This window comes from Bufo bufo, chromosome 10, assembly GCF_905171765.1.
Source record: "Bufo bufo chromosome 10, aBufBuf1.1, whole genome shotgun sequence".
NCBI classification, from domain to species: domain Eukaryota; kingdom Metazoa; phylum Chordata; class Amphibia; order Anura; family Bufonidae; genus Bufo; species Bufo bufo.
This window is the reverse complement of record NC_053398.1, coordinates 35,458,786-35,519,733: the sequence shown is the minus strand read 5'-3', so window position 1 is coordinate 35,519,733 and position 60,948 is coordinate 35,458,786. Positions and strand designations below refer to the sequence as shown.

Genomic DNA, 60,948 nt, shown 5'->3' with positions numbered 1-60,948 from the left:
ACGGCCTCTTCATACAGCTGATGGGCAGGGGTCCTGGGAGTCAGATCTCTACCAATCTCATACTGATTACCTATCCTGAGGATAGGCCATCAATGTGTAAATCCTGGAAAATCCCTTTAACATACACATAAGGATAAAAAGCTCCCAACATATTACTTCTGATCATGGTAGGTCCCAGCGCTGATGGTCAACCACTTGATAATAATTATCTACTTTTAGGAGAACCTGTTAGTACAGACCTGTGAAAACAAGGACATATTTACCTTGTTCTTCTAAGGCTCTAAAGGTTCCCACCAAACTACTCTCTACCTGCCTGCCAAGGGAGTAAACTGGACACTGTATGGACTTTAGGCCTCCTCAAGTCAACATAGCGCACAGAGGTTTCAGAAAGGCCCATAATGGTCCTATGCCCATCAGCAACCTCTTATACTACACTACACGCTGAGTCACCATTTCATCCAGCGACGGCCATACATTGTCCTTAGCATCTTGTGCCAACCGTTGTCTACCATAAAACGCAATAGTGCCCATAATTGTTCTCAAATGATTGCGTCCACTTCTGAATTTGTTCTTCGATGTGAACCTGGTCAGAAGCAGATGATTTTATATTTTCAACACTCCATTAAGGCATTAGGACATCTTTTGTCTACCTCACATATTATGAGTTTTTTTTTCTTTCTGTCACTATTAATCTCCAGCAAAATCCAAACAGGAAAAGATTTAAAGAGCAAACAGTTTACGTTGGACCAGAGAAAGCAGTGCCAGGAGCTACGTACACTAAGCCCACAACTGTGCGCGGTGACTGTGGGATGGGGGGGTTGGTTCATTATGGGGACAACAAAGCGAATACTGTAAGAGTGGATTATGGGATCACAGGACCACAGAACAGATTTGGTTATTTTTGCTACAGAGCCTGATGGGTGAAGACAGGACCAAGTTGGACATGAAGTTTGAGTGGTGACTGGTAAGTAACTTTCAACGTACAGCTTGAGAAATGAGTTTCCACCATGCAATATAAGACAGGCAGATGTCTAGACCTGTGTCTACTACAACCATACAAGCTATTAGCATGATCATTTCAGGTCACATAAGTTCTACATTGTCCATTTTTCATGGAGGGTTCAAATATGGTAGGTATCCAATGATGATCTCCAGTAATCTTCTTGTTGGTTTTCTTTTCTTTTCTTGTCTTTCTATGGTTTGGTCAGGATAATTGTCTTGAGAAGAACTTGTCTGGAGAAAAAAATATTTGAAGTCAAAAGTCTCCATAATTTTTTTTTATGAGTCCGTTAAGTAAAACCATGAGGGGTGCAATGGCGGATGTCTACGACACCATTAGAAGGAGCTGTAAAATTTGTAGTTTAAAAAAAATGCCTTTAGTTTTATTTGTACAATCATTCGTATGCTGCGTCCAAACAGAGGATAATGGTGTACCGATAGGCATCAAAACTATGAATTAACACATGTGGAATTATATACATAACAAACAAGTGTGAAACAACTGAAAATATGTCATATTCTAGGTTCTTCAAAGTAGCCACCTTTTGCTTTGATTACTGCTTTGCACACTCTTGGCATTCTCTTGATGAGCTTCAAGAGGTAGTCCCCTGAAATGGTTTTCACTTCACAGGTGTGCCCTGTCAGGTTTAGTAAGTGGGATTTCTTGCCTTATAAATGGGGTTGGGACCATCAGTTGCGTTGAGGAGAAGTCAGGTGGATACACAGCTGATAGTCCTACTGAATAGACTGTTAGAATTTGTATTATGGCAAGAAAAAAGCAGCTAAGTAAAGAAAAACAAGTGGCCATCATTACTTTAAGAAATGAAGGTCAGTCAGTCAGCCAAAATTGGGAAAACTTTGAAAGTAAGGGCTATTTGACCATGAAGGAGAGTGATGGGGTGCTGCGCCAGATGACCGAGCCTCCACAGTTACCGGACCTGAACCCAATTGAGATGGTTTGGGGTGAGCTGGACCGCAGAGTGAAGGCAAAAGGGCCAACAAGTGCTAAGCATCTCTGGGAACTCCTTCAAGACTGTTGGAAGACCATTTCAGGGGACTACCTCTTGAAGCTCATCAAGTGAATGCCAAGAGTGTGCAAAGCAGTAATCAAAGCAAAAGGTGGCTACTTTGAAGAACCTAGAATATGACATATTTTCAGTTGTTTCACACTTGTTTGTTATGTATATAATTCCACATGTGTTAATTCATAGTTTTGATGCCTTCATAGTCATGAAAATAAAGAAAACTCTTTGAATGAGAAGGTGTGTCCAAACTTTTGGTCTGTACTGTATATATAATTTATTTTTGGTATTCCAGCTGTTGGTGGCACATACACAGCTCCTGCGCCCCTGCCATCTGCTGGACATACAGTCCCATTATATCCTATATATCCTATTGCAATTAGGCTGTAATAGTATGTCCATGTGCAGGAATGTTTTTTTATTCATTATCATTTATTTTATATTTTTAAATACTTCCCTGATGGAGTTCAGCCCCCGTCCCCATAAGATATTTTTTATATTAAACGGGTTGTCCTGCCTATAAACAGACAATGGTTCTAACCTGTGCTCCATAAAAAAAAATCACACTAACCTTCGTGTGGTCACGCTGCTGTCCTATTGCCGTCCGCTTCTGGTCCCCATATTTCAAATGAACTCCTCATATACATGCATACTCGGTTTGACAGGGTGTGCATGTGTATTGCCACCTTTAGGCCTGCATCTAAATGCCCAATATTTGCTTTCGAAAGACTTTATCTTTTTTACACCCCTGTGTCTTCCTCCACTGTACAGTTAAAGGGGTTTTCCAGGCTCCTGATATTGATGACCTACCCTCTATGATGGTTAGACACCCTGCACCTCCTTGATCAGCGGCTTCCTGCAGCCTCCGATGCTGGAACTAGGATTTAGAATGGAACAGGAAGCACAGTGCCGTTCCAAAGTGTAGTGGCCGAGCCGGGTTATTGCAGCTCAGCTCCTATTCATTTCAATGAGCTGCAGTAACACAGAATGGCCACTACACTTTGAACAGAGCTGTGCTTCCTGTTCCATTCAAGAGCCAGTTCTGCACCGGAGGTTGGACCGTCACCCATTGGACATTAATGACCTATCCTGAGGAGAGGTCATCAATATCAGGAGCCTGGAAAACCCCTTTAATAAAAATAAAAATTGTATGTATCAGAACATATTATCGATGTTATATGCATTTCTTATCCACACAAGATGTAGGAGCATCTGTATACATGACGGTCACATATAGTAATCGCGTGGCAGATGCCAAGCTTGGCACCTTCTCCAGGTTGCTTCTTCGATGGCGCGGAAGTATCTACAAATTACTCTACCGGGAGTTCCTCATCTTTGTTGGCTTATACTTCATCATCAGCGTCACCTACAGGTACTCGTCTAGATGCTACGTGGGACTAATTTCAGAGCTTTCATATATTTCCCTGCTGCCTGAGGAGCATAAAGAGCATGAGGACCCTTCTGTTTCTCAGAGTCCTTTCCATGATGGTTTAGCCTCCTGCCTGCACTGAGCACACAGATCGATGTCGGGCAGGGAGAGAGAGAAGTGTACAGATGCACACCTCTCTTATTGATCCCGCAAAAAGCTGTATGAGCGCTCTGCTGGATCATAAAAGGGGTTGTAGACATTGGTGGTATATCGCTAGGATATGTCACCAATATCACAAAGGTTCAGGTCCCACCTGTGGAACTGGCACCTGTTCACGGAAAGGCCCCCGAAAGTGAAGGAGAACTCACTGCACATATGCGGCGTACTCTCCATTCATTTCCATGTTGGTTCCGAAAATAGCCAAGTGCACGCGGCTTTTCTCAGAAGTCCCTTAGAAAGTAATAGAGAGAGCACCGCGCAAGGGCGACCACCGCTCCACTCACGTCTATGCAAGCTAGCAGGTCCCAGAAGTAGAACCCGCACCTACTGTATCTGGCATTGGTGGCATATTCTAGCGATATGCCTCCAATGTCAAAGATGAGACAACCCCTTTAAGGAAGCAGTCGGGGAGGTCTGGTGTTGCTGATGCACCCTGACTGCGGACTCTAAGATGCAGGCACTTTTTAGGCAAGTTTTTTTCTTGCAAAAAAAAAAGTGAGTCTTATAGTCCAAAAAAATACTTTATATAACTATTAGTTCTGTTTGTTAGGATGGACTTTGTATGCCAGGGCCAGCTATGAATCCTGAGTAATTTAGAGGCTTCTGCTCTGTAGGTTTTGTTTTATATGTCCATGAACAAGATCACGTAGTTATCTCCATGTTATAAATGGGAAAACGAGAATGATGGTCACAAAAACTATTACTACTGTATAATACTTTACTATAAGTAGTTTCAGTGGCTGCAAGTGTAACTGAAAGATAATGCAACACTTAATAGGACTCATAACTTGGATGAAATTTTTTTAGGTCGATATAGTACAGGGTGTCACATAAATGGGAACAGCAAGGGGTCGACAGCTTCTTACCTAGTTACAGCACTTCTTAAAAAGAACCCGTCCTCTCTCCTGACATGTCTGTTTTAGCAACTACTTGCATCCCCCATGTAATAACAATTCTGAAGCATCTATTCTTATGACTCTATGTTGTGCCATTCCTTTATTATTCCTGCTAGAAGTTATGGATGAATAGCCAGCAGTTTGCAATGAAGATCCAGCTGGGTGTTACCAGTTGGGGGGGGGGGGTGGTCCCTGAGCAGTCTGACACTAACCAATCAGTGCTGCGACTGGTAACACCCATCATTGCAAACGATTGAAAATTATTAACGTTATTTTTGGAGTCAGATCACATTTTTACGTCTGTGACCTTTAATTCTTCATAAATGGAGATGAGTAACACAGAAAACAACACATGAGCAATCTATTCTAAACTATGCAATTTCCAAACTCCAGCCAGTGACTCAGCCATTAAGGTCACCACTACTGTTTACGTCCGTATGCGGGCGTGGAAGACGATTTTCGGCATTATTGGAAGGGCAGTCCCATATTACAACTTACGGGGGAACTGTTAGCTCTCCTGCCACATATGTAGTACATACATTTCTCAGTAATAGACTGTGTAGGGGCACACCCTATCGAAAAGGGTGATGGAAAAGCCCACTTATTCTGACATTTCCAGGAGGAATAACAGAGGAATGAGACAACACAGAACATATGTTCCATGAGGAATACAGGTATGCGCTAAAACAGACAGGTCCAGAAAGCTGATGGAACCTAAGGCTATACAACATGGCACAGTTGGCATGCATTTAAAGGGACACACCCATTCTTTATATTTTATTACTATCCAATATTTCCAGGAGGTTAGTCTTGCTGTAAGGTTCTCAGGTGACAAGCTCTGGTCATTTGTTTAGCTCACATTTATAATCTTTTAGATTTTGCTGCTTCTTTGAACTCTTGTTTGTTCCCTTATGCTGATTAATGACCCGTTTCTAGAACACTGGTCACCAGCCGGTCACTTACCTCCTTCTGTCCTACAGGCTCTTTCTTAATGAGCAGCAGAGAACTTACTTTGAGAAGCTGGCATTGTACTGCGACAACTATGCAGAGCTGATTCCGGTGTCATTTGTCCTAGGTAAGGCTCATTGGACTTTATATAGGATATAATATAAAATGCAACGTCCCAGATCCATAAGGACAGTCCCGGTTTTCGGCAACTGTCCCGCAGTCCCGGAAGGGCTCAGTTATGTCCCTTTTTCAACTGTCTCTGCAAGTTGAGGATGCAGAGGCAGTTGAGTGCAATGGTAAAGCAGGAAGCCGTCCGCTCCCTGCTCAACCATTCACCTGGCCACTGATCTCCCTCGTAGCAGAAGCCATGAAGTGACGTCATCACTCCGGCTGGGCTGAATAAGATAGCGCCCAGACCAGGGAATTATGATCATGATCAGGTGCAAGGATGTCATGTCATTGCACCTGCTGCTGGGGGGAGTATGATGTATCCTTTCGCCGGGGGAACGGGGCGAGGGGAGTATTATTATTATTTTTTTAATGGTACAAGTTACATTATTGTAAGGGGCGCAGCGAAGCGGCATTATTGTGAGGGGGCACTAAGGGGGCTTTCTGCTGTGTGCGGGGACACTGAGGGGCATCACTACAGTGTCGGGGGTGGGGTCAAAATGAGCATTCTATTGTGAAGGGGACGGGATTGGCAATGTATAGATAGGCACTAGGTCGGAGTTAAAGGGGTTGTCTCATCATGGACAATGGGGGAATATAGTTAGGATATGCCCCGATTGTCTTATAGGTGCGGGTCTCACCGCTGGGACCCGCACCTATATCGAGAATGGAGCCCCCTTAAGGTGGTGGCTGGAGGACTCCGGTCTGGCCTCCACCAAGCCGGCTCCTCACAGACGTGAATGGGAGCGTACCGCGCATGCTCGGCCCCCGCTTCCATTCATTTCTATGGGGCTGAGGGAAATAGCCGAGCCAGCTGTGCGCCCTCCTTCACTAGCGGGGCTCCGTTCTCAATATAGCTTCGGGACCCCCACCTATAAGACAATGGGGGCATATCCTAGCGATATGCCCCCATTGTCCATGATGAGACAACCCCTTTAAAGGCGTCAAAATATTTGCTTTGGGCTTTTTAAAACTTGGGAGGTATGCAACGGTATTTAGAGTTTTGCCACCCAGACATAATTTGGATGTGCTGGGCTGTGGTGCAAATGCTATACCCAAGTTGACCTCCTCTCCCACTGTATGTAATGATATTTTAAGGGGTTTGATCTATCTTTGTACAATCCCATTTCTTATCATTGCGCTGTAGATTATAAACCTTTAGGCTGGTGCCAGATGCAACTGCTACCATTGTAGCGCCTACAGCTACACCTCTATCTTTAAAGGCCATGGACACCTTTGAGGACAGTTTTTTTTTATTATTGCATTGTGCTCATTTTGGGGAAAAAATCTTTTTTTCAGTTAGTCTTTATTAAAAAAATTGTCAACAGTATTTCATCTACAGCTTTCAATTCCAATGCAATGGCTCTCTGTTTCACAGTGAATCCGTCAGGGAGCTGCACTGATGGCTCTATCTGTAGCCCTCATCTCTGAACTCTGACAGCTCATGAAGGCTTATTATAGATACATTCAAACTGATAAGAGTTTGGTTATAACGAGTGTATGAGCCGTCAGGAAAGTACAGGTAGGGGCTACAGGTAGAAGAACCGTCAGAGCGGCTCCCTGGAGGATTCCCTGAGGGTCATCGTCTGGAGATGCACTGACAATGAGAGCTGTAGAGAAAATACAGTTGAAAATTTTTAATAAAGACCAATTGAGAAAAAGATTTTTAGCCCAAAATGAGTAAAACGCAATAATAAAAAATGCCTGACCGTAGCCTTTAAATATATAATTTAATAGTTATAATAATGATTAATAAAACAGGTTGAGATGGAGGAGGACATAGCATGACTGCTGCTTCTCTATTCCTATGCTGTAGATTACTTAAGTCTTCAGCTAAAGGACAAACTGGGGCTGATCTGGGGGCACAGACGGGGGCAATAAGGCTACTTTCACACTAGTTTTTGCTGGATCCGGCAGGGTTTAACAAAAACGCTTCCGTTATGGATAATAAAACCATCTGAACAGATCCGGTTGTATCATCTTTAACATTCCAATGACAGATCCGTCATGAACTCCATTGAAAGTCTATGAGGGACGGATCCGTTTTCTATTGTGTCAGAGTTAAACGGATCCATCCCCATTGACTTGCATTGTGGGTCATGACGGATCCGTCTTGCTCCTCATCCCATGACGAAAAGAAAATCGCAGCTTGCTGCGGTTTGCTCTCCGGTATGAGAACGGAACCAAATGGAACGGAATGCATTTTGGAGCCTTCCGTTCAATTACGTTTTGTCCCCATTGACAATGAATGGGGACAAAACTGAAGTTTTTTTTTTTCTGGTATTGAGACCCTATGACGGATCTGAACACCGGAAAATAGAAACGCTAGTGTGAAAGTAGCCTAAGATGCCCGTTACATATATGGACTGTTAACAAGACCCCTCATTACATTTAGCTAGGCAAGATTACAGCTAATCCCTGTGTTCACTGTAATCAGATTATCGTTTCAGATTCCCCACAATTTTTGCTTTTCCATACATTTTGATCTCCTTCTCTATTGCATGCATTATACTGATCAGACATGCAGTAGTCATTAAAAAAATTGCGTAAGTGAAGTATGGCTCCCGGTACACTCTGCTGCCCACACGAGGGAGAGGTTTAAGCAAGTTTATAATCAGATTAAAAGTTCTTAGCTACTTTCAACAATGCCGTCCTGCAAGGAGGAATATTTACAGGTCCGGGCTGTTTTTGTATATTTAATGCCTTGGTTCCATTAAGAAATAAATGTACTGTTATATATACATACCTTGTGAGGTTAGTAGGACAAAGCTGGAGTGGATCCAGTATTTCAGCCTTAAAGAGGACCTTCCTCTCTCCTGACATGTCTGTTTTAGTAACTATTTGCATTCCCCGTGTAATAATAATTCTGGAGCATCTGTTCTTATGACTCTATGTTGTGCCATTCCTTTATTATTCCTGCTAGAAGTTATGAATGAATTGCTAGCAGTTTGCAGTGGAGAACCAGATGGGTGTTACCAGTGGAGGGTGTGTCCCTGCACAGTCTTACACTATCCAATCAGTGCTACCAGTGTCAAACTGCAGAGGGACACACCCACAACGGGTAACATCCAGCTGGACCTTCACTGCAAACTGCTAGCAATTCATTCATAATTTATAGAAGGAATAATGAAGGACTGGCACAGGACAGAGTCATAAGAATAGATGCTACAGAATTGTCACATTACAAGGGACTACAAGTAGTTACTAAAACAACAGGTTTCAAAAACCAGCCAGGAGGCAATGCGGCATTACCTGGCATTCCAATTAATTGATGGACGTGCTGGGTCTGCCGCTGGCTCTAATTTCTAATAATTTAGCGCTACCATTTTGTCAGTATTTTGCATAGTTGGATATAGGGAGATGACAGGTTCCCTTTAACAGCTGATATCTATCATTCGGATAGGCGATGAATGCTTGATCAGTAGGCTTTGACCCCGGGAACCCTTCCCAGTCAGCACATGGATGGTGGTGGCTGTGGTGCTGCAGTGATGCCCAATGGATCCTTCGTACTGGCACCTTGTGTAATTAGACACTAAGCCTAATAGGCACCACTTTTTGGTCTGTACAGATCATTTTACAGCAGTTATCTGCTTATCTGTCATTGTAATCCTGCCTGTAATGATATCACCTCTGTGTATAGATAAGACATAGATCCACCATTCACAATAGGTGATTGTCAGAGCTTATCTATTCTTCCCTTGTACAATGACCTCTGCACAGGGCACAGAGCAGGCCTAGGAAACTCTCCAATAGAAGTCAATGTGGTCCATGGTCCAATTGTGTCCATGGTCCATGGGGCTGCCGTAAAGCAACTTTCTTAATGCTGTTAAGAACAGCCCAGGCAAGATGACCGCCCCCATAATTATGTTCAGGAAATAGAATAAAAAATCTGCAATCACGTTTTTTGGGTTTTTTTTGCATTTTGCGGCCAAGTATTGGACATGTTCTATCTTTTGCAGAACCGACATATGGATGCAGAAAGCACCCAGATGATCCAAATATCCGCATCAGTATGTCCGTTGCACAAAGCGATAGAACGTGTCCTATTCTTGCCTGCAAAAGGCGGACCACAGACCCATTGAAGCTAATGAGTCTGCAGAAAAAACAAAAAACTGATGCAACATGGACTTCATAGAGGCGTCCTCTGTATTTTACGGATCGGCGTTTTGCAGACGAAAAAGAATCATAAGGTCTTGTGCATGAGCCCTAAAACAAGCGGAAAAGCCGCCCTTACAAACTCTATTACTAAAGTATTATCAATGAGGAATGTCTTATGCACCATGTAGATTAGTAGAATTGTGATTGAGATTGTGCTTCATTTTTAGTTTCTGACTAAGTTCAGGTCTTCACAGGTTTCTATGTGACTTTGGTGGTCTCCCGTTGGTGGGCCCAGTACGAGAGCATACCCTGGTTGGATCGCCTCATGTGCTTGGTGTCCAGTAATGTGCACGGCACAGATGAACGAGGGAGGATGATACGGCGAACACTTATGCGCTATGCCAGTATTTCCGGAGTTCTTATCCTACGCTCAGTTAGTACTGCCGTTTACAAGAGATTCCCGACTCTGCAGCATGTCGTGAATGCCGGTAAGTACAGCGCCGGATATACGACAACCAAAGGTAGGGTGAGCTTCAGCCTGCATCTGTCTCATACACAGTTTCATTGGTTTATGAAACCTCCGTCGTCGACATACATGGAGAAAATAAGGGTCCGGTGGAATATCCCAATAATCCACCCTACTTCAAAGTGTCTCCCAACTGATTGTGTCCATCTATCAGGAAACAATCGGGATGTAGACCACATTGAAATGCCGGCAAATACAAACACTCTAGTAACCACTGTCAGCAACTACTTTTTTTTTCCGCATCCGATACGCTTTTTTATTTTGCAGAACAGACACGGACCCGTTCATTTCTATGGGAAGCACAAAAAATGCGTCATCCGTGTGCTGTCCACATCTGTGCTGCCGAGCCGAAACGTATAGAACGTGTCCTATTCTTGTCCGTTTTGAAGTCAAGAATAGGTATTTTTTCAATGACTTCCTCTAAAGGGTTCATTCACACATCCGTGTGTGTTTTGCAGATCCACGGACCCGCGGATCCGCAAAACATGGACACCGGCAATGTGCGTTCCACATTTTGCGGACTGCACATTGCCAGCACTAATAGAATATGCCTATTCTTGTCCGCAATTGCGAACAAGAATAGGGCATGTTCTATTTTTTTCGGGAACGGAAATGGAGCCAAAAAGTGTGGGATCAGGGGCTGACTGGCCATAGACCTTACAAGGAAATTTCCCGGTGGGCTGATGCCCAGGGGGCCACCTAAGTTCTCCTCACGGCCGGCCAGTGGAAGTTTTCGGGGATGTATTTTTCTGCTTCTGGCAGGATTTTGTGATTTGGCTCTGTTGGGGCGGTATAATGTGCCACAATATGGTATCGCTGGCCCTGCCTTCCATCAATTTGGACCCAACTACAAAACGGGGCCACTTTTAGTATTTTTTTTTCTAGGGCCACTTTAAGTTCCCAGTCCGCCCCTGTGCAGGATACACACAGACCGCATCCGTATTTTGCAGATGTGGACCACAAAGTGGATACGTCCCCGTACATGACTACTGATCAGGAGATCCCCAGATAATCCATTTTCTAGGAGCCAGAACTTTCCTAAGGGGGCGATACAAAGGCACATTTATAATGGTAGATGTTAGAAGGTTAGAAAATTTGGCGATCCAGGGGTTCTCTAATGATCTGAAGGACTCAAAGGGGTTATCCAAGAGTAAGGGCTCATGCACACGACCGTTGTTGTTTTGCGGTCTGTTTTTCACGGATCTGTTGTTCCGTATCTGAGTTTTTGTTTTTTTCTCTGATTTAAGCCCTCTTCCGTTCCGTTATTGCACAAAACATATCCGTATGGTTTCCGTATTTGATTTGTTTTTTTTTGCGGATTGGAAACGGAAACAGTAATTTATTAATCACCAAACACATGAGCAATATGGGCTGGGCAAAGCATTTCTACAGTATGGATCCGCAAAATACGGATGACATACGGATGTGTTCCGTGTGCGTTCTGTATTTTTTGCGGACCCATTGACTTGAATGGTGCCTCGGACCGGGATTTGCGGACAATAATAGGACATGCAATACTTTTTTGCGGAACGGCCATGCGGACAAACGGAATGCACACGGAGTAACTTACGTATTTTCTACAGCCCCATTAAAGTGAATGGTTCCGCATACGGTCCGCAAAAAAATGGAACGGAAGCAGAAAGAAAATACGTTTGTGTGCATGAGCCCTAAGGCGGACCTTCCAGAGTGGCGGACCCATGGTGGAGATCACACTTACCTGGTCCCCGCCGCTGGGTTTGGTCTCTAACACTCTTCCTCTCCCTGCCGCTCTGAGATCAACATCCATCGACAGGGGGACACTTGACTGCTGCAGGCAATTACAGGCTATAGCCGTGACCAGCTCCCCCTTGTGTCGACCACTTACTAATGTTCGTTTCCCGTTGTTACGACCACCCTGCAATCTAGCAGCAGTGGTCATGCTTGTACACTATAGATAAAAGCTCCAGGATCTCTGGTGGCTCGGAGCGTGCACAGTCACACATGTGCAGCAGCTTCTGTCCCGGCCACCTCGTATCTGCTGGAAACGAGCCGTGTATGTGATAGAAAAGGAAGCAATATGAACAATCACAATACAGTAGTAAGTGCCTTGTATTAACTTTCTCTACATGATAAAAGCCATTTGCTGAAGTGAGACAACCCCTTTAAAGAGGACCTGTTCCCTCTCCCGACATGTCTGTGTAACCACTCGCATTCTCCATGTAATAACAATTCTGGAGAATCTGTTCTTATGACTCGATCTTTTGCCATTCCTATATTATTCATGCTAGACGCTATGAATGAATTATTAGCAGTTTCTATGAAGGTCCAGATGGGTGTTACCAGTTGGGGTGGGGGTGTCCCTGCAGAATCTGCCACTATCCAATCACTGCTGCCAGTGTCAGACTCTGCAGAAACACACTCCCAACTGGTAACACCCATCTGGTCCTTCACAGTACACTGCTAGTCATTCATTCATAGCTTCTAGGAATAATAAAGGAATGGCACAACATAGAGTCATAAGAATAGATGCTCCAGAACTGTTATTACAAGAGGAATGTATGTAGTTCCAAAAACAGACATGTCAGGAGAGGGGACAGGTCCTCTTTAAAGGGGGTATTCAAGTAATTCGAATTTACCCCCTATCCATAGGATAGAGGATAACTTTAAATTACCGGAATACCCCTTAAGGCACCAGTGGACTGTAAACAGGTCCGATCGTCTTATTTTCCTTTTTGATCAACGCAGGCTTCATGACACCAGCCGAATATCTAAAATATGAGGCTATTTCGTCTCCTCACAACAAATTCTGGATTCCGTGTGTTTGGTTTGCTAACCTAGCGGTCATCGCCAGGACAGAGGGACGGATACGGGACAGCGTGGTGTTGACGCTTATCCTCAAAGTAAGTGAGTGAATGATGCATAGCATGACAAAAAACTGTGACTTTTGTGTTTTTAGTGTGAAGACAAATATATTGTCCCTTCAATGAGAATGAATTTCACATGCCATATACTATACGCTTCAATATATATACGATAGTTCAATATCACTCTTTATAACATGCGCTGTTTAATTTATTAAATATGGACATCTACAGGAGTGTCAGCTTCAAGCCACCATCTTAATACCAAAAGGCCATCTCAGTTGTCCCGAATTGGTCTTCACACCACCACAATGCTGTTCTTCACGTAGATGGCAGCATCACTAGCAGGTTGACTGTGCCTCTCTGCTATTGATACTGCCACCTGCTAGTTGCTGTAGTAATATCACCTCCAAGATATTAAAGGGGTTATCCCATGACTAACGTAAAAAATGAAAATCAGACATCATATAGTACATGACAACCTCTTTCTAACAAAGCTAGAACCAGCCCTGTACCTCACATGGATCCAGAGATCTCCCCATTCATTGCTCTGCTAGATTTATATCAAGCTGACAGCTCAAGGGGAGTGTCTTTTCTGCTGCAGACCAGGGGGCGTGTCTCAGATCTTCCTATCACAACTCAGGGGGCGTGTCCATGCTCTCCCTATCACAGCTCAGGAGGCAGTTGATGGATGAAACTGAGCATGCGCGACCACCTCAGTGAGCTGGACAAAGAAATAAGACTAAATAACAAACAGCAGGTGGCGCTATACAGATACATTTTATTGAATAACTCAGTGGCTATGCTAATTTTTAATTACATCCAATTACAAAATAAATCAGATCCAGGTGCTGGTTTGAAAACTGTAGAATATTTTTCATGGGACATCACCTTTTAAAACTATAACTAGTAAAAAAAGGCACACTACATCCCAAGTCTATCAGGCCCCCTTGCCTCTTGGAATCATTCAGGACTCAGTAGCTAGGGGGGAGGTTACTCCAGGGACAGAGTTTCTGCTAGATTTAGGACATTTGAGGGATACACATGTGTTTGTGACTGTGTAAGGCCCAGTTGCTGCAGGTTAGCTAGAGGCACCAGGCAGAGGAAGGACGCACAGCACCATTTTTGCTTTAAATAACTTTTAATGTCCAGGTTGACTCCAGGCACAAGGCAATAACGCAGGTCAGCTTAAACGGGTTTTCCAGGATTACTATTGTTTTTAACAGATATGCCCATGTAGATTCTTGTCTCATCTACATATTTCCTGTGCTTTGTTTTTTCAATTTGGGCTCTCCTGATCCATTTTCACCATGTAAAACAATCCCTCTGGTTTGTTTCCATCCTGGATTTAGCACTTCCTATTGTTGCTTCCAACCAAACCCATGATGCACTTCTCCTTTCACTGCCACAGCTCCAGCACCGCCCATAACAACGCCCAGCTAGTTTTCTAGCTCCTCCCACTAGCTAGTTACATAGACACACCCCTGTCACTGCCCCTAACAACACCAAGCTAGTCTATAGCTCCTCCCACCAGCTAGTTACATAGACACTCCCCTATCACTGCCCCTAAAAACGCCCAGCTAGTTTATAGCCCCTCCCACCAGCTAGCTACATAGACACTCCCCTATCACTGCCCCTAACAACGCCCAGCTAGTTTATAGCCCCTCCCACCAGCTAGTTACATAGACACTCCCCTATCACTGCCCCTAACAACGCCCAGCTAGTTTATAGCCCCTCCCACCAGCTAGTTACATAGACACTCCCCTATCACTGCCCCTAACAACGCCCAGCTAGTTTATAGCTCCTCCCACCAGCTAATTACATAGACACTCCCCTATCACCTCCCCTAACAACACCCAGCTAATTTATAGCTCCTCCCACCAGCTAATTACATAGACACTCCCCTATCACTTCTCTTAATAACGCCCAGCTAGTTTATAGCTCCTCCCACCCAGCTAGTTATATAGACACTCCCCTATCACTGCCCCTAACAACACCCAGCTAGTGTATAGCTCCTCCCACCAGCTAGTTATATAGACACTCCCCTATAACTGCCCCGCCCATGGACTTAACACACAGGAAATAAGAGCTGCATGGACATGGTCATGTGACCACAGCCCAGAATGGGAAATAGGAGCAATAAAAGTAAGACAAACACATTACAAAATAACAGCTACCTCCATAAAGGAAAACCCCCTTAGGCAATGTGAGCTATCTCCCGGGGCACTTGTTCTCAGCAGTTACTATTCCCCACGCTCAGTTGGATCTAGCTCCAATCATCTGAATGTCCCCCAACCACAGATTTCTCCAGGTCAGGCAGCTGTCTGTACAGCAGCCCTAAGACAAACCTTAATGGGAAACGAGCCCCGCCATACCCTAAATACCAGTCTCAGCCCACATGGGTGATGGGAGGTCACAAAACATCAGCACCACCGCCCTGGCTCCTGTCAGTCATGATGGTTGGGGCCCATTCTCCCCAGCACACAACACACAACTACAGCCCTAGACAAGACACTAAAAAGTCCCCAAAAAGCCCTACTGCAGTGACCCCAAAACATTTTCTAGTAAAGTATAACATACTTCAAGTGATACAACAGTAAAAACTCCCTCAACAAAAACCTAAAAATTCTGACGTATCCAATTCTACACAATTTAAAGTGGCTTTCCAGCTTTCCGTTGACTTCCGATGAATGAGCCACAGCTGAACAGCTGATCGGCGGGGTTGCGGGGTGTTGGACCCTCGTCGAGCAGCAAGGATAGGCCGTCACATAGCAAATGCTGGACAATCTCTTTAACCTCTTTATGACATTTGCACCTGTGAATCACGTTGCTCTTCACTGATATTGTTAGACAACCTTACATGGACTAATCCAGCACTGTCGCCTTCTCCCTTTCTCAGGAGCTGAACTCTCTGCGTACACAATGCGGGAGGCTGTTCGGATATGACTGGATCAGCATTCCTCTGGTCTATACTCAGGTGCCTACACTATTATCTTTCTGTTACATCATTCTTTATTCTGCAACATTCGGTTATTTCTTATCAGCCTCTCATTAATCCCATGCACCCGAGACAAGGTGGGTCACAAGGCGCCTAATTTACCAATAAAGGATTCTTCACACCTTCTTGGCTATTTTTTTGAATTCTCATAGAACTCAATAGAGAGTGCTGCACATGCCTGGCCACCTCTCCAGTCACAGTGGCCATGAGATGAGGCCCTGTTCTGGAGATATGTACAGGTCCCAGAGGTTGGACCAGCCCCTATCGGACATTAACCCCTTGAGTCCCATTGCCATACATGCATGGAGGAAGGAGGGGTTTTGAACAGTTGCAAGAAAAAGTATGTGAACCCTTTGGAAATCTATGGATTTCTGCACAAATTGGTCATAAAATGTGATCTGATCTTCATCTAAGTCACAACAATAGACAATCACAGTCTGCTTAAACTAATAACACACAAAGAATTAAATGTTACCATGTTTTTATTGAACACACCATGTAAACATTCACAGTGCAGGTGGAAAAAGTATGTGAACCCCTAGACTAATGACATCTCCAGGAGCTAATTGGAGTGAGGTGTCAACCAACTGGAGTCCAATCAATGAGATGAGATTGGAGGTGTTGGTTACAGCCCCCTGTCCTATAAAAATCACACACCAGTTCTGGGTTTGCTTTTCACAAGAAGCATTGCCTGATGTGAATGATGCCTCGCACAACAGAGCTCTCAGAAGACCTACGATTAAGAATTGTTGACTTGCATAAAGCTGGAAACACACAACACTAAGTGTGGAGAAAAAGAGGCACAGCACACCAACATCAAAACCTCACCCCAACTGTGAAGTATGGTGGTGGGGGCATCATGGTTTGGGGCTGCTTTGCTGCATCAGGGCCTGGACAGATTGCTATCATCGAAGGAAAAATTAATTTCCAAGTTTATCAAGACATTTTGCAGGAGAACTTAAGGCCATCTGTCCACCAGCTGAAGCTCAACAGAAGATGGGTGTTGCAACAGGACAACGACCCAAAGCATAGAAGTAAATCAACAACAGAATGGCTTAAACAGAAGAAAATATGCCTTCTGGAGTGGCCCAGTCAGAGTCCTGACCTCAACCCGATTGAGATGCTGTGGCATGACCTCAAGAAAGCGGTTCACACCAGACATCCCAAGAATATTGCTGAACTGAAACAGTTCTGTAAAGAGGAATGGTCAAGAATTACTCCTGACCGTTGTGCACGTCTGATCTGCAACCAAGGGCGTAGCTATAGGGGGTGCAGAGGTAGCAGTCGCTACCGGGCCCAGGAGCCTGAAGGGGCCCAAAGACCCTTGTGCCACATAAAAAGACACCGGTATTATAGAAAGTGCATGCTGGTGAAGTTACCCCTCTAGCTGGAGGGAAGGGGTTAGGCCAAGAATTTGTCATGGCGGGGTTGGGGGTGAGGTTTTTGCCTCAAACAGCACAAAGCCTATGTGCTTCCCTTCCCCTGACCACAAAGCACTGAGGGAAGGGGGGGCCCAAGCTGAACTCTAGCACCAGGGCCCATGAGCCCATAGCTACGCCCCTGTCTGCAACTACAGGAAACGTTTGGTTGAAGTTATTGCTGCCAAAGGAGGTTCAACCAGTTATTAAATCCAAGGGTTCACATACTTTTTCCACCTGCACTGTGAATGTTTACATGGTATGTTCAATAAAAACATGGTAACATTTAATTATTTGTGTGGTATTAGTTTAAGCAGACTGTGATTGTCTATTGTTGTGACTTAGATGAAGATCAGATCACATTTTATGACCAATTTGTGCAGAAATCCATATCATTCCAAAGGGTTCACATATTTTTTCTTGCAACTGTATATGGCACCCACTCACGAGCGCAGCGGGCGCTAAAAATGATCAGAATATTGCATATTCTAGCCTTCTGGGGAAGGCTAAGAAAAAGTGGAAAAAGAAAGTAAAAAAAAAGTCTTAAAAAATATTTAAAAAAAATAATTGTAAATCTGCCCAGAATTAAAATGAAAATAAATAAACATCATAGGCATGACTGCTTCCCAAAATGCCTGAACTATTAAAATATAAAAATATTTATCTTATACAGCGAATGGGATAACGAAAAAGAAAAATCTAAATTGCTGATTCGCCGTTTATTCATCGCCTCACTTACCAAAATGTATTTTTAATTTAAAAAAAACCAAAAAAACTAAAAAAATCCTACAGGACTAAAGGGGTTAAAGAGATTACATTAGTGGAAATAAACATATTAGGGTTTTGGTATGGAGAAGGACTGAAATTAGCAGGGCATTTTTTTTTGTCAGTGGGTTTGCATCATGGCACAGTGAACAGGATACAGTTTGAAAATTATTATTATTATTATTATTATTATTTATTATTATTAAAGCGCCATTCATGCCATAGCGCTGTACATATGATAAGCGGTGCACATACATAATACAGACAATTGCACTAAGCATAGACAAGACAAGTTACAAACTGGTACAGAAGGAGAGAGGGCCCTGCCCGTGAGGGCTTACAATCTACATAAATATATTCAGTTATGTCCTGTGGGTTGTGCAACGAAAGATAAGGGGTAACATTTTGTTAATAACCTTTTAGAACTAAAGGAATTATTTAACGTTTTCATGACCGTGCGATTATCTGTTTTTTAGTTTTAGTTTTTTTACTCACAGCCCTCCCAAAGCCATATATATTGTTTTTTTCTGTTCACATGTATGAGGGCTTGTTTTTTGCACGACAAGATGCCCTTTCTAATGGCACTATTGACGGTTGCAAGCAATGCGATGGGAAGCGGGGAAAAAAATATATAGATTTTAGAAGACAATTCCAGAACAATTTTTTGGGGTTTTGTTTTTACAGCGTTCCCTATATCATAAAACTGACCAGCTACTTTTATTCTCCAGGTTCAGTACAAATAGCACATATGTATATTTGTTATTGCATTTTTTTATACTAAAAAAATCTAAATTAAAAGCTTGAAATTTATTTTTTTCTTTTAGTCTCCATATTCTCACCCCTATAACTTTTTTGTATTCATATATACGGAGCTATGTGAAGACTAATTTTTTGTGGGGCGATCTGTACTTTTCAGTGATACCATTTTGGGGCATGTACAACTTTTTGATCACTTTTTATAATTTTTTTTGTGGGTGGAAAAGCGACCAAAAAACGACGATTTGGCCATTTTTACTTTTTTTCTGTTTTCCCATTTCCCGTACAGGATAACATTTTTTATATTTTAATAGTACGGGATACCTATGATGTGTATTTTTTATGATTGCTTTTATTTATTTATTTTGGGCAAGGGGGGGGGTTATTTGATTATATATATATATATATATATATATATATTTATCTATATTCCCATAGGGAACTATAACAAGCAATCATTGGATTGCTTTTCTCATAGACTCCAATGCATTAGCATTTCTAGGGGTTCCATAGAAATTACTAAGCAGCAGCCTCCTGTCTCCATTCATTGCTCTGCTAGATTTTTATGAAGCTGGCAGCTCAAGGGGAGTGTCTTTTCTGCTGCAGCTCAGGGGGCGTGTCCATGCTCTCCCTATCACAGCTAAGAGGGCGTGTCCATGCTCTCCCTATCACAACTCAGAAGGCAGTTGAAGGATGAAACTGAGCATGTGCGGCCTTCTCAGTGAGCAGGACAAAGAAATAAGGAAAAAAAAAACAGCAGGTGGCGCTATACAGACACATTTTATTGAATAACTCAGTGGCTATGCTAAATTTTTAATTACATGCAATTACAAAAGTATTCAGACCTAGGAGCTGGTTTGAAAACTGTAGAATATTTTTTATGGGACAACCCCTTTAATCATTTATATTGGAAATGTCCACAAGTTTGTAGATTTTGAGATCTAGTTCTGTATGATGAACAATTATGACTGAATTTAGGAGCAATTATCTACAAAAATTCTAACAGCTAAGCTACTATTCTTTACTAGATTAGCAATAGCTAAAAACTAGATGAAAAATTCAGGCCCTTCATAGATAGAATGGAAGAGGCTGATACTTAGGTATATTGGAGGAGATTTATCAAATTGGTGTAAAGTAGAACTGGCTTAGTTGTCCATAGCAACCAATCAGATTCCATCTTTCATTTTCCAAAGGAGATGTAAAAAATGAAAGGTGCAATCTGGTTGGTTGCTATGGGCAACTAAGCCAGTTCTACTTTACTCCAGTTTAAAAAATTTCCCACATTGTTTTTGAATATGTTTGGTTGAATAGGCAGTCTAATTTGAAATATTTTTGGAACTGCTGGAGACGGTCATTGTCAATTGAGGATAAACTGCTCCTGAAAGTTGTACTTTGAGGTGAGAAGGGAGGACAGTGATAGAAAGAAATGTTATAAACTTGTTTATTTTTTATTGTCCCTTGTATGGAATTGTGACGTCGAGGGTGAGGGTGAGGGTGAGGGGGGGGGGGGGTAGCGTGTTTTAATATTATAATTTTTTTCTTTCTATTCTGTAATAATTGTGTTTTATGTAATGAGTTGAAGGATTTAATAAAGCGGGCGGTGATCGGACCCCGGTGCCTGCTCAAATCATTTTCGCAGGCACCTTGGCTAAATGCGCGGGGGGTCCCGTGACCCCCCTGTGTCGGCGATCGCCGCAAACCGCAGGTCAATTCAGACCTGCGGTTTGCGGCTTTTACCTGGTGCGGCGGCGGTGGTGCCATCGGGTCCCCATAGGGTTGTAGAGGGGACCCGATGGCATGGAAGGCAGCGCGATGCCTTCCTGAGGCATCTGCGCTGCCTTCCAGTGAAGAGCCTGTGAGATCCAGCCCCCTGGATCTCACAGGCCGGAAGCTGTATGAGTAATACACACTGTATTACTTATACAGCCAATGCATTCCAATACAGAAGCATTGGAATGCATTGTAAAGGATTAGACCCCCAAAAGTTCAAGTCCCAAAGTGGGACAAAAAAAAAGTGAAAAAAAAGTTGAAAAAATAAAGTTTTCCCCCCAAAAAATTAAAAGTTTCAAGTAAAAATAAACAAAAACGTAATTTTCCCCAAATAAAGTAAAAAATAGGGGGGGGGGAAAAAGTATACATATTAGGTATCGCCGCGTCCGTATCGACCGGCTCTATAAATATATCACATGACCTAACCCCTCAGGTGAAAAAATTTTTTTTTAACTGTGCTAAATAAACCATTTTTTTGTCACCTTACATCACAAAAAGTACAACAGCAAGCGATCAAAAAGGCATTTGCCCACCAAAATAGTACCAATCTAACCGTCACCTCATCCCACAAAAAATGAGACCTTACCTAAGATAATCGTTCAAAAACTGAAAAAACTATGGCTCTCAGAATATGGAGACACTAAAACATGATTTTTTTTTTTTGTTTCAAAAATGATATTATTGTGTAAAACTTACATAAATATAAAAAAAGTAAACATATTAGGTATCGCCGCGTCCATATCGACCGGCTCTATAAAAATATCACATGACCTAACCCCTCAGATGAACACCGTAAATTTTTTTTAATAAAGACTGTGCTAAATAAACAATTTTTTGTCACCTTACATCACAAAAAGTGTAATAGCAAGCAATCAAAAAGTCACACGCACCCCAAAATAGTGCCAATAAAACCGTCATCTCATCCCACAAAAATCATACCCTACCCAAGGTAATCGCTCAAAAACTGAAAACACTATGGCTCTCAGACTATGGAAACACTAAAACATGATTTTTTTTTGCTTCAAAAAAGAAATCATCGTGTAAAACTTACATAAATAAAAAAAAAAAGTATACATATTAGGTATCGCCGCATCCGTGACAACCTGGTCTATAAAAATATCACATGATCTAACCTGTCAGATGAATGTTGTAAATAACAAAAAATAAAAACGGTGCCAAAACAGCTATTTCTTGTTACCTTGCCTCACAAAAAGTGTAATATAGAGCAACCAAAAATCATATGTACCCTAAACTAGTACCAACAATACTGCCACCCTATCCCGTAGTTTCTAAAATGGGGCCACTTTTTTGGAGTTTCTACTCTAGGGATGCATCAGGGGGCTTCAAATAGGACATGGTGTCAAAAAAAACAGTCCAGCAAAATCTGCCTTCCAAAAACCGTATGGCATTGCTTACCTTCTGCGCCCTGCCGTGTGCCCGTACAGTAGTTTACGACCACATATGGGGTGTTTCTGTAAACTACAGAATCAGGGCCATAAATATTGAGTTTTGTTTGGCTGTTAACCCTTGCTTTGTTACTGGGAAAAATGGATTAAAATGAAAAATTTGCCCAAAAATTTTAATTCTGAAATTTCATCTCCATTTGCCAATAACTCTTGTGGAACACCTAAAGGGTTAACGACGTTTATACAATCTGTTTTGAATACCTTGAGGGGTGTAGTTTCTTAGATGGGGTCACTTTTTTGGAGTTACTACTCTAGGGGTGCATCAGGGGGGCTTCAAATGGGACATGGTGTCAAAAAAAACAGTCCAGCAAAATCTGCCTTCCAAAAACCGTATGGCATTCCTTTCCTTCTGCGCCCTGCCGTGTGCCCGTACAGTAGTTTTTGACCACATATGGGGTGTTTCTGTAAACTACAGAATCAGGGCCATAAATATTGAGTTTTGTTTGGCTGTTAACCCTTGCTTTGTAAAAGTAAAAAAAATATTAAAATGGAAAATCTGCCCAAAAAGTGAGATTTTGAAATTGTATCTCTATTTTCCATTAATTCTTGTGAAACACCTAAAGGGTTAACGACGTTTGTAAAATCAGTTTTGAATACCTTGAGGGGTGTAGTTTCTTAGATGGGGTCACTTTTATGTAGTTTCTACTCTAGGGGTGCATCAGGGGGGCTTCAAATGGGACATGGTGTAAAAAAAAACAGTCCAGCAAAATCTGCCTTCTAAAAACCGTATGGCATTCCTTTCCTTCTGCGCCCTGCCGTGTGCCCGTACAGTAGTTTACGACCACATATGGGGTGTTTCTGTAAACTACAGAATCAGGGCCATAAATATTGAGTTTGGTTTGGCTGTTAACCCTTGCTTTGTAACTGGAAAAAAATATTAAAATGGTAAATCTGCCAAAAAAGTGAAATTTTGAAATTGTATCTCTATTTTCCATTAATTCTTGTGGAACACCTAAAGGGTTAACAAAGTTAGTAAAATCAGTTTTGAATACCTTGAGGGGTGTAGTTTATAGAATGGGTGGTTTCTATTATGTAAGCCTCACAAAGTGACTTCAGACCTGAACTGGTCTCTAAAAATTGGGTTTTTGAAAATTTCTGAAAAATTTCAAGATCTACTTCTAAGCCTTGTAACATCCCCAAAAAATTAAATATTATTCCCAAAATGATCCAAACATGAAGTAGACATATGGGGAATGTAAAGTAATAACTATTTTTGGAGGTATTACTATGTATTATAGAAGTAGAGAAATTGAAACTTGGAAATTTGCAATTTTTTTCACATTTTTGGTAAATTTGGTATTTTTTTTATAAATAAAAATGAATTTTTTTTACTTTATTTTACCAGTGTCATGAAGTACAATATGTGACGAAAAAACAGTCTCAGAATGGCCTGGATAAGTCAAAGCGTTTTAAAGTTATCAGCACTTAAAATGACACTGGTCAGATTTGCAAAAAATGGCCAAGTCCTTAAGGTGAAATAGGGCCGAGTCCTTAAGGGGTTAAATTCAGTATTCCATATTCATGTGGTGCTTGATTTTTTCTCCCTCCTCCTCAGGTGGTCACCGTGGCCGTGTACAGCTTTTTTCTGGCTTGCCTCATTGGCCGCCAGTTTCTGGACCCTCAGAAGGGATACCGAGGACATGATCTGGACCTCTATGTCCCAGTGTTTACCCTCTTACAGTTCTTTTTCTATGCTGGGTGGTTAAAGGTAAGTCTGCGGTAGGTTGCACTACATCCACACATAGATAAACGTTTATAGAAATGACATGACTACGAACAGCCTTGTGTATGTTCCAGGTGGCCGAGCAGTTAATTAACCCCTTTGGACAAGATGATGATGACTTTGACACCAATTGGTTAATTGACAGAAACTTTCAGGTAAAGTTAGAACAATGGTTAAATAGGGTAATGCCATGATTAATGTAACAAATGAGAATCAAACATCACAAAGCTAGAAACAGTCCTATACCTTACAAGGGACGTGTCCATTCTGCTTCAGCTCAGGGTGTGTGGCCCTTCTGCTTCAGCTCACTCCCTATCACAGCTCAGGGTGTGTGGCCCTTCTGCTTCAGCTCACTCCCTATCACAGCTCAGGGTGTGTGGCCCTTCTGCTTCAGCTCACTCCCTATCACAGCTCAGGGTGTGTGGCCCTTCTGCTTCAGCTCACTCCCTATCACAGCTCAGGGTGTGTGGCCCTTCTGCTTCAGCTCAATCCCTATCACAGCTCAGGGTGTGTGGCCCTTCTGCTTCAGCTCACTCCCTATCACAGCTCAGGGTGTGTGGCCCTTCTGCTTCAGCTCACTCCCTATCACAGCTCAGGGTGTGTGGCCCTTCTGCTTCAGCTCACTCCCTATCACAGCTCAGGGTGTGTGGCCCTTCTGCTTCAGCTCAATCCCTATCACAGCTCAGGGTGTGTGGCCCTTCTGCTTCAGCTCACTCCCTATCACAGCTCAGGGTGTGTGGCTCTTCTGCTTCAGCTCACTCCCTATCACAGCTCAGGGTGTGTGGCCCTTCTGCTTCAGCTCTCTCCATATCACAGATAAGGGATATGTCCTTTCTGCTTCAGCTTTCTCCCTATCACAGATCAGGGTGTGTGACCCTTCTGCTTCAGCTCTCTCCCTATCACAGCTCAGGGCATGTGTCCTTTCTGCTTCAGCGCTCTCTGTATCACAGCTCAGGGGGGGTTTGTTTTTTCCTCCAGACTCGCCATATTACAACTCAGGCAGCATGTCCTTTCTGTTGCCGCTCACTCCCTATCACAGCTCAGGGTGTGTGGCGCTTCTGCTTCAGCTCTCTCCCTATCACAGATCAGGGCACATGTCCTTTCTGCTTTAGCTCTCTCGGTATTACGGCTCAGGGGGGTCCCCTTCACTGGGGGGGGGGGGGTCCTTTCTGCTTCAGCTCTCTCCCTATCAGAGCTCAGGATGCAGGTCCTTTCTGCTGTTCTTATTCTTCTTCTGCAGTTCTTTCCCTTTTACAACTCGGAGGTGGGGGGAAGGTGTCTTTTCTGTTGCAGCTCTCTCCCTATCACAGCTCAGAGAGTGTGTCCTTTTTCAGGGGGTGTGTCCTTTCTCCTGCACCTCGCTCCTTGCAGCTGTGACAGATTCAAACAGTAGATACGGCTAGTGGGAGTTGAAGGTACAACCATGCTCATCCAGCTCAGTAGGCGGATGTGCACGTTATTATACAGATTAAACACCAGGGGGCATCATCATAATGACGTAAAGAGACTCTCTCACAACTAAAGCATTTCAATAACAGAAAGTAAATTACAAAAATAACCAGCTTTAATATAATTCAGCGATGCTGAATTATATTAAAGTAACATTTAATGGTAGCAGAGCCCCTTTAAATTATGTCTGAAAATAGGAAATTTATAAAAACTGTCTAAAAAAAAACCTATCTTTGTAGCCCATAGCAACCAATCACAGTGATGACAGTCAAAACTACCGAGCATAGCCAGTTTGCTCTCTTCTCTGTCTCTTCCTTTCCTCCGCTGCCCTTGGCTGTTTTCCAGGGCATATGCTCCGTCAGCGGTCGGAATACTCCTTAAGGGTCCATTCACATGTCCGCAAATTGCAGATCCGCAAAACACGGACACCGGCCATGTGCATTCTGCATTTTGCGGACCGCACATGGCCGGCACTATAATAGAAATGCCTTTTCTTGTCCGTGGCTGCGGACAAAAATAGGACATGTTCTATTTTTTTGCAGGGCCGTGGAACGTAAGTGTGCTGTCCGCATCTTTTGCAGCCCCATTGAAAATAAATTGCGGAACGGATGCGGACCCCCTTTGTGGAAGTGTGAATGGACCCTTAATGGGGGTTTCCAGGACTTACCTATCAATGACCTATCCTTAGGAAAGGTAATCAATCTCAGATTGGTGCCAATCAGCTATTTCACAAGCTGCGGCGGTGGAATCAGGCACCAGCACTACTCAGCTCGGTACAGCTAATCAAAACAGCTGGTCGGCAGAGATGTAGGAAGCCGGACCCCGCTAATCTGGTATTAATGACTTATAGGTGATCAACAGGGAAGACCTGGAAAAGTATTTTTTTGTATATAGTAAATAGTATTCAACAATAGGTGAACTGGTATCCTATGGCACAGCAGTTACCCTATGAATGTTTGGAGGACATGCAAAATACAATGTGACAATATTGTCATTGTCTCCTCCACCAGGTGTCTCTTCTAGGAGTGGATGAAATGCACCAAAATCTTCCTCCACTGGAAAAAGATATCTATTGGAATGACTCAGATCCTCATCCTCCGTACACTGCCTCTACAGTAGAGACTCGGAGACCTTCATTTATGGGTTCTGCCTTTGATATAAGGTAAAGAAGAAGCCCCACAAGAATTGAAAACCTAAATAATTTGGCTGGGGTTTGGTAATTTTTTTAAAATACTGATGCACACTCCATCAGATGCCTCCTACATCTTAGGCCTCATGCACACGACCGTATGTATTTTGCAGTCCGCAAAAAATATGGATGACGTCGATGTGCATTCCGTATTTTGCGGAACGGAATAGCTGGCCCCTAATAGAACAGTCCTATCCTTGTCCGTAATGCGGACAATAATAGGACACGTTCTTATTTTTAACAGAACGGAAATGGAATGCACATAGAGTAACTTCCGTTTTTTTTGTGGACCCATTGAAATGAATGTTCCATATACGGTCCACAAAATAAACGGAATGGACACAGAAAGAAAATACGTTTGTGTGCATGAGGCCTTAAAGGGGTTATCCTGGAAATAATACTGAGGACCTATCCTCAGGATAGGTCATCATTATCACATTGGTGGTGTTCTGAGTCCGGAAACCACTGCCGATCAGCTGTTTCAGGAAGCCTCCCAGCAGCTTACCAAGCACAGCGCCGTACATTGTATAGTGGCCGTGCTTGGTATTGCAGTTCAGCCCCATTGAGTTGAACACAACTAGGCCATGTGACCGATGTATGGTGACATCACTGGCCATGGAGCGCCCGGCCTCTTCTAACAGCTGATCGGCGGGGGTCCCGATTGTCGGACCCCCATAGATCTGATATTGATGACCTATACCGAAGATAGGTAATCAATAACTTTTCATGGATAACCCCTTTGCTCAGAAAGGAGGATTTATCAAGAACTGCATTCAAGAATTCTGGTGTCAAAAAGTTGAAAAAGAGGGCTTTTGCAACTCTTTGGGCTTACTTGTGGAAACATTTTTAAATTTTTGTAATTTTTATGCCACTCACTCCAGTTTTGAAAAGTGGACTTAGGGCTCTTTCACACCTGCGTTCTTTTCTTCCGGCATAGAGTTCCGTCGTCGGGGCTCTATGCCGGAAGAATCCTGATCAGGATTATCCTAATGCATTCTGAATGGAGAGAAATCCGTTCAGGATGCATCAGGATGTCTTCAGTTCCGGACCGGAACGTTTTTTGGCCGGAGAAAATACCGCAGCATGCTGCGCTTTTTGCTCCGGTCAAAAATCCTGAACACTTGCCGCAAGGCCGGATCCGGAATTAATGCCCATTGAAAGGCATTGATCCGGATCCGGCCTTAAGCTAAACGTCGTTTCAGAGCATTGCCGGATCCGACGTTTAGCTTTTTCAGAGTGGTTACCATGGCTGCCAAGACGTAATTCCGCCAAATGGAGTACACGCCGGATCCGGACAACGCAAGTGTGAAAGAGCCCTAAGTTACCTATGTTAATTAGGTTTAGGACAGACATTAGGGAATTATAAAGTTGCACAAATGTTGCAACTTCGACCATGTCTACAATGTTGCTCTCGGCCATGTATACTTATATTTTCAATCTCAGGTCACCCAAAAGGCATAGTAGATGTACTTCAATATTCCCTAGTGACCAAGCTTGAAGGAATGCATCTGCTTCCTGGTGGCCTACCAAATAGTCTCCACCACACAGAGGCATAACTTGAAGCTCCAGGGCTTGGAACCAAAACTGTAGCAGGGCCCTGCCCTATCTGATGTATGTATAATGATGGTGTCTTCTTATGAAGCAGAAGGCCTTTCGAGCCCCTTTTAGGCACCTGGGCACAAATGCAACTACGACCTCTGCACCACCCGTACCTATGCCAGTACAGCTGTATAGTGGAAACCCACTTCAAGGTCATAGAACCTGACACTGCACCAGTTAAACCAGTACATGTGGAACATATGTATTTCCTGTGAAGTACTTTGAGAAATTTCAAACCATAAAAGAGCGAAGAGTAAAGTACCCACAGCGGAGAAGTGCATTATGTATCTGCCTCTGCAGTGGGAACTTTAGGAGATTATGAAATATTTCAACATATATGATTGCATTTATCTATGATCTCATTTCCTCCTTGGTCCGCAATGCTGAAAGTTTAGCTACTAATAATTCAATGTTAATAAATTCCCGTATTCCCACCTCCACCCATAAAATTTACATCTAAGTCTCCTCCCTGCTCACACCAGGTCTAAAAAAAGTGGACATGGTATGGACCGCCAGGTATGGGGGTTATTAAGACCGGCGTCTAAAACGCTTGTCTTAATAAATGTGCCTCTTCATGTTCTACTTTCCTACCTCCATATTTGCAATGCCCAATAATGTGACCCTTCTAAAGTATCTGGTTACACGGTGAACCATTTTAAGGTGGATCACATCTTATCATTTATCTTTATACACATGGCCAGTGGCAACTGCTCTTTAGTCAAATCAACATTTTAGCATTTAATACATCATTTATATTCATTTCCTACCCCAATCTTTCTGTTCTGGCTGTTACATACATACATACACTGAAACCTCCCCAAAAGACTACCTCTTTGAGAAGACCACCTGTTTATCTAGATCAGATTTTCAAGTCCATATGCATATAATAGTCATCTTATTGGAGAGGACCACCTTTCTAGAAGAACATTTTTCATTGCAATTTTGGTTGGTCGTCTCAAAGACGTTTCACTTTATAGTATAACAGACACTTGAGGCCCAAAACAGAAGAACCGCAACATCTTAGAAATAAAACAGCACCAACTCTCATATCTTATGATGAATTACAATATTTACAATTAAAGTGTTAATTAATCCATCTTCCCCTTACAGTTTGCAAAAGGAGGATCTGGAGTTTCTTCCACTTGAGCAGATAAATGAAAATGAAGAGGCCAACCATTCTACTCCATTAATTGGACCACTTGGACGTCTACTGGGAGTGCATTCTCCAATTCCTCCGCGTTCCAACTCTAGACTGAGCTTGTTGATGAGAAGGAGCGGTGGTATTCCGCCAGGACATTTTAACCACCGAGACATGGGAAACAGGAGTGGAGAAGCCCTACGCGATCTAAATGTTTTCATGTCTACCCCTCTTTATGAGAGGCCAGGATTTTATAGCGCTCCTCAAACGCCACTTAATGGAGGCCCTGCATACTGTCCTCGTTTTCCTGCCCATGGAACTCCAAACCTTTGTCACACGCAAAGAAGCAAGAAGGTGGGGGCATCTAATGAAAGTGGAGACGAGGCATCCAGTTTATCTCCTGGGTCTAAAGAGTGTTTTGTGTGGCCACTAGGAAGCATGGAGGAACAAGAAGAAGCCATTTTAGATAGTCTTAAAAGTACTTCTTCTCTGAAAACAACTGACCAACCTGTGCAGAGTCCTATACAGATGCCCCAAAGGTTACTTCGAGCCCAACGCTTATCTGCATTACTCCATGAAAACCAGTCCTTGGCTTCACCTGATGGTCTACACACCCCAGGGCACAAGACATCACGCCCTATCTTTTCATTTTCTCCTATAAACTCCCCAAATTTGCAAAGGCCGGCTTCCAGATTCTCCCATGGGCAGCCCGATATAAGCTGTGAAGGAGGAACCAAAGAACATAATGGATCTCCCTGTTCGTCTCCAAAAGACTCTGGCATAAGTCTAACTGAGGGAGACTTTACAAAGCTTATGGAAGTAATCATGGAGGCTGGGGAGCCATGTCAGCAAGAAGACAAGAGTGGTTAATTAAAAAAAATACATTGACCTAATGTGAAGGAAACACAGTAGCATGCAAACATATGAAATGTAGTTCGAGAGGCTTCAATACGATGACTACACGCAGCAGAAGAGGGCTTTCCACTTCCAGCCATAGACCACAAAGCCTGTTCCTCAGCATTTTACAGAATATCCAAAATGGAATTACACAAATAATGACTTCCTATGAAAGTCTTTTAACCTATAAGTCTTTTCTATACACGTTATTATAGAAAATATGATGAGTTTGTAGAAATTTTTTTTTTATTAAAGTCATGACTATCGCTTTTCGGTCATGAGAAATGTAAAAGGAAGCCTCATGTGTGGTGCTGTTTCATTAAGGAAATAACGCAAAATAGTTGTGCTTACCAACTCTTGTTGTGAGGAGTCACAACAGCTATGTACAGCTTGGCTGATATTGCCCGATCAGCGTGCGGGGGGTCCTGCGCTACTGCCTTGGTTCTTACCCGTGTCGTGGATGCGGTCATCGGGATAAGGTAATCCGTATAGGAGATAATAGAAGAAGAGGGAACCTTTTTGCCGGCGCTGTCAGCAGGAGTCAGATGCCAGGTAAGTATTGGTAAAAGTAGACAATAAAATTTTATTTTTAGTCGACGCGTTTCAAGGCGGAGCGCCCCCTTCATCAGGACTCTAAACAGATGTCATCATCATGCAACAGTTTAAAACCCCTTTTAGGGAGGGGACGGGGGTGGGTGTCTGCATAATTTTGCATATCAGCCTATATATAGGTAGTACAGGGCGAGGGTGTATTGAATGTTAATATACAGTTACAGGAAGAAAGGAAGTCATTATAGTTTTTATCTGTATTTTCTGTGGGCGGTACGGTTGCGCAGCGATCGGTGTAACAGTATCACAAGCGCGATGGCAGCTATGTGACAGGTGCGATCGCGCTGTATGTTAGTGACAGAGGATGCTATGGTGGACTAAAAGGGGAGGTTATGTATATGGACACGGAGTGTATGTTAAACCATCAGCTGGTTCTTGGCTCGCAGGAGCGATCGCGCTGTGCACTTGCAATGTGAGAAATGCAGCGGTGAGCTGGAGGAATGAGTGCGCAGAGCGGACGGAGGTACCGCAGTTGTCTGACAGTACAATGTATCAGGTATTTAAGAGGCAACTGTTTGTATTGTAGCCGGAGACATGTGGGACTACAGTCTGCTCCTATGAGCAGTGGTGCAGAGTGGGGGGCTGGTTGGTGATGAGAATACATGACGGTACAGTGTGTCAGTTCAGTATTTCTGGGATAATTGTTTGTGTGTAGCCCAGTGAACGAGGTTATGTAGGGCATATACGCTGCTCATATGGATAGTAGGAAGGCATGAGGGGCCATTGCCATTGGCAGTGTCGGACTGGGGTGCCTAGGGCCCACCAGTAAAATTTATTTTGGGGGCCCACCGTACGGATACATTTAAATATTACCTGCTCACACAGCAGCAAGATGCTACCAGATGATTGAATATGGGGGTCCCTGCAGAAGCTTTGAGAAGGTAGGTCCTGGGGAGAAGAGGACACTGGTGGCTTTCCTCTATACCGAGAAGTCATCTCAGCTCTGATCGTGTCTATAATAATAAACTGGGGAGTTTCTATAATAATCTGTCAAGTGTTTTATATGAACATAGGCTGGTTGAGGTGCTGTACACTGAATATATGTATGTAGTGCAGTAAGTCTACTGTGTTATGTGCCACTTGTGCAGGGGGTGGGAGACTAGGGGCCCACCTTGCTCAGGGGCCCCCTGGGGGATTCACCTGTACCCCTGTGGGCCAGTCCGAGCCTGGCCATTGGTATGGGTGGAACAATGCACATCAAAAATATATATAAGTATAAATATAAAATACATTGCAATATAATACATGTGGTATATATACAATAACGATGGTGGGCTAGCACTCAAAACATCATGGAGCTAACAATCTAGATAAGCTATCAATATTTAATGCGGCAACAATGGAAAAAAAAATACACACAATAAAATACAATGCAATACCAAAAATCGCGATTAATATGGCATTATAACAATGAAATCGTATTAAAAATAATCGTTAATAAATCGTAGGAGTAATCACATTGAGGTTTGGGAAGCAAGGAAATCAAGGTATTGTCCTTATTTGCGCATCTGATGATTCCACTAATTTCGTGCCAACCTATATATAGCAGCTGATTCGATAATGGCCTATATGTATCGGCTCACGCAAGCTATGATCTAGCGTTGCGATTTTTGTTCGAATTGTCTCAGAACCGTAGGCTGGAAGGATTCATAGCCGCCATAAAGTGTCAACGTGCGGGTAATAAAATCTTGCTCACTGAGCACTGACCCCACCTAACATGCGGTCTTCACGCTGGCTGGTGTGCGTTCGGTGTGCACAAACGTGGAGCAGGTCAATGACCTGGGATGAGATCCGGATGACGTGTAATTGTTCAAACCACTCTATGTGTTGCTCCGTATGTAATTCCCGCAAAAACTTAGATGTGAAATCACGGGCCGAATTTCTTCTCACGCAATATTCGAATATAGCTGAGAGATCGTTTCATAAATCGCTGAACTCGTTCATAGAGTTTTTCAATCGCATGGCCATGCTTAATGGAGTCTTTCAAAGCATCAGTATATCTCCAGATGCGTTTCGAGGTCTTGCTGACCTCTTCCTCAGTGGTTAATAAGTTGGTTAACTTGGAAAGATACATATGCACTACTTACCTTGGATGTTACTGCCCTATATTCAAACATTCAGCATGATTTGGGTATTCAATGTATAAGAAATACCCTAGATGAGGACCCCAAATTAAAACCACCGCAGGTGGAATTCCTCCTAGAGAGTCTACGTTTTACTCTAGAGAATAATTATTTTATATATAATAATGTGACCTATCACCAATGCAGGGGGACCGCAATGGGGACGAAAGTAGCTCCATCTTTTGCAAACCTCTTCATGGGGGAGTTTGAAAAATGGCATATCCTAAACGTTTTACCCCCCATACAGCAAATCATCTATTATAAGAGATATATCGATGATATCTTCATTATTTGGGATTGAGACCAAAATACAGCATTAGAATTCTGTAACACCCTGAACACCACCAACTGGGGGATTTTGATCACTTCGAATTACAATAAGATCGAAATAGAGTTTCTGGACATTATCGTTACTAACCGGCTACTAACAAAAACATACAGTATTTCAAATCAGTAGATGCAAACAGTTATATCCATTATTCCAGCTTCCACCACAAAAAATGGCTACAGAATATTCCATACAGCAAATACAAACGCATCAGACGGAACTGTACACAAAATGAGGATTTTAAAACACAAGCTAAAATTCTGCAAAAAAGATTTATTGATGAGGGGTATCCCAAAGAACTGATAAAAAACACCTACATCAAGAGCACCTCGAACACACAGGAGGATTGCCTACAGGTTACAAAAAAAGAAAAAATACACAAACAAGTATAAACTTCATTACCCAGTACAATACATAGAATAAAACCATACGAACAATACTAAAACACTGGCACATCTTATTACAGGACCCTCATCTAGCCAAATATCTACCACCAAAACCAAGAACGGTCTACAGGAGGGCCCCTACGATTAGGAACATTCTGGCTCCAAGCAAACCCAAGCAACACATAAAGGCCAACTCCAACAGTATACACAAACGCCCCCCCCCCCCCCCCCCTAAAATAGGTAGCTTCAAATGTGGAATTAAACATTGCCTTTGCTGTAACATAATTACACACAATCTCACAAATTTTACCTCTAACAAAAAATGGGACCGTTTTTAATATAAACATCACATGACTTGCCAAACCTGTTACGTCATTTATCTCATAGAATGTGGCTGTGGGCTCCAATATGTTGGTCGCACGACACAGGCACTACATTGTCGTGTGAACCAACATAGATATAATATCCAGAGGCAATATCAAAAACATAGACTTTCGAGGCATTGCGCATATACAGGTCCTTCTCAAAAAATTAGCATATTGTGATAAAGTTCATTATTTTCTGTAATGTACTGATAAACATTAGACTTTCATATATTTTAGATTCATTACACACAACTGAAGTAGTTCAAGCCTTTTCTTGTTTTAAGATTGATGATTTTGGCATACAGCTCATGAAAACCCAAAATTCCTATCTCAAAAAATTAGCATATTTCATCCGACCAATAAAAGAAAAGTGTTTTTAATACAAAAAAAGCCAACCTTCAAATAATTAAGTTCAGTTATGCACTCAATACTTGGTCGGGAATCCTTTTGCAGAAATGACTGCTTCAATGCGGCGTGGCATGGAGGCAATCAGCCTGTGGCACTGCTGAGGTGTTATGGAGGCCCAGGATGCTTCGATAGCGGCCTTAAGCTCATCCAGAGTGTTGGGTCTTGCGTCTCTCAACTTTCTCTTCCCAATATCCCACAGATTCTCTATGGGGTTCAGGTCAGGAGAGTTGGCAGGCCAATTGAGCACAGTAATACCATGGTCAGTAAACCATTTACCAGTGGTTTTGGCACTGTGAGCAGGTGCCAGGTCGTGCTGAAAAATGAAATCTTCATCTCCATAAAGCTTTTCAGCAGATGGAAGCATGAAGTGCTCCAAAATTTCCTGATAGCTAGCTGCATTGACCCTGCCCTTGATAAAACACAGTGGACCAACACCAGCAGCTGACATGGCACCCCAGACCATCACTGACTGTGGGTACTTGACACTGGACTTCAGGCATTTTGGCATTTCCCTCTCCCCAGTCTTCCTCCAGACTCTGGCACCTTGATTTCCGAATGACATGCAAAATTTGCTTTCATCCGAAAAAAGTACTTTGGACCACTGAGCAACAGTCCAGTGCTGCTTCTCTGTAGACCAGATCAGGCGCTTCTGCCGCTGTTTCTGGTTCAAAAGTGGCTTGACCTGGGGAATGCGGCACCTGTAGCCCATTTCCTGCACACGCCTGTACACGGTGGCTCTGGATGTTTCTACTCCAGACTCAGTCCACTGCTTCCGCAGGTCCCCCAAGGTCTGGAATCGGTCCTTCTCCACAATCTTCCTCAGGGTCCGGTCACCTCTTCTCGTTGTGCAGCGTTTTCTGCCACACTTTTTCCTTCCCACAGACTTCCCACTGAGGTGCCTTGATACAGCACTCTGGGAACAGCCTATTCGTTCAGAAATTTCTTTCTGTGTCTTACCCTCTTGCTTGAGGGTGTCAATGATGGCCTTCTGGACAGCAGTCAGGTCGGCAGTCTTACCCATGATTGCGGTTTTGAGTAATGAACCAGGCTGGGAGTTTTTAAAAGCCTCAGGAATCTTTTGCAGGTGTTTAGAGTTAATTAGTTGATTCAGATGATTAGGTTATTAGCTCGTTTAGAGAACCTTTTCATGATATGCTAATTTTTTGAGATAGGAATTTTGGGTTTTCATGAGCTGTATGCCAAAATCATCAATATTAAAACAAGAAAAGGCTTGAACTACTTCAGTTGTGTGTAATGAATCTAAAATATATGAAAGTCTAATGTTTATCAGTACATTACAGAAAATAATGAACTTTATCACAATATGCTAATTTTTTTAGAAGGACCTGTATGCCTGAAAAAGAAAAACACTCGTGGAAAATTACACCCATAGACCACATGCCCGAAAATCTGTTCAATAGATTCAGCAGCCTCCAAAAACGAGAGGTTTACTGGATCTATCAACTAGACACTCTTGTGCCGCACGGAGTGAATGAGATAAATGAGACCATCTTTTAACATCTTATAACCCCTTTTACCTTCTCCATATTATATTAGAACTATTGGCATTGGATTCATAACCTTGTTACTAACTTTGTTTCCATTATATTTTATATGTTTTATTATTATTTATCTTTTTATCATTATTATTATGATCACTAATTTTATCATTACTTATGAAGACTTGTTTCCATTTGACAACAAATTTGGGCGTTTTATAGTTTCTCCATTGCCACACCCACATGTTTCTTATGGATTTATGTTTACAATTATTTATTTATCTAATTAATGTATCTATTACTGTTCCATCCACCTCGCCATATCCACATATTTCCTATGTACCGGTATCTTTTTAATTATTTATTTATTTATCTACTGAAAATACCCTACCCAGTGTGTACACATCGTACCTATACCAACCTATTTTCTCCACTGTGATCTTATGGTACCGCATCCCCCTCTCTATTAAGTGACCCCGTTCTATACAGTGGATATAAAAAATCTATACACCCCTGTTAAAATGTCAGGTTTTTGTGCTGAAAAAAAAATGACAAAGATAAATCATTTCAGAACTTTTTCCACCTTTAATGTGACCTATAAACTGTACAACTCAATTGAAAAACAAACTGAAATCTTTTAGGTGGAGGGAAGAAAAAAAAACTAAAACTAAAATAATGTGGTTGCATAAGTATGCACACCCTCTTATAACTGGGGATGTAGCTGTGTTAAGAATTAAGCAATCACATTCAAAATCCTGTTAAATAGGAGTCAGCATACACCTGCCATCATTTAAAGTGCCTCTGATTAACCCCAAATAAAGTTCAGCTGCTCTAGTTGGTCTTTCCTGAAATGTTCTTAGTCGCATCCCACAGCAAAAGCCATGGTCCACAGAGAGCTTCCAAAGCATCAGAGGGATCTCATTGTATAAAGGTATAAGTCAGGAGAAGGGGACAAAAGAATTGCCAAGGCATTAGATATACCATGGAACACAGTGAAGACCGTCATCATCAAGTGGAGAAAATATGGCACAACGGTGACATTACCAAGAACTGGACATCCCTCCAAAATTGATGAAAAGACGAGAAGAAAACTGGTCTGGGAGGCTACCAAGAGGCCTACAGCAACATTAAAGGAGCTGCAGGAATATCTGGCAAGTACTGGCTGTGTGGTACATGTGACAACAATCTCCTGTATTCTTCATATGTCTGGGCTATGGGGTAGAGTGGCAAGACGAAAGCCTTTTCTTACCAAGAAAAACATCCAAGCCAGGCTACATTTTGCAAAAACACATGTGGGAAAAGGTGTTATGGTCTGATGAAACCAAGGTTGAACTTTTTGGCCATAATTCCAAAAGATATGTTTGGCCCAAAAACAACACTGCACATCACCAAAAGAACACCATACCCACAGTGCAGCATGGTGGTGGCAGCATCATGCCAAGGAGCTGTTTTTCTTCAGCTGGAACTGGGGCCTTAGTTAAGCTAGAGGGAATTATGAACAGTTCCAAATACCAGTCAATATTGGCACAAAACCTTCAGGCTTCTGCTAGAAAGCTGAACATGAAGAGGAACTTCGTCTTTCAGCATGACAACGACCCAAAGCATACATCCAAATCAACCAAGGAATGGCTTCACCAGAAGAAGATTAAAGTTTTGGAATGGCCCAGCCAGAGCCCAGACCTGAATCCGATTGAAAATCTGTGGGGTGATCTGAAGAGGGCTGTGCCCAGGAGATGCCCTCGCAATCTGACAGATTTGGAGTGTTTTTGCCAAGAAGAGTGGGCAAATCTTGCCAAGTCAAAATGTGCCATGCTGATAGACTCATACCCAAAAAGACTGAGTGCTGTAATAAAATCAAAAGGTGCTTCAACAAAGTATTAGTTTAAGGGTGTGCACACTTATGCAACCATATTTTATTTTTATATTTTTCTTCCCTCTACCTAAAAGACTACCTCTTGAAGCTCATCAAGAGAATGCCAAAAGTGTGCAAAGCAGTAATCAAAGCAAAAGGTGGCTACTTTGAAGAACCTAGAATATGACATATTTTCAGTTGTTTCACACTTGTTTGTTATGTATATAATTCCACGTGTTAATTAATAGTTTAGATGCCTTCATAGTCATGAAAATAAAGAAAACTCTTTGAATGAGAAGGTGTGTCCAAACTTTTGGTCTGTACTGTACATATATTCAGTGTACAGCACCTCAACCAGCCGATGTTTATATAAAACACTTGACAGATTATTATAGAAACTCCCCAGTTTATTATTATAGACACGATCAGAGCTGAGATGACTTCTCGGTATAGAGGAAAGCCACCAGTGTCCTCTTCTCCCCAGGACCTACCTACTCAAAGCTGCTGCAGGGACCCCCACATTCAGTCATCTGGTAGCATCTTGCTGCTGTGTGAGCAGGTAATATTTGAATGTATCCATACGGTGGGCCCCCAAAATAAATTTTACTGGTGGGCCCTAGGCACCCCAGTCCGACACTGCCAATGGCAATATGTGTACTCTCATTTTCCTCTCCCCCCCAACATATCGGCCCCTCATGCCGTCCTACTATCCATATGAGCAGCGTATATGCCCTGCATAACCTCGTTCACTGGGCTACACACAAACAATTATCCCAGAAATACTGAACTGACACACTGTACCGTCATGTATTCTCATCACCAACCAGCCCCCCACTCTGCACCACTGCTCATAGGAGCAGACTGCAGTCCCACATGTCTCCGGCTACAATACAAACAGTTGCCTCTTAAATACCTGATACATTGTACTGTCAGACAACTGCGGTACCTCCGTCCGCTCTGCGCACTCATTCCTCCTGCTCACCGCTGCCTTTCTCACATTGCAAGTGCACAGCGCGATCGCTCCTGCGAGCCAAGAACCAGCTGATGGTTTAACATACACTCCGTGTCCCTATACATAACCTCCCCTTTTAGTCCACCATAGCATCCTCTGTCACTAACATACAGCGCGATCGCACCTGTCACATAGCTGCCATCGCGCTTGTGATACTGTTACACAGATCGCTGCGCAACCGTACCGCCCACAGAAAATACAGACAAAAACTATTATGACTTCCTTTCTTTCTGTAACTGTTTATTAACATTCAATACACCCTCGCCCTGTACTACCTACATATAGGCTGATATGCAAAATTATGCAGACACACACACACACACACCCACCCGTCCTCTCCCCCTCTCACAGCCCCCAGGCTGCGCGCCAAAAAGGGGGTTTTAAACTGTTGCATGATGATGACATCTGTTTACTGTCCTGATGAAGGGGGCACTCCGCCCTTGAAACGCATCGACTTAAAATAAAATTTATTGTCTACTTTTCCAATACTTACCTGGCATCTGACTCATGCTGACAGCGCCGGCAAAAAGGTTCCCTCTTCTCCTATACGGACTGTCATGAGAAATGATTTACTAATCAACAAACTAAAGTCTGATGTACGTAAACGATGCAAAAAGCGGACCAGGACATACAGTATCTCACAAAAGTGAGTGCACCCCTCACATTTTTGTAAATATTTTTTTATTTTTTTTTCATGGGACAACACTGAAGATCTGACACTTTGATACAATGTAATGCAGTCAGTGTGCGGCTTGTATAACACTGTAAATTTGGTGTGTCCTCAACATAACTTCACACACAGCCATTAATGTCTAAACCGCTGGCAACAAAAGTGAGTACACCCCTAAGTGAAAATGGCCAAATTGTGCCCAAAGTGTCAATATTTTGTGTGGCCACCATTATTTTCCAGCACTGCCTTAACTCTCTTGGGCATGGAGTTTACTAGAGCCTCACTGGAATCCTCTTCCACTCCTCCGTGACGATATCACGGAGCTGGTGGATGTTAGAGACCTTGCGCACCTCCACCTTCTGTTTGAGGAGGCCCCACAGATGCTCAATAGGGTTTACGTATGGAGACACGCTTGGCCAGTCAGCACTCATGCAGCCCCAGACCATGACACCACCATGCTTGACTGTAGGCAAGACACACTTGTCTTTGTACTCCTCACCTGGTTGCAGCATGACGGCTCTATTGTTCTCGTCGTAGGCCTAGATCAACAGGAGCAATGTATTGATAAGTGTAATGAGAGAAACCCTGACCAGTCAAACTAGGATAACTTTGGGGAGGTGTGATACTTTGAGTCATCACCCCTCACATCTTCCTGATTTTAAGTGTTAAAGGGATTGTCTGGGCTACAGATATTGATTACCTATGCTAAGGAGAGGTCATCAATATTTGATTGGTGGGGGTCCGATACTCCCACTGATCAGATTTTTCGTGCAGCCGCCAACAACATAAACTATACATTGTATGGAGCAGAAGTCTCTGTACACAGTATAGTTTCCAGCGATGCAGCTGCCTGGAAAAGCTGATCAGTGAGGAGGTCCTGTGGACAGGTCATCAATATCTGTAGCCCAGACAACCCATTTTAATTGAAACTGTCTGCCTTGCTAAAAATCCCAACAGAGAGGTAGTCCCAGGCAGGGACTACTATACAGAGCATTCTGAAAGTCTTCAGACCTTTTCACATTTTCCCCTTTTTGTTATGTTGTGGCCTTGTGCTAAAATAAAGAGAGAGAAAAAAGTTTCCCCTCCATTAATCTGCACTCAATACCCCATAACGAGAAAGTGAAAACTGAATTTTAGAAAGGTTTGCAAATTTATTAAAAATGAAAAACTTACATTTTGTCTGGACATAACTATGCAGACCCTTTGCTAACACACTTGAAGTTTAGCTATAAGGGCCTCCTATTTTTCTTGATCATGTTTGAGATGTTTCTACACCTTCATTGGAATCCTTGCCTATATATACACTATACTGTATATATATATATATATATATATATATATATATAAATACACTGCTCAAAAAAATAAAGGGAACACAAAAATAACACATCCTAGATCTGAATTAATTAAAAATTCTTCGGAAATACTTTGTTCTTTACATAGTTGAATGTGCTGACAACAAAATCACACAAAAATAAAAAAATGGAAATCAAATTTTTTAACCCATGGAGTAGGGATCGACCGATTATCGGTTTTACCCATATCATCGGCCGATATTCAGGATTTTAACAGTTATCGGTATCGGCATCTATTTTGCCGATATACCGATAACGTATGGGGAACACAGATCGCGCTGCTGTCAGCGCTCTCCGTGTTCCCTCAGCAGCACAGGGGAGAAGGAAGCAGTGTCTCCCTCCCCCTGTGCTGCTGCTGCCGCTGCCGCCAATTAGAGGAGAGAGGACAAAAGAAGGGGAGGGGCTGTGGCAACCGCTCCACCAATGAAGATAAGCCTTTCATTAATTCACATACAGGAGGCGGGAGCTGGCTGCAGAATCACATAGCCGGCTCCCGACCTCTATGAGCTGTAGCTGCGATCTGCGGTAATTAACCCCTTAGGTGCCGCGGATCGCAGCTACAGCTCATAGAGGTCGGGAGCCGGCTATGTGATTCTGCAGCCAGTTCCCGCCTCCTGTATGTGAATTAATGAGAGATTTCTCTTCATTGGTGGCGCAGTGCGCCCCCCCAAGCCCCCCAGTATTAATCATTGGTGGCGCAGTGCGCCCCCCACCCCCATCCCAGTATTAAAAACGTTGGTGACGCAGTGCGCCCCCCCAGTATTAATCATTGGTGGCAGTGGCCACAGGATCCCCTCTCCCCTGCTCCTCCGATCGGAGCCCCAGCTGTGTAATCCTGGGGCTCCGATCGGTTACCATGGCAGCCAGGACGCTATTGAAGCCCTGGCTGCCATGTTCAGCTCCATGCTGCTGTGTGCACAAAGCACAGAGCAGCAGGGACAGTGTGAGATCCTATTCACCCTGATAGAGATCTATCAGGGGGAATAGGACAAGGGTTCTAGTCCCTAAGGGGGCTAAAAGTTAGTAAAAAAAATAAAATAAAATATTAAGTATAAATGAAAAAGAAAATAAAAAAAATAAAATTACACGTTAACAATAAACATTAATTTTCAGCAGATTTGTGTAGGAATTTTTTTTTTTTCAAAAATGAAAATTCCCAGAATATCGGTATAAATTATCGGCTATCGGCCTGAAAGTTCACAAATTATCGGTATCGGCCCTAAAAAATCTATATCGGTTGATCCCTACCATGGAGGTCTGGATTTGGAGTCACACTCAAAATTAAAGTGGAAAAACACACTACAGGCTGATCCAACTTTGATGTAATGTCCTTAAAACAAGTCAAAATGAGGCTCAGTAGTGTGTGTTGCCTCCACGTGCCTGTATGACCTCCCTACAATGCCTGTGCATGCTCCAGATGAGGTGGCGGACGGTCTCCTGAGGGATCTCCTCCCAGACCTGGACTAAAGCATCTGCCAACTCCTGGACAGTCTGTGGTGCAACGTGACGTTGGTGGATAGAGCGAAAAATGATGTCCCAGATGTGCTCAATTCGATTCAGGTCTGGGGAACGGGCGGGCCAGTCCATAGCATCAATGACTTCGTTTGCAGGAACTGCTGACACACTCCAACCACATGAGGTCTAGCATTGTCTTGCATTAGGAGGAACCCATGGCCAACCGCACCAGCATATGGTCTCACAAGGGGTCTGAGGATCTCATCTCGGTACCTAATGGCAGTCAGGCTACCTCTGGCGAGCACATGGAGGGCTGTGCGGCCCTCCAAAGAAATGCCACCCCACACCATTACTGACCCAATGCCAAACCGGTAATGCTGGAGGATGTTGCAGGCAGCAGAACGTTCTCCACGGCGTCTCCAGACTCTGTCACGTCTGTCACATGTGCTCAGTGTGAACCTGCTTTCATCTGTGAAGAGCACAGGGCGCCAGTGGCGAATTTGACAATCTTGCTGTTCTCTGGCAAATGCCAAATGTCCTGCACGGTGTTGGGCTGTAAGCACAACCCCCACCTGTGGACGTCGGGCCCTCATATCACCCTCATGGTGTCTGTTTCTGACCGTTTGAGCAGACACATGCACATTTGTGGCCTGCTGGAGGTCATTTTGCAGGGCTCTGGCAGTGCTCCTCCTGTTCCTCCGTGCACAAAGGCGGAGGTAGCGGTCCTGCTGCTGGGTTGTTGCCCTCCTACGGCCTCCTCCACGTCTCCTGATGTACTGGCCTGTCTCCTGGTAGCGCCTCCATGCTCTGGACACTACGCTAACAGACACAGCAAACCTTCTTGCCACAGCTCGCATTGATGTGCCATCCTGGATAAGCTGCACTACCTGAGCCACTTGTGTGGGTTGTAGACTCCGTCTCATGCTACCACTAGAGTGAAAGCACCGCCAGCATTCAAAAGTGACCAAAACATCAGCCAGGAAGCATAGGAACTGAGAAGTGGTCTGTGGTCACCACCTGCAGAACCACTCCTTTATTGGGGGTGTCTTGCTAATTGCCTATAAATTCCACCTGTTGTCTATCCCATTTGCACAACAGCATGTGAAATTGATTGTCACTCAGTGTTGCTTCCTAAGTGGACAGTTTGATTTCACAGAAGTGTGATTGACTTGGAGTTACATTGTGTTGTTTAAGTGTTCCCTTTATTTTTTTGAGCAGTGTATATATAAGGTTTCACAGCTGACAATGAAAATCACACAAAAACTAAGAAACAACTGCCTGTAGAGCTCAGAGACAGGATTGTGTAGAGCCTCAGATCTGGACAAAACATTTTTCCTGCACTAAAAGTTCCCAAGAGCACAGTGGCCTCCATAATTCTTAAATGAAAGATCTTTGGAACAACAGGATTCTTCCTAAAGCTGGCCGCCCCATCAAAACAAGTAATCGGGGGAGAAGGGCCTTGGTAAGAGGGGTGACTAAGAACCCAATAGTCTGGCTGAGCTCCAAAGATCCTGTGAGCAGATAGGAGAAACTTTTAGAAGGTCGATCATCACTGCAGCACTACACCAATGTGGGCTTTATAGCAGAATGGCCAGAAAGAAGCTGCTCCTCAGTAAAATACAGATGAAAGTGTCATGTCTGGAGGAAAACAGGCACTATCCAATACCATCCATACAGTGAAGCATGGTGGTGGCATCATGCTTCAGCATCTGGGACAGGGAGACTGGTCTGGGTGGGGGAAAGGTGAATGGAGCAAAGCACAGAGATATTCTTAATGAAAAGCTGATCCAGAGTGCTATGGACCTCAGACTGTGCTGAAGGTTCACCTTCCAACAAGACAATGAATCTAAGCACACAGCCAAGACAACACACGAGTGGCTTAGGGACAAATCGGTGAATGTCCTTGAATGGCCCAGCCAGAGCCCTGACTGGAATCCAATTAAACATTTATGGAGAGACCTGAAAATGGCTGTCCACCTACAGTCCCCATCCAACCTGATAGAGCTTGAGAGGATCTGCAGAGAAGAATGGCAGAAAATCCCCAAATCCAGATGTGCAAACCTTGTGGCGTCATACCCAAGAAGTCCTAAGGATCTGAAATGTCGTTGCAGGATTTTAGTTTTTCCTTTTCATTAAATTAGCAAAGATTATAACATCATGTTTTCACTCTCATTATGGGGGTATTAAGTGCAGAATGACCAGATTTTTTTTTTACTTTTATTTTAGCACAAGGCTGCAACATAAGGTGTGAAAAAAGACTTTCCAAATGCACTTTACATGGAGTGAGCTTAAATTTTTTTTATAAAAAAATGTAGAAAACCATTCACCAATTTTTATTAAAAGGAACAGCCCATCCCATTGACTTCAATTGGACCGCTTTTTGTAATTATACCTGCTCACCGTTACAATGACAACGGTGAGCAGTTAAGCAATAAAGAGAAGGCTGTGCGGGCACATCTTCTCTTCAACCACCTGAGGAATAGGTCATAAATAAAAATAACTTGGACAACCCCTTTAAGAAAAGTGTACATACCATAGTAAAGTATAGATTGTTAACACATGATACAACATGTTTTAATGAAAGTATCACCTTAAATGTACTGGGAATTCTTTAAATCAGACAAGAACTGGAACAAGTTTACATCAGAACGCTTGCCAAATATTGTCATTATAGATCAGCCTTGGAATAGTCTACATTTTTAGATTGATACATAATTCAACTATGGGCTTATTCACACAAGGTTATCTTCCTGCCCTCAGCATCTCAATGCTCTTTTCTGTTTGCACACAGACTATTGTAGTGGCTGACTTTGCTATTCTCATCCTTCCAACTGGAGGAAGTAATGCATTCTGGCAGAAAGAAATAAAATCTTGCAGAGCATCCAAAGCATCGCACCTAGCCAAAGCCCTGCTCCGTACTGATGAGGGGCAAGCACTCGAAACAGATGGCTATCTGGCTTGGCTTTCTTCCCTTGTCATATTACAGGGCTTGTTAAAATTTTAGATTTTGACTCCTAGGGAATCACTTCCACACGGTGGCGCTATTGGGATGGTTCTCTTTCCTTGGGTTGAGACTAAAATGGAGTGATAAGGAGGGCATCCTCTCTCTGGAGTCCATAATCTAGTCTAATCTCTACTGAGCATGCTAAAATGGAGTTGAAATAGGAGACAGTGATTTCCCCCCCATTTATGGTATTCATTAGAACTGTTATATGGGTATTTGAACAAACATTTGTTAAAAAAAATAATTATATATATATATATATATATATATATATATATATATATTTTTTTTTTCAATTGTTGAAAACTTAAAGGCTATGTACACCTTTGGGTTACCTTTTTTTTTATTATTGCCTTGTATTCATTTTGATCATTTAATTCAAGATCATTTAATAAAGTTTAAAAAAATTGGTAAAAAATAGGGGGGGGGGGGGGGGGAGTATACATATTAGGTATCGCCGCGTCCGTATCGACCGGCTCTATAAAAATATCACATGACCTAACCCCTCAGGTGAATATCGTAAAAAAAAATATTTTTAAACTGTAAAAAATGCCATTTTTTGTCACCTTACATCATAAAAAGTGTAATAGCAAGCGATCAAAAAGTCATACGCACCCCAAAATAATGCCAATCAAACCGTCATCTTATCCCGCAAAAATCATACCCTACCCAAGATAATCGCCCAAAAACTGAAAACACTATGGCTCTCAAACTATGGAAACACTAAAACATGATTTTTCTTTTTTGTTTAAAAAATAAAATCATTGTGTAAAACTTACATAAATAAAATAAAAAAAGTATACATATTAGGTATAGCCGCGTCCGTGACAACCTGGTCTATAAAAATACCACATGATCTAACCTGTCAGATGAATGTTGTAAATAACAAAAAATAAAAACTGTGCCAAAACAGCTATTTCTTGTTACCTTGCCTCACAAAAAGTGTAATATAGAGCAACCAAAAATCATATGTACCCTAAAATAGTAACAACAAAACTGCCACCCTATCCCGTAGTTTCTAAAATGGGGTCACTTTTTTTTGAGTTTCTACTCTAGGGGTGCATCAGGGGGGCTTCAAATGGGACATGGTGTCAAAAACCAGTCCAGCAAAATCTGCCTTCCAAAAACCGTATGGCATTCCTTTCCTTGTGCGCCTGTACAGCGGTTTACTACCACATATGGGGTGTTTCTGTAAACAACAGAATCAGAGCCATAAATATTACGTTTTGTTTGGCTGTTAACCCTTGCTTTGTAACTGGAAAAAAATTATTAAAATAGAAATTTTGAAATTGTATCTCTATTTTCCATTAATTCTTGTGGAACACCTAAAGGATTAACTAAGTTTGTAAAATCAGTTTTGAATACCTTCAGGGGTGTAGTTTCTAGAATGGGGTCATTTTTTGGGTGGTTTCTATTATGTAAGCCTCACAAAGTGACTTCAGACCTGAACTGGTCCTTGAAAAGTGGGTTTTTGAAAATTTCAAGATTTGCTTCTAAACTTCTAAGCCTTGTAACATCCCCAAAAAATAAAATATCATTCCCAAAATTATCCAAACATGAAGTAGACATATGGGGAATGTAAAGTAATAACAATTTTTGTAGGTATTACTATGTATTATAGAAGTAGAGAAATTGAAACTTGGAAATTTGCAAATTTTTCAAAATTTCTGGCAAATTTGGTATTTTCTTTATAAATAAAAATGTTTTTTTTTACTCCATTTTACCAGTGTCATGAAGTACAATATTTGACTAAAGCCGGAATTAGACTTACCGGTAATTCATTTTCCACTAATCCACCATGACGGCCCAGAGAGATTGACCCCTGACCTCTGTAGGGGCAGGAACAGAGATAGGTTAAAGGGACCCCTCCCACCACCATTCACCAGTGAGTTCCAAATTATAGTGCCACAACCACCGGTTAAGAAGTGAAACTCAAAAGTTTTTTTTTTTTTGGTATTAATTCATACTATATTTTTGGGTGGGATATCATGCAGTCATGGTGGATTCGTGGAAAATGAATTTCCGGTAAGTCTAATTCCGGCTTTCCACTTCACCATGACGGCCCAGAGAGACATAACAGATTATATACGTCTTAGGGTGGGGCAACGGCCTGTAGGACCTTGCGACCAAAGGCCAGGTCGGAAGACCTGGATAAATCAAGTCTATAATGTTTAACAAAAGTGTTTATACTGGACTAGGTTGCGGCCCGGCATATCTGATCTAGGGAAGCTCCTGCCTTTTCAGCGAATGAGGCAGATATGGCTCTCGTAGAGGGAGCCTGAATGACGTCTGGACAACTGATGCCTTCGATCTTGTAGCAGTCTGTAATAGCCTGTTTAACCCATCAGGCAATGGTAGATCGGGAAGCTGCCTTCCCTTTATTTTTACAGCTGAAGAGTACTAGTAAATTGTCCACCTTTCTTAGGTCCTTAGTGACCTCTAGGTATTTTAGTACTGTTCGTTTGACGTCCAGGGTATGGAATCGTTCCTCCCCAGAATTTTTAGGATTCTCGCAAAAAGAGGGAAGAACGATCTCCTGGTTTCTATGGAAGTCTGTTACAACTTTTGGCAAAAACCCCAGGTCTTCGATCTTTCTGGATTGTGAGGTATGGTTGTCTTATTGACAATGCCTAGATCTCGCACAGTCTTTTTGCTGATGTTATTTCTACAAGAAAAGCCACCTTCTGAGAAAGGTGCTTTGGGGAACCCGAGTCCAAGGGTTCATAAGGCGGACCTGAGAGTCCCCTAAGGACAATGTTTAAGTCCCAGGTAGGCACCCTTGATTTAAGAGATGGTCTTAGTCTGGCTGCAGACCTCAGGAATCTTTGGATCCATCTATGGCTGGCTAATTCATAATCGAAAAAAGCACTGAGACCTGGACTCTAAGGGTAGCTGGACGTAACCCTGCAAGTATTTCTTGCAGGAAGTCCAGGATCCTCTGTATATTTGGTTTAGCTTGGTCTGGGGCTTCTTCACCTGACCAGGTGCAGAATCTTCTCCAGATTTTTAAAAAGATGGAGTTAGTCTATTTCTGCTGGCCTTCAAGGTAGATATCACTCCCTCTGAGAGACCTCTGCGTCTCAGAAGGTCGGACTCAGGATCCAAGCCGAGAGGTTGAAGATCTCTGCATGGAGAACCGGCCCCTGGATCAGGATATCTTTCCTCCTTGGGAGAATGAATACTTCTTGTGGGGAGAGGTTGGTTAGGATCGAGAACCAGCTCCTTTTGGGCCAGTACGGGGTGACAAGGATTATTCTGGCCTTGTGCCTGATGATCTTCTGGAGAACCCTTGGGATTAACGGGAACGGAGGGAAGGCATATGCAAGATCCCAGTTCCAGTGCAGGTAGAAGGCGTCGATCGCTAGAGGCCTGTCCCTCGGGTTTAGGGAGCAAAAGTTTGATACCTTTGCGTTTTTCCTTAAAGCGAATAGATCTACCAATGGGAGGCCCCATCTCTGGACAATTAGATTGAAGACGTCGATGTTTAGAGACCATTCCCCCTGGTCTATAGTGGTCCTGCTGAGGAAGTCCGCAGCGCTGTTTAGGCTTCCTTTTAAATGAATCGCAGATACTGATTTTAAATATTTTTTTCCCCAAAGGAAGATTCTTCAGGACAAACTTTCTAGTTTTTGAGACCGTGAGCCCCCCTGGTGTTTGAGGTAGGACACGGTCGTTACATTGTCTGAAAATATTTTTATATGCTGGTTCTTTAGTTTTGGAGCAGCTGCTCGTATTATCTCCCAAACTGCCCTGAGCTCCCTGTAATTTGAGGACTGAGCTGCAATTTTCGAAAACCAGGCTCCCTGGTAGAGGTCGGAGTATATTTTTGCGCCCCATCCCTTTGCGCTGGCATCTGTCTGAACATGCACTGCTGGGGTCTTGAGCCAAACCATGCCCTTTTTTAGATTTTCTGTGTGAAGCCACCACTGGACTGAAGATTTTACATGGCTCGGGATCAGGATCTTTTTGTCTAGAGAGGACAGATGTTTGTCCCATCTCCTTAGAAGCCAGGACTGAAGGGCCCTGTAATGGACCTTGCACCAAGGGACTGCTACAATACAAGCTGTCATTTGACCTAAAAGGCTCATTGTTTCTCTAAAGGAGAAAAGGCAACGTCCTAGGAAGGCCCTGATTGATGTCTGAAGGTTCTGAATTCTTTCTGCTGGAAGAAAGGTTGTCTGTTTTACCGAATCCAGCAATACCCCTAGGAATTTTACCCTGGTACCTGGAACTAGGGATGACTTTTTTAGATTTATCACCCAACCTAGGGCTGTCAGAAGGGCGCAGAAGGTCTCTCGATCCGCTATTGACTGATCCACAGTGTCTAGGTAAGGAACGACAGTCTCCGAGATCTCAGGGAGGCGACCATCTCTACCACCAGTTTCGTGAAAATCCTTGGGGCTGAGGCCAGCCCGAAGGGGAGAGCTACGAACTGGAAATGGTGAACAGAGCCTCTGTGATCCCTCAATGCAAAACGCAGGAGCCTCTGAGACTGGATGTGAATATGAACATGATAATATGCGTCCTTCAGGTCGATTGTGCAAAGGAACGCGTCTTTTTGAATTAAAGGAATGGTAGAGTTTAGGGATTCCATCTTGAACTTTTTGTAAACTACGAATCTGTTTAACCTTTTGAGGTTTATAATCATGCGAAAGGAACCCCCTGGCTTTTTTACTAAGAAAAGGTTGGAGTAGAATCCCTGCCCCCGTTGAAGCTCGGGAACAGTAACCACTACTCCTAAGTCCAGAAGATTCTGGACCTCCTTACAAATTTGGTTCTGCTGAAATGGGGAAGAGTGGTGAGATACCAGAAATACATTCGGAGGGGGGAAAGAGAACTATCCTGTAGCCGTTTTTGATAAGATTTTGCGCCCAGGGGTTGGGAGAAGTCTGATGCCACTGGGCAAAAAATTGGGATAGTCTTCCCCCTATCCTGGCGTCACTGTTTCTTACTGCCCTTGTTCTGGGATTAAGGCGGTACCCTCTACCTTTACCCCCTCTTGGGTAACTCCAACATTCGGATTTACCTTTACCACGAAAGGAGCTATTTTGGGAGTATTGGTTACGAAAGGAGGGTTTCTTTTAAGGGGTTTTCTCTTCAGGGAACCCTCTCTTTTTATCAGTAGCCTTCTCGAGGATCTTGTCCAATACAGGAGCGAACACTTATTCGCCCGAGAAGGCTATAGAGCACAGCTTCATTTTTGAAGTGATGTCGCCTGACCAAGATTTCATCCAAAATGCCCTCCGAGAATCTAATTGTCTCGGCGGAGGCATCCGCTAAGAACCCCGTGGTGGATTTTAACAAGGGAATAGAGTCTAAAATTTGTTGCCTGGACGTCTTGTTGATTAGATGATTCTCTAACTCATTCAGCCACAGGTACATAGACCTGGCGACTGAAGTAGCGGCTATGTTAGTCTTAACACTGAACATAGCTGCCTCCCAGGATTTTTTTAATAGACTGTCCGCCTTCCTCTCCATGGTGTCCTTTAACTGACAGGAGTCCTCGAATGGTAGCAAGGTGTTTTTTTTAATTAACTTTGGCCACCTGGACGTCAATTCTGGGAACCTCGTCAAAGATCCTAGAGTCTGACGGGTCAAATACAAGGCGGTTCCTGAATTCCTTGGAAATACCTAGTTTCTTTTCTGGATGGGCCTATTCATCCATCATCATCTCTTTAATATTTTCATTTATGGGGAATACACGGGAACGTTTGACCTTCAATCCCCCAAACGTCTCTTCCTGAACTGAGTGGAGTCGCTGGATGTCTTCCACCCCCATTGTATCCCTGACCGCATTTAGAAGGTCACTCATCTCGCTAGGAGTGAAGAAGAATTTTCTAGATTCCTTAACTATTTCGCCCTCTGATAGGGGGTACTCATCGTCCTCCTTTTTGGAAGATGAGGCCTCGCCCTCCAAATCCTTGGAGTCTGAGGAGGAGATGTCCACCATTCTGGGACGCTTGGGTGGGCGAGCCCCCAGGGTGTCCTCACGGAGGGAGGCTAGAGAAGATTTAACTTCCTCCTGAATCAGTTCTAAATTCCTGCATAATTGAGGGTTGTTCTTCTCTCACCAACTTGGCAATACAATCTTTGCAAAGTTTCTTAGGATAATCATCGGGAAGCCTGACGGAGCACTGGATGCATCTGGCGGTCTTCCTGGGCTTTTTCAAAGCAAGTTTGGCCTAAAGTGAGAGCAGCCCATCAATTTTGTGCAGATCCAGTATAGGTGCATAAACTTTAGATGCAGTATACCAGAAGACCCTAGGGGAGGGGGCTCATACCCAGTGGTTACCTGAACAGCAATACTGAGGCACCCTCCCCACTGACCCCAGATCAGCATATGTCAAGCTGCCGGCATGCCCAGATGGGCTACTCACGCAGGGGCGCTCTGCTCCTTCTGCTGCGGCTCCTTCTGCTGGAATAAATCTTGGGTGCTGTCATGGGCTTATGGAAAAGTGATTACCGGTGAGTGTAATTTTAAATTTCCCTTACGGCCATGACCGCACCCTTGAGAGATGACTAGAATAGTAATTCTTTTAGGGGGGGGCTACTGCCTGGAGGACTTTACAGACTAGACCTAGGCTCTAGAGAACAAGGTACACGGCGACTGCCATGTGGCTGCTCTACAAAACTGTTCTAAGGTAGCATCAGCCCTCTCTGCCCAAGAAGTGGAAACTGATCTGGTGGAATGAGCACCAAAACCTTTCGGGGGAGTTTTCCCGGCTGAAGAATAGGCCAAAGTAATGGCGCTCACAATCCATCTGGAAAGAGATTTAGGAGAGGCTGAGAGACCCTTGTTTTTTCCACTAAATTGAATGAAAAGCTGAGTTTTTCCTCCATTGACTAGTAACATCCAAATAATGGGATAGACATCTTTTTACATCTAAGCAATGGAGTTTCTTCTCTTTCATTACTTGGATTTTGGCACAGGGAAGGAAGGACAATGTCCTGTGTTCTATGGAACATATAAACTACCTTCGGCAGAAAGGAAGGGGCTGGCTTAATAAGTACCCTGTCATCCAAGATGTTAGTATAAAGGTGGGGAAATTGAAAAGGCTGAAATTTCCCCAACCCTTCTGGCTGAGGTGATTGCCACCAGGAAGGCAGTTTTGAAGGAAAGGAGTCTTTAGGTTATGTCTTGTAATGGTTCAAAGGGAGGCTCCATGAGGCTAGTGAGGACTAAGTTGAGGTCCCAGGGGGGAACTGAGGGTCCGAGTATCGGTCTAACTCTGCTGATGGCTTTGAAAAATCTTCTAACCCAGGGGTGGTTAGCGATCGGGGAATCAAAAAAGGCACTTAGGGCAGATACCTGTACCTTGAGAGTGCTAGGTCTCAAATTCTTTTCATGACCGGCTTGTAAGAATTCTAAGATCTTACACATAGGAGGAGGGTTTAAAGGATTCACCAGATCCTTGGCAAACTTCTAGAATGTGTTCCAAACTCTGAGGTAAATAGAGGAGGTAACCTCCTTTCTGCAAGATAGCAAGGTGGAAACTACTTTCTTGGAGGGGCCTCTACTTTCTAGGATTTCCTCCTCAAGAGCCATGCTGTTGGATGTAACTGTCTTACATTTGGATGGATGACAGGTCCTTGAAACAAAAGATCTTGCCTTTCTGGGAGAATCCAAGGGTCTGCTAGGGAGAGTTTTCTCAACCAGGTGAACCAGGTTCTTCGGGGCCAAAATTGAGCAATTAGGATCACGCTAGTTCGTTCTTGCCTTCATTTTTTGAGAAACCCTGGAAGGAGTCTTAGCGGAGGAAAGGTGTAGAGGAGCTGGTTCGGCCAATGGAGGGAGAAGGCATCTATCCCCGATGGTGAATCTCTTGCCCTGAGGGAAAAGAAAAGACGGCATTTTCTGTTCTCCCTGGTTGCAAAGTCCAGATGCGGACGACCCCAGAGGAGAGTTATTTGGTTGAAAACTTTTTGATTTAGACACCATTCCTCCCCCTGGTCTAGTGTGTTTCTGCTTAAGAAATCTGCTACCTTGTTTTCCGTCCCCTTTAGATGTACGACCATGATGGACGGAAAGCAAGGAATTAAGAGAAAAAATGTCTGCGGCCAACAGCATAAGACTTTCTGATTTGGTTCCTCCTTGTCTGTTCAGATAGGAAACTACTGTGGCGTTGTCCGAATTCAAATTTTTTTTTTTTTTATAGCTTTCCCCTGAATTAAGGGAAGAAATTATTTTAAGGTAAGAACTGCTCTCAGTTCTCTCATATTTTGAGAGTCCTGACTCTTCTTTCCAAATGCCTTGCCGCAGGTTTCCTTGGCAATAGGCCCTCTAGCCCAAAGGACTTGCGTCGGTGGAAACGGTTACAAAATTCTGTTGGTTCCAAGGAAGCCCTTGGGACAGATTTACAGGATTCAGCCACCAGCATAAAGATTGAATTACCTGAAGGGTGAGTGTGAGTGGTGCATCTAGCGGAAAATGGGCACCCCGCCATTCTTTCAGGATTTGCCACTGGAGGAGTCTGGAGTGAAGCTGGCTCCAACTGACCACTGGTATAGTGGAAGTCATTCTGCCCAACACCGCCATTGTCTGCCTGATAGTACGGTTCTTTGCCGATATCAGGGACTGAACTCCTGTTAATTTCTGAATATTGTCTTGGGGAAGGATACAGCATAATTTCTGCAAGTTCAGGATCATTCCTAGAAAGATACATTCTTGGGAGGGTATTAGATGGTATTTCCCCCAGTTTATTTGCCACCCGAGTTCTTCTAGGAGCCGCACCACCTCTGAGATGCAAGTCCAGACGGTTCTTTGACTCTGCTATCACCAAGAGATAGTCTAGTAATCCCTTATCTAGACTGTCTCTCTTATATGGGCCATGACTTCTGCCATTACTTTTGTGAATAGTTTGGGCGCCTGAGAAATTCCAAACGGAAGAGCTGTATATTGTAGGGGATTAACCTGACCTTCTATTGAAACTGCGACTCAAATTTTTGACAGTCTGCGTGAATAGGGATGTGGTAGTATGCATCTCATATCTATTGTAGCCATGAAACAGCCCCCGAAAAGATGTTTTAAAACTGACCGGATTGACTCCATCCTGAACTTCTTGTAAGAGAAATTGATTTAGATCTTTTAAGTTTATAATAGTTCTGAATGTGCCATCTGGTTTGGGAACTAGAAAAAGTGAAGAGTAGAAACCTCTCCCTTTTTCTGACTCTGGTACTGGAACAAGTACATTTTTCTCTAACAGAGGCAATCTCCTGTTGTAAAGCTAGGTTTTTTTACTGAATTTCTTAGGATATTTGTGACTTTGAATCTGTCCGGCGGGCAAGAGACAAACTCCACACAAAAACCTTCCCTTATAATGCTCAAAATCCAGAGGCTTGAGGAGATTTTCTCCCAAGCGTGAAGGAAGTGAGTGAGTCTGCCGCCCACAGAGAAACAGTCATTGCTGAGTGGGTCTGGAACCTGAGGAGGATTGGGAATTGAACAGGAAATCCTTGCCTTTCCCATTTTTATTACCTGCTCTGAAATCCTGAGGGTCCGAGTATCGGTCTAACGCTGCTGATGGCTTTGAAGAAAAACTTTTGGGGGGTCTGGAGACAGGGAAACTTTTTATTGTCTGAAGACTCATCTAAAAAGGTAATCTAAAATAGAACCAAAAAGATATTGCCCTGACAAGGTATGGCGCAAAGTTTATTTTTAGATCCAGTGTCTCCAGACCACCCTTTGAGCCAAATAGCTCTCCTAGCTGAATTAGAGAGTGCGGCTGACCTAGCGTTCAATTTCAGCACGACAGCTGAGGCGTTGGAAATTAAATCCACCGCTTTAAGGATAGTGGGAAAAACAGCTAGTAATTGATCTCCCTGGGTTTTATTTTGAATGCGAGAATCCAATTCTTGTAGCCATAATTTTAAAGATCTAGCAGTGGATGTGGCAGCAATATTCAGCTTGAAGGCTTGAGCTGAGGTCTCCCAGACTTTGAGGTAAACAGCCGCTCATCTATCCATAGGATCAAGGCCGACTTTTTTGAAATTTTAGCAACTGGTGCATCCAACTTAGGAGGCCTATCCCAATTAACAGAGTCCACCTCATCAAAAGGATACTTCCTCTTTACGTTTTTAGGGACAAAATTTTTTTTATCAGGCTTTTTCCACTTTTTGTATCAAGAATTTGAATTCATCAACTTTCATTGTAGCATGGATTGCTTTTAATAAAGCTTTTGTATCAGGGTAAAAAAGTGGCCTGCTGGTGGTTTCTTCGTCCTGCGACGAGTCTGAACTAAGATTTCCCCTAGCTCACTTTCTTCTGATGAATCCAAACGTCTTATTAGCCGTGCCTTGTCTGCCAGAGATTACGGAAGGGAGGCTCTTTTTAAAAAAACTTTCAAGGAATCAGATACTTCCGATTTCACCATCTCTAATATTTTGAAGTAGGGATAGGGATTCTTCTTCCACTACTTTTTCGACAATGTTGACATAACATCTTTGGCCAAGAGGGTGCAAGCTTATTTTTACACATAGCGCATTCTTTCCCTTACACATAGCAGCATTTTTCTTTCGCGTCTACAATGTAGTCAGTGTCAAATTTCTATATTGCACACTCCACATTTTATTACAAGATGAGTGATTGAGCCACAGATCCGCACAAGGATTGGCCCCATTGTCATTCCGTGGGGATAATCTTTAGCATTTCTGTGCAAAATATGTAGCACGCTACAGTGGACTCAGCATGTACACCTGCTTAGCCGTTTTTCAGAACTCCCATAAAAGTGGAGCATGATAGGAGTTGGTTTCACCACATCTGGAGTGCTGAAGTTTGCTGACCCCTGCTCTATGATGTGCCATTCCTTCATTAATTTTGGCTAGAAGTTATGAATGAATGGCTAGCAGTTTGCAATGAAGATCCAGCTGGATATTACCAGTTGGGGGCGTGTCCCTCCACAGTCTGCCACTATCCAATCAGTGCTGCCAGTGTCAGATTGCAGGGACACATCCCCAACTGGTAACACCCACCTGTACCTTCATTGCAACTTGCTAGTAATCCATTCATAACTTCTAGCAGGAATAATAAAGGAATGGCACATCATAAAGTTGCAAGATTGAGTATTTCAGAACTGCTATTACATGAGGAACGCATGTAGTTACTAAAAATAGACATGTCAGCCATAAGTGTTACACTCTTATCAAAACCATGAAATCTTTACTAGTGAAGTTTCCTATGTAAAATACCCTGCACCCTTCCCGTCAGTCACATTAAAGGAGATCATATATTCCCTATTGACTTGTGTAGACAACACGCACTGGTAATACAGTAGTAACAGAAGAAATGAGACTTCAATCGGACATACTAGTTGAAGAGCTTTATTGGTTGCAAAATATGGCAAGAAACAAATAAAAATTTACAAACGAGCATTAAGGCTAGGGCTACATGGCAGTCCATATAATGGATTTGAATGTGTCAATGCGATATACCAAGATGGTCACAAAAAAAATCCATCCAAGTTGGATTTTTGACACTGTCGCATCACAGTAGGCCGCATTGTGACACCATTGAAATACAGTACAAGTAGTGTCACGCAACAAATGTTGCCGTGTGTCCTGGCGCCATGTATCCCTAGCCTAAAGGGAAGCGTAGATCAAGCAGGGTGGGATACTAGTCATGGGATTCCCCCATTGTGTGTTTGTCAAAGAGGTATTCAGCCATGCCATTCTGTGGGGCTCCCATTCGCCGAAGGTTGGTCACGTGGTCACCCAATTCCTTTATGGACTTCACCTGCTCATCAAGGTAGTGTGTTTCCAGGAAGTCACAGAGCTGTGAACAGCAAGAACAGTATTGTTAAAGTGCAGCTCAATGAGATTTACTCTACCGAAACCACAATTCACCCCCCACCTTCCCCATTTATTGTAAATGCATTAAAAGGGTTTTCTGAGATTTTAATACAGATGACCTATCCTCAGGTCATCAGCATCTGATTGTTGGGGGTCTGACACCCAATACACTGTTTAAGGCAGATGCTCCTTGAGTGCCACATCCATGCTTGCCAAGCACAGCACCGTACATAGTATTGTGGCAGTGCCTGGTATCATGCTCGGCCCCATTTACCTTTATGGGGGGGGAGCTGCGCCTAGGAAGAGCTGTGAGAAGGCTGTGCACCAGTGCCTTTCCAAACAGCTGATCAGTGGGGTCCCAAGTGTCAGACCCCCACAAATCAGATACTGATGACCTATCCAGAGTACGAGTCAGTATTAAAATCTCAGAAACCCCCTTAAACTAAACCCATGCATTTTAAACACAGCAAGACTTGTCCTTACTCATGGAATGCCATTACTGTGTTCAAAACAAGTAGGTTTATCCTGGGTAACGGGCAGAATTGTGAGACGCCAAGTACGACCCATATAAAATCTCTCAGGATAGTGACCGGTCACGTAGAGACACTTATCCTTGTTGCCAATAAGATACAGGTCATTATTGCGATGCATCTCATTGGCAACAAGGATAAGTGTCTCTACGTGACCCGTCACTATCCTGAGAGATTTTATATGGATCGTACTTGGTGTCTCAATTCTGCCCGTTACCCCTGATGAGGCCAGGTCACTGGTGAAACATGGGGGGCAGTTTTTAGCACTTAGTGCTTATGTAATGTTTTGCCGTCAGTGAACACAACTGACCATACAATATATAGGCAATAAGTAGGATTTACGTGGGGGCTGCACACCCCTTAGTCCTCTAGCTGTACATAGATTATGTCTACATGCACCAGAGCTAGAGATTTAAGGTTGGAGTGGCTCACAGCACTCTGATTTAGTAATTTTTAGATATAATAAGTTATTTAGGCATCATCTTTATTCTGATAAATCTGAGGCAAGTTTAGGTATTTGGCCTCGGGTGGCGAGTATTTGATATACATGAATATGGCACTAACACAGATGCCTTCAGCTGCCAAGTGCACATGTAACAGGTCAGCCGGTGTCATAGGGACAAATCTGCTGACAGATGCCCTTTAACTTCTACCCAGAGCTGGAGCCCATTGTCTGGTTAGCTCATGATGCTTTGCTTTTGGAAGTTACTCCATGAACATGCAAGAATAAGTTTAATCTCTGACTGACACACGGATCGTATCAGGCGGTTTAGGAATTCCTGTCTCAGCAATCACTTACATGTGGATCATTCCGATCTGTAGACAATTTGTGCAGATCCAAAAGGGACTGGTTAACGTTCTTCTCCAGCTGCAAGGCGCACTCTAGGGCTTCCAGCCCGCTGCCCCACTCATCACGCTCCGGCTTCTGCAATCACAAGTGTCCAAGAAGACATTAGTATCATATGAGGAGCCCGACTCAAACAGCGATGACAATGCATTGGCCACAGCTACATAAACCATTCTTCCTAGGACCGTCCAAAGCTTCTACAGTCGGCCACATGCAGAAGTTGGCGAAAATGGTAGATATCTGCCATTCGTAGTTTGAAAAATTAGGACCAATGTATGCGATAAACCATGCACTAAAAGTTACTGTACTGCAGTCTAATGCACACAGTGGTGCGCTTTTAACCTATTCCACAAAACCAGGGTAGGTGTGGACAATTATACAGATTGCACTGAATTTGGTTGGACTATGTAGTATATAGTTGTGCCAATTCCTTTACTCTAAGGCCGACTGCACACAATGAGGGTGAACGTACATAAGATCTGCACGAATTTCCGTGTGGATTTATGTGCATTTCTGCATCATATCCGCACTAAATTCCTAACAGCGTTTTTTGGTACAGATTAGATGTGACAGCATGTATGCCGCATCATGTGCAGGTGGTGCCTACATATTGCAGGCATGGTCTCCATTAACCCACAGATATGCCGACGCAGCGGCCCAGGCTTTGATGCTATGGCAGATCCTGTAGCGGCATGTGTGGACACCATGTTACACAAGGAATTTAAGATGGGGATTAAACTGTAGAAAGTCTTGTACTGACAAATCATGATGCATGAATGCTGACTGCCCTTAGGGCAAACGTCTTACCACTCAAACCTTATGGGAACTGAAACACGGATGTTTGAAGAGAAGCCATCACCATTCCAGAGTGTCATAACTATGTTGTGCCATTCCTTTATTATTCTTACAATACATTTATGAATAAAAGGTACCACTGGGCGTTACCAGTCAGGGGGTGCCTCTGCACAGACTAACACTGGCAGCATTGACTGGAGAATGTCAAACGGAAGGGACACCCCCAACTGTACCTTTATTCATAAACTACTAGTAGAGATAGAGGAATAGCACAAAATAGAAGACTAAAGTTACCAGATTGGTCATTCCATACACATGACAATTATTGAACTAGACATGTCAGGAACGGCAACAGGTCCTCTATAAATGCCTAAAGTTCTAATGCCCCGACACCACGATCGCAGGTGCCATGGGGCAATGCCTTCCTGTGCAGTGTCCGGGGTTTTGTACATGAAATGCTTCCCAACCGCTGCCCTCTGAGCGACGGCTCTAGCGGTCTCTTGGGTGAACACTTCCATTTGTCGGCTTATACTTACAATTCCAGGTTGGTACTGCAGAGGGGAAATGCAATGCGCTATATGCTGGTACACTGTGCCAAAAACTGCTGACAGTGGTAGATAAACGAGGGGGAAAGCCAACTAAGAAGGGGTTCATGTGCACTTGCACGATCCAGGAGAAGTTTTAATGCGGTCATGATGGGGGGGCGCGTTAGTCCCCTCGTGTGTAGCGTCCTGAGCATTAAAGGGTTTTCTGCTCTTCACTACCGGCAACCTGTCTCAGGATAATTAATCTATCAGATCAGTAGTGGTCCAACTCCTGGCACCCCCGCCAATCAACCATTCTAAGAGAAGGCAGTGCTTACCAGTGCCGCTTTCTGTTTACCTGCTCGCCACAACAACTGGTGGTGAGCAGGTGTAATTGCGTTCCCATTCACTTCTATGGGACAGCTCTGTCTGTTCAAGTGAATACTACAGAACTGTCTCAGAAGTGAATGAGGACGCCATACTGGTAATAACACCTGCTCACCACTGCAGTGACCAGGTAAACAGCTGATCGGTGGGGGTTCCGGAAGTCAGACTCATGCCGATCTGTTATTGAGGACTTATCCTGAGGAAAGGTCATCAATAGTAACAAAAAAAAATAAAAAATAAGTGTTATACATATGCAAATTACCCTGAGATGAGTCCAGCGTGAATGAGCCCAGCACCGCATCCTCAATCTCCTCCTTGCTCCCTGACAGAAAGCTAGAGTGCCGTAATCTCACGATTCACAAGCTAGTGCATGTGCAGTTCCTTCCCTATGACACTGCGCATGCTCGCGCATCGCGAGATTACGGCGCTCTAGTTTTTCTGATGTCTGGGAGCAAGGAGGAGATTGAGGATGCGGGGTGGTGCTGGGCTCATCTCAGGTTAATTTGCATATCAAATCGTTTTTACACAATAAAAGCACACAGAGCTATGGGGACTGGGTATTGCGGATGTGCTAGCGGCCATCTAGCAACCCATGTCCTCAGCTCTATACACAAAATCCCAGTGACAGGTTCCCTTTAACCTAGTTACCTTTGGACTGGTTGTTTTTGTAAAAACTCGCCTTCCCCATGAATCAACATTCTGAAGCAGTTTTTCTTAGAAGTCTACACGGGATCGCCCCCTGCTATACCTACCAGGACGTGC

General features: G+C 43.3%; 2 protein-coding genes across 2 annotated transcripts in view; one reads left to right on the top strand and one right to left on the bottom strand.

Annotated features, from left to right (window-relative positions):
* The first annotated feature begins 3,241 nt into the window (after positions 1-3,241).
* BEST1 (bestrophin 1) lies at positions 3,242-30,226 on the top strand. The gene is made up of 9 exons (XM_040409903.1): positions 3,242-3,393; positions 5,486-5,580; positions 9,974-10,207; positions 12,970-13,124; positions 15,985-16,062; positions 23,814-23,966; positions 24,056-24,136; positions 26,441-26,592; positions 29,329-30,226. The coding sequence occupies exons 1-9, from the start codon at positions 3,242-3,244 to the stop codon at positions 30,224-30,226; spliced, it is 1,998 nt and encodes a 665-aa protein (XP_040265837.1).
* Positions 30,227-56,619: 26,393 nt separating this feature from the next.
* Positions 56,620-60,948, bottom strand: part of FTH1 (ferritin heavy chain 1) — an 11,903-nt gene continuing 7,574 nt past the window's right edge. The window contains exons 3-4 of the mRNA XM_040410703.1: positions 58,433-58,558; positions 56,620-57,086 (exon numbers count right to left, since the gene is read on the bottom strand). Coding sequence (XP_040266637.1) covers positions 56,928-57,086; positions 58,433-58,558 — 285 coding nt within the window. The 3' untranslated portion in view covers positions 56,620-56,927. The remainder of the gene's footprint in view (positions 57,087-58,432; positions 58,559-60,948) is intronic.

What these genes read in the sequence shown, in the direction of transcription:
- BEST1 (XM_040409903.1), top strand. Translation starts at nt 3,242, where the DNA reads ATGACGGTCACATATAGTAATCGCGTGGCAGATGCCAAGCTTGGCACC. An exon ending in TCTATGCTGGGTGGTTAAAG is followed by an intron (nt 23,967 to 24,055) that starts GTAAGTCTGCGG and finishes TGTATGTTCCAG; the next exon opens with GTGGCCGAGCAGTTAATTAA. An exon ending in GGTTCTGCCTTTGATATAAG is followed by an intron (nt 26,593 to 29,328) that starts GTAAAGAAGAAG and finishes TTCCCCTTACAG; the next exon opens with TTTGCAAAAGGAGGATCTGG.